Source organism: Schistocerca cancellata, chromosome 9 (genome assembly GCF_023864275.1).
Source record: "Schistocerca cancellata isolate TAMUIC-IGC-003103 chromosome 9, iqSchCanc2.1, whole genome shotgun sequence".
In the NCBI taxonomy this organism is placed as follows: domain Eukaryota; kingdom Metazoa; phylum Arthropoda; class Insecta; order Orthoptera; family Acrididae; genus Schistocerca; species Schistocerca cancellata.
Window position 1 is genome coordinate 210,676,510 of NC_064634.1, and position 72,089 is coordinate 210,748,598.

The following is a 72,089-nucleotide window of genomic DNA, read 5'->3' on the forward strand; positions in this document are numbered from 1 at the left end:
TTTACAATTTGTACAGAAAGCAGATGGCAGTTATAAGAGTCGAGGGGTATGAAAGGGAAGCAGTGGTTGGTAAGGGAGTGAGACAGGGTTGTAGCCTCTCCCCGATGATATTCAATCTGTATATTGAGCAAGCAATAAATGAAACAAAAGAAAAGTTCGGAGTAGGTATTAAAATCCATGCAGAAGAAATAAAAACTTTGAGGTTCGCCGACGACATTGTAATTCTGTCAGAGAATGGACAGTGTCTTGAAAGGAGGGTATAAGATGAACATCAACAAAAGCAAAACGAGGATAATGGAATGCAGTCGAATTAAGTCGGGTGATGCTGAGGGAATTAGATTAGGAAATGAGACACTTAAAGTAGTAAATGAGTTTTGCTATTTGGGGAGCATAATAACTGATGATGGTCGAAGTAGAGAGGATATAAAATGTAGACTGGCAATGGCAAGGAAAGCGTTTCTGAAGAAGAAATATTTGTTAACATCGAGTTTAGATTTAAATGTCAGGAAGCCGTTTCTGAAACTATTTGTATGGAGTGTAGCCATGTATTGAAGTGAAACGTGGGCAATAAATAGTTTGGACAAGAACAGAATAGAAGCTTTCGAAATGTGATGCTACAGAAGAATGCTGAAGATTAGATGGGTAGATCACATAACTAATGAGGAGGTTTTGATTAGAATTGGGGAGAAGAGGAGCTTGTGGCACAACTTGACTAGAAGAAGGGATCGGTTGGTAGGACATGGTCTGAGACATCGAGGGATCACCAATTTAGTATTGGAGGGCAGCGTGCAGGGTAAAAATCGTAGAGGGAGACCGAGAGATGAATACACTAAGCAGATTCAGAAGGATGCAGGCTGCAGTAGGTACTGGCAGATGAAGAAACTTGCACAGGATAGAGTAGCATGGAGAGCTGCATCAAACCAGTCTCAAGACTGAAGACCAGAACAACAACAACAACAACATACACATTTACAGTCTGCAAACAACTCTGTCATTATTTATGCTTGAAATGGTCTTAGCAAGATACAGCTTAATTTTTAACATGAGGACAGGTTATCACATGGAAGTAGCAATGAAGAAACACTTGCAGCACTCCATGAAACATTAAGTCACATTACCAGCACATGCAGATGGCGGTTCCGTTGTTATTCTGTTGGTTTTATGCTTTGCAAATTATTGTTGTACGGCTAGTATACCACATCTAGATATAATGGAACCGTCCTTTCTAAGCAGCCCACATCGAAATGGAGTTTTATAAATAGAGTTTTTGAGTGTCCTTTAATGTAGCACACACGCTCCAATACACCATTTTCGGCTAAGACTCCAGCATGTGGCCACTTACCAATGCTGTTTACAATAATTGCTTATAGCTTTTATTCCTCTCTGATATGGCTTAATACAATGTATTTAAAGCCACATCTAAACCTAACTGGACTTAAAGGTGTAATTCCTTAATACTTGTAGCATAATATTGGTGGTAGTAACCAGTCCTATTTCGGCAATATCTGCAGTTGATGTTGTTGAGGAGAACTATGTAATAGTGAGATAATATATTCCTCCTACTTTCATAGACCATATATGTAGATGGCGCTGCTATGCGCGATTGCTCTGAAATACTAGCAATTTGCCTGTCCAAGCGCGTAACACACTTCATGCTTGTTCGTCGTTTGCTGCATGCTGCCTTCATGGTTTTGCTGCTTTAATGACCAGTTGTTCACTAGAAGTACTGGAAAATGGGGTAGAGGGAACGAGGCCTCTAATACAACTTGCGTTTGTGTCGCCCACTTCAATAAACTAAAAACACGAAATGAATTGGAAGCATCAGAAGTTGTCTAACTTTCTCTCATCAGCCAGCATAGCGACGGCGTGGTTGGGCCATATCAGATGGGGACGCGTTTGTCGGTGTGCGATCCCGCACGGCTCACGTGCTGAGGCCGGCTGGACAGGATGTTTACACGGAGTGTGGGCCAACGCGCCGGCGGCACGCTTCGTTGCGGACAGTGAAGCTACGGCTACTGTGCGTGCCCAGCACGGCCGTCTAAATGACCCGATCTATCTGCACAGGTCAGGAACACCCGTACAGGAGTGCTGTACATTGGTTTCTATGCTTACAGGGTTACGACTCTTTCTAAAGAAATCTTATGAGGTCAGTGAAGCAGTAGGATGCAGGTAAACAGCTATGTCAAAGCATTAGCTGATGTGATACCGTTTAACGCAGTGTCTGTGCATTCACGAATATCGAAATTATGAAGCAAGAGCTATTGCTTCAAGTATCTCCTTCGTCATCCTCCATGGGTCTAGGGAATCCTGCACTACTCTGTCACGGTATAAGATCGTAATCCTCCTCTGCGTGCGGTATGACTGTTGTTATGGTCTTCGTCCGAAGACTAGTTTTCATGCAGCTCTTCACGCCACTCTTTTCTGTGAAATTCTCTCAGTTTCTGCCGGCCGGTGTGGCCGAACGGTTCTAGGTGCTTCAGTCTGGCACCGTGCGACCGCTACGGTCACAGGTTCGAACCCTGCCTCGAGCATGGATGTGTGTGATGTCCTTACGTTGGTTAGGTTTAAGTAGTTCTAAGTTCTAGGGGACCGATGACCTCAGATGTTAAGTCCCACAGTGCTCAGAGCCATTTGAACCATCTCTCCGTTTCTGGATAACTACTGGAATTGTCTTATGGACATGTGCTCTAATATATGTACCTAAAGGTCTACGAACACTTTTTTCAATAGGAGAGATCTGTTTCATAGTAGCGAAGATGAGAAAATTGTCTCAGGTCTTAAGGTATGAATTTGAGAGCCAAAATTTACTGGGCATAGTTTCTTGTTTAGGTCCTTACTTCCACCTTTAAAAATATGGAGAGCAAAGTGTTGTAGTAGAAGAAATTTGTTCCACAGTATCGATGAATTTCAGTGCCAGTGTTGTCTCGTTTTTTTATTTTTTTATTTTTTTATTTGAATGATCGTTCCTGTCATATCACGCAATATTGACGATTTCTCCTTGAACGCTCTTGATTTATTCAGTTGCTTGCAAATGCGCAGACAAGTCGAAGTTCGTTACTCCCTGGATACATCTTCACATGAAATCAGCTCAAATTAAAGCCTTCCTGATGAAAACCGACTTATGAACTCATTACATAACATTGATGGGTGATATGCCTGGTGATCCACAATTCACACCATCTCATGACAAAGTTTCGCGATTGTAGGGAAATTTCTGCCCCTGATTTTTCTGGAAGATACTGTCTGTTTCGAATATTCATGATAAAGTGTTAATATGCGGTTAGCTTCATATACACACAATGCAGCATTTTCTCATGTTACTCTGATTTCCGTATCTACAATGTCCAGTTCGGTCACTAAGTTACTTCTTTTGTGCTTCCATTAATGCTGATATCTTAACTGGATCTCCCGAATTAAAAATGTGGAAGTGGAACGGAAATCAATTTTCTTAACTGAGACTGAATGACAAGTGAAAGAATATTTAGGAGCTATAACTAGAAAATTAAATGTAGACTGAAATCTGAAGGAACCACTTTATGTAACTCGCCTCTTAGTTCCTGCATAGGAATGTGTCACAAAGGAGCGATGTAACAAACAAGAACTTTTGCAGCCAAGACAGCGTGTTGAAATACTTTTATTTCTACAGTGACCGAACGCGAGAGGTTTATGGTTTATGTGTCACTTTCGGATATTCCGAAATTGTTATTACCGTAAATGAATCGTACGACCGAGGCGCCACGTTGGTTTGTCACATAAAACAGAGTACTTAAAAAGTACGTAGCATTAACAGTGTGTCACGGAGTGGTGGGGCTCAGATGGCTCGGAGCACTATGGGACTTAACTTCTAAGGTCATCATTCCCCTAGAACTTAGAAGTACTTAAACCTAACTAACCTAAGGACATCACACACATACATGCCCGAGGCAGGATTCAATCCTGCGACCGTAGCGTTCGCACGGTTCCAGACTGTAACGCCTAGAACCGCTTGGCCACTCTGGCCGGCGATTGGAGGGGAGTTTGTCCGTTGTAGATAACGCCCATCAGCAAAGACAGCTGTCGCGCTGTCCGGTCAGTGAGTAAACAAAAACATTTCAACATGCGATCTTGGCTGCAAAAATCTGTATTTATCAGTAAAGATCAGATCGCGCCCAACAACATATGCAACTTCACAGAAGACAGATTGTTAGCGTGCGTGATGGTGCGTAGTGGTACGATTGAAAGGAAAATGATGAAAACATACAGTAAGAGCTAAAGAATAGTAAACAACTTCTATAATTGGAAACCGACCACACTCTTATACCAGATACTTCTGTTATCAATTACATGATGGTCGATGTCAGCTCTGAAATGTATTTCGTGACACAGTTCATATGGATAGGATTGGAGTCGTTAAGGGATTACCGCAAACCACTGGTTCGAGGCTGTTACATAACACTTTGCTACCTGGTGCACGCATAACAAGGAACCTCACTGCCCGTCTCGGTAACCTCTGACCCTTCCATCAGTAAACTCGGCATCTAATACTCCTCCGGAAAAAGAAAAATTCGGTACAGCTACAATACAAAAGAGGCGCAGTTCGGAAAGCTTTCCTCTGTTTTAATTCTTTGAAACGACGATGTAGGTCCGAAAGAAATATGAGGTTCCTTCCATTTCCAAAGTATCTTGTGTTAAGGAGCTGCAGATAACGAAAGTGGCCGAGGAAATTCAATTTAATTTTTACTCTTCTGTGTACTACCGAATTACATCATGAACAACATTCTTTGGGCGGCCGCAAGCTGATGCGACCTGGTTCTCCAGTGAAGAAGCAGAGTCAAGAAGCATAAATTATATGATCTCACATAAAAAACATCGGTTAAAGTGAACTGCGCTATATGCAAGTTAAGCAAGTATCTGAAGGTAACCTACCAACTGAAGGACACGAAACAACAAGCTTCTTCAAATGTGTTGTTTTCTATCCGAAGAAAATCAACAGAAACTATTATAAGGTGTGCACTGTGGTCGTGAATAATATTTTGTCACAATTTGCATTCATATCAGTTTTTTTTCAAAAAGTAAGAGCAGAATTATATTTGACAAGAGTTTTTCTTTGGTGACTCCCACTCTCCCTTGCCTCCCACCCCACTCCAAAAATTAATGTGTGGCTATATTTTTTTTTCTCTATACAGTCGTTATTGATCTCCTAAGTAGTCATTTCTAAGTATTACGCGTTTAGCAAATTTCACTAAGAATGTGGCAGCGTTTTCTCTCTCTCTCTGTCTAGTTTAAACGAATAAAAATAGATATAGAACACTTGAACGCTATGAATCTCCTTACATACCAGCTTTTCAATGTCTATGACAAAACTGCGTGGAACAGGAAATGAGAAGATTCGTAGCAGGTGCCCGAAAGTCTTAACGGTAATGACGTTTCTATTGAAATGTAGACCTAATGTTCTGAGAACCGCTCCGACACTTTTAATGTGTCACAGATTCTAGAAACAGTCGTTACCTCAGCAGTTCATCCAAACATTTAACACAAAGCCGTAACTAGTTATATACATCGAGTGTGTGTAACTGAAATACATGTATGAGAATTTCAAAAATGCCTTCAAATCTGTCAGAAGCTCAAGATTTGATCTACTTGTTGGCTCCTGGATAAAATAGGAAATACTCGAAAATGTGTTACTTCTTCCCTTAAGAACCGAATTATTCTTTTCTCATTTGAAAGCTGCTGTCCAAATTTAGTGTCATGCCACGATCTTCAAGTAAAAAACCCGTTAGTGTGAAATACGGGATAGTTCGATCGAAAAGAAAGAGCTGTTTCTCATAACCCCTTCTCCCTCCTCCTCAACACCCAGCCCCCTCCCTTCCCTTCTGTTCATCCCGTATCTATTCTCCACTGCTTATGACGTTTTCCGTTGACGGGACTTCACCGCTAATCTGGCTTTCTACAGTTTAGAAAGTTTTCTAAATTTCTATACGTTAATTGTACTTTTTACAAAGAGTGGGGCTGAAGAAACCATCCGAAAACCGGACGGAAGACGCAATTGGGCCGCAGATGACTTTGTACGCTCTCCCTGGCAAGTGATTTATGCGACTGTATCAGTCACGTGGTCAAAGGAAATCATAGTGCCATTTCTGACAGCTATGATGAACGAAGCGTTGCTCTGGAGATTAAAGTGAGGTAAGAAGAGCTGAAAACAAAAATAAAAACTGTACAAAGATTGAAGACGCTTACTTAAGACACTACTTCAGAATTAGTAATTCGATCTGATAGATACTTCTGAACGACTGAGCAAAGTGTTCAAATGTCTATAGCAATGTTATTCACAACGCTTACGTACTTCCGCAGACAGCGCTCTAACTTATCCTACAAGACGTTATGCAGACTCCGAAACTTTGTTCGTGAGAGAGATTGTACGACTGCACTTGCTACTCGACGCACCTGTAGATACTTGGCCGAGATTTATGACTGGCCTGGCTTTCCACACTTGTTGCCGAGTGCACCGAGATCTTTTTCACGCCTCGCCTGAATAGTTATTGCCGGCCGAAGTGGCCGTGCGGTTCTAGGCGCTGCAGTCTGGAACCGCGAGACCGCTACGGTCGCAGGTTCGAATCCTGCCTCGGGCATGGATGTGTGTGATGTCCTTAGGTTAGTTAGGTTTAACTAGTTCTACGTTCTAGGGGACTAATGACCTCAGAAGTTGAGTCCCATAGTGCTCAGAGCCATTTGAACCATTTTTGAATAGTTATTGCACGTTTCTTTTACGACTTTAACCGTGTGCTTCACGTAAGCAAAGAAGCAAGGAAGACAAGTTAAGTGTTCCGCTGACAATGGTGACATTAGATTTACAGACAGCACGGATTCAGCTTGATAGCTACGGGAAGGAAATCGGTAATGTTGAAGGAAGTATTTCAGAATTTACATGAACTATCTTACGAAAAGCACAGACAAATTAAAACTAATGAATATAATTTGAAACCCGTTCAACCTTAACAGCAGTGAAACTACCTAATCATTCCGTCACCGCACTTCTTCTCTCTAGTGTAGCTGTAATATGTTTATAATAAATTTGTAATAAATCTGCAATAACAATAAGATTCTTTCTCAGTCACACAATGTTGCAGCACTGTTGGGCGAAGGCCATTATACTGTATTTTTTATTTACTTTTACTGTTCCTATTGGTACTCAGTTACAGTGCTTGAGACTTTACCGTGAATCCGGTGGACATCCTTTCGCAGCAGGAAAACTACCCCAACGTTGGAAACATTTAACTGTTGTTCTTACCATCACATCTTCTAATGACATAGCCCAGAAAACTATTATAACCAAACTTATACTCCACATATAGCAACACTCGCTGAGAGTATAACTACATTGAACTACTCATAACTCCATTTAGTTCCGACGGAAAAACGTTGCCAGTTTATATTTCATGCAACCATTTGATTTATGTAGCGTTACGCTCAAATTTAGTTAGAAGTTTATTTCTTTCTTTTGTGTCATGGCTGTTAGAAATCGGTAGGTATGATAGTGCAAATTTCTTACCCATGTGCAGAGATAGAACTCGCGAATTACTTGACCAGAATACACGCCGCACAATGAATAAGTGGTTCATAACATAAGCTACAAACTGTGACTAAGTCTATTCACAGTATCGTATCACGTGGAACTGTAGGCACTGGATGTGTCATTCAGGTTCAGTAATCATTTTGGTGGTCTTTCTTACAACTGTAACAGTCTTAGATATGATGATTTCTCTACAGTAAGATGCCGATAACATCAATGTGTGAGTCCAATGACAATTCTGTAACCCAATCAGGTAACAATTATTTGGATACTCATCTGATATTTAATTGCAAACAGTACGATTAGTTTTATGGCAATTTTCATGTGTGTGTAGAGTTCACAAATTACTTTTATAAGTACTAAAAACGCCACTACGGTGTGCCCTGATTCTAGGAAATGTCAATCACTAAAATGCTCCTAGCAACCTGGATGAATGTTAATATAATTTATGATTCGAAAATCGTGTTCTGATGCGACATACGAGGCAATCCCTAAATTATTAACGCTTTCGTAAGAAAAGCTATTTGTATTTGGGCATTTATGAAAACAGCAGGACTTTCCACCATGAACTGAGCATCAGATCATCCCAGCCATCTCGGAGAAAAGGAATATTACGCAATGACGAAATCCTGAAACTGGTTGGTGCAGACACATAAATTTCGTTTTCGTCTCTCAACTTCCGGCACGCGATACGGTGACACATGCTTACTTCTGAAGGTGAGCTGAGATGAAGAATTAGACGATGTATGCATTACATAAAGCTGCTTCGTGTTACTTGATGTTCGCGCTCCGAACAGCTCTGTCGTTAGGACATCCAAATCTTACTGTTCTGATAATAATTACAAACCCTTTCAAGTCTGACTTACAGTGAAGAAAGAGATTGGGGATATCGCATCTAAACTGATAAACATGCTAAAAAGGCACTTCAGTCTTAAAAACATCTTTGTCTATTAACTGACAGTTATCAGGAACGGTACAATCTCTCTCTGCTATCAGCTTACAAGTACGAATCCCGAATTTGGTATCTAAAAGGCTTTCTGAGGAAAATTAGACGAATCAGTTTTGTTGTTATTTCGAATGTTTCTTTTGAAAACAAAAAAATGGTTCAAATGGCTCTGAGCACTATGGGACTTAACTACTGTGGTCATCAGTCCCCTAGAACTTAGAACTACTTAAGCCTAACTAACCTAAGGACATCACACACATCCAGGATTCGAACCTGCGACCGTAGCAGTCTCCTGTAAACAACTGATATTTCATTTTGAATACCTCTTTTACGAATATTTCATCCGTTACAAATGTACTTCTCCAAAATAGAATGAATGTTATTCAAGACGAAGGTAATGAGAAGTTGTAGAAATGAGAACAGCGAGAAACTTAACATCAAGATTGATGGTCACGAAGTCAGTGAAGTTAAGGAATTCTGCTACCTAGGCAGTAAAATAACCAATGACGGACGGAGCAAGGAGGACATCAAAAGCAAACTCGCTATGGCAAAAAAGGCATTTCTGGCCAAGAGAAGTCTACTAATACCAAATACCGGCCTTAATTTGAGGAAGAAATTTCTGAGGCTGTACGTCTGGAGTAGAGCATTGTATGGTAGTGAAACATGGACTGTGGGAAAACCGGAACAGAAGAGAATCGAAGCATTTGAGATGTGGTGCTATAGACGAATGTTGAAAGGTGGACTGATAAGGTAAGGAATGAGGAGGTTCTACGCAGAATCGGAGAGGAAAGGAATATGTGGAAAACACTGATAAGGAGAAGGGACAGGATGAAAAGACATCTGCTAAGACATGAGGGAATGACTTCCATGGTACTAGAGGGAGATGTAGAGGGCAAAACTGTAGAGGAAGACAGAGATTTGAATACGTCAAGCAAATAATTGAGGACGTAGGTTGCAAGTGCTACTCTGAGATGAAGAGGTTAGCACACGAAAGGAATTCGTGGCGGGCCGCATCAAACCATTCAGTAGACTGATGACAAAAAAAAAAAAAAAAAAAAAAAAATCTAGAATGAAAAAGTTATTCTGTGACGCCTCGAGCAACTAACATTATGGTAAGGAAAGAACAACAGTATTTTACGAACAGAGAGTATCCAGTAACACAAAAACCGAATAAAATTAAACCAGTTGTGTGTCTTTACACTAATCGATTATCGAAAGTTACAGACATACAAAACTGACTTTTGAGAACCCTGTTCACGAATAACTCTGTTTCTCATATCAACTGTCTAACAAGGAATTCTTCTGGTATTAAGTTTTAGCTTGCATACTGAAGTCTTCTTTGCATAAACAGTTCAACGCTGTAAGAAAAGAACTTCAGCTATTAAAGCGAAACGATGGACAGTTTACAGTTTTCAAACAATCGAGGTGTGGAGCTGGAACCAGAGGTTTTTGAGCTCAAGCGCAGAAACTGTCTACTAGCTTCAGCCAGCAGATGAGCATTAAGTTTCAGTAATGTGACATGGAGGAAAGTCTTATGCTATTTGCGGATAATTTACGGAATAAACTATGAAGATGTAGTTCTTTCCGATAATGTCGAAAGGTCTAATTTTGTGAAATAGTCGTTTTAATGTAAATATATTACAAAAAAATTTCACCTGACATTTAATATTTGTTTTTACAGTCGCTTTTGGTCTATGGAATGAGAGAAAAAGATGAGGTGGATCTTGTCGACAAGTCCATGGTAATTTCCTTGAAGGAAAGAATATATTTTCTCACTATGTCAGTCATTTTTGCTGTATATTTTATTGAAGGAAAAAAACATTCAATTTAAAATTAAGTCTTGGCCACGAAAGCCACTACTTCAGTGCAGAGTTCCATAAAAAAGGTCTTGATGAAAGATTGCCGGCCGCGGTGGTCGAGCGGTTCTAGGCGTTTCCGTCCGGAATCGCGCGACTGCTACGGCCGCAGGTTCGAATCCTGCCTCGGGCATGGATGTGTGTGATGTCCTTAGGTTAGTTGGGTTTAAGTAGTTCTAAATTCTAGGGGACTAATGGCCTCAGATGTTAAGTCCCATAGTGATCAGAGCCATTTGAACCACTTTTGATGAAAGATTGTTGTAAAAATTTGTACTTATTCTAACCACAGTCGAAAACTAATTTCGCACTTCTATGTTTAATATTTGAGACATAGAACTCACATTGAATAAGATGGTGTCCTGTAAATAAATAATGTCGTTCTGTGGTCCGGATCCATATCCCTTAAGCACTTCAGACGAATGTCGGGTGTTGGTATCATTAAGACTAAATACCGTGGTGTTCCTCTCCTCAGATATTTCTTCGATTCCTTGTATAGTGAAGATGGATGTTGGCTTTCATAATAATAAAAAGATACATTGGCGAATAAATACGTGCTGATTCAGCCCCAATGTGAGGAGAGGGGGCCAATGTATGCAGAGGAAGACGAAAAAGGGCGGCTGACATGTGATTAGTTTCTAAGTTCAGCTGGGAGTGGGCTGACTTGGCAAATCGCTATCAGACATGGACCGAACTGGTGCAGCGGTGGAATTCAGAAAACAGACCTAGGGGGAGGTCACCAGACCGATGAAAATAGATCACCCTTAAAGCCTTTCGAAACAATGGGAAGAAACAACGTAAGATCACTTTAATTGAGGACAACTTCTGGCAATGTACCTCGATATTTCACATGAAGATATCTCATTATTTTGTGCAGGGTATGACTGGAAATAATGACGATAGTTGTCCCAAATAATGATTCAAAACTTGCGCTTTAAAAACAAGGAAAACTTAGAACAAAATACTTGCTGCTCGACCAGTCCACGGGTGTACTGCCGGTCCATAGTGTCCGACGCACGCAATATTTCGGCGATCAGACATGTCGCCATCGTCAGGTGCGCTCACGAACTGCGCACCTGATCGCCGAAGTATTGTGCCCGTTGCAAACTATGGACCGGCAGTGCGCCCGTGGACTGGTCGAGCAAGAAATACACCGGGAGAAACTGAATAATCACAAAATACTTGTTTATACTTCTTGTGCTGAACGTGTGATTCATCTCAACTGACGCTAGCGTAATCGAAAAGAGTCTAAAGTTGCTGCTCCCTACGCCCTTTTAAAAGTCATAATTACGAATATTGATAATAATTAACTGCATTTCTTCACCTAGTCATATAGCTATGCAAATGCGTCATTATGTAGAAAGGGAAAAGGCAATGTTAAAAAGCAGTCCTGCAATGGATGATGTAATGAGCAAAGAGTTTGATACTCATCTTAATTAGTGAACATACTTATGGCTCTAAATTTCATCTTGCTGTGGAATGAAGTAAGAGTCCGGCTTTGTCGAAGATTAGTGAAGATACTTATTTATATTTTCGTCACATTTTGTTTTATTTACCATCCAGGCCGGACGTTGTAGCCGAGCGGTTTTAAGCGCTTCAGTCCGGAACCGCGCTGCTGCTACGGTCACACCTTCGAATCCTGCCTCGGGCATGGATATGTGTGATGTCCTTAGGTTAGTTAGGATTAAGTAGTACTAAGTGTAGGGGACTGATGACCTTAGATGTTAAGTCTCATAGTGCTTAGAGCTATTTGAATCATTTACCATCCAGGAAAGGCAAAACAATGAAATTTATGCATCAGTGTTCTGCAAATTGCTAAAGAGAGTCTTCTCTCAGGCATACACAGATTTATACTGCTCACTGGCCTCAGTCAACAAGTAACTAAAACACTGCGAAAGGATTTTCAATACAAATTACAGGATTACAGTTTCCAACACGAAGGATCACTCCTAACCTTGCATCAAGACAAAGACTGTACCACACGAGCCTTGACAAAGACCAAATACTTTTGATGCGTGTGAGTTTGTATTACAGCATGGAGTTATAGGCTGTTCTAGAACCGGCGGTTAGTCTTATTAAATTATGTACGTAGTTTTCTGCATACGTGAATGACCAATTACAAATAAATACCCCTCTTGAGATTATTAAAATTTACAAACATGAAAATAATTATATATTATCATACATAATCCTGAAACAGAGTTTTCTTGAAAACACAGAGTGTGTCTCATCGCCAAAATAATAAACATTTTATATTTTCTTTCAAATGACTGTTTTTTTATGAAAATTTAGTCTGCTTTCGAAAAATTATAGGAGTTCTTGGTTTAATAGATAGTAAAATTTTAAGAGAAATCTCGTAATCAAAATATTTTAAAGTGGAAAATATATACTATACATGGTCAAACAAAACAAATGGAATTTAAAGGCTAATCAACTTCCTTTAAAATCAAAAACAAAAATAATTTTCCTAACCATTAAAGAAAAACTAGGGAAAGTATGAAATTTAAATATACACTAATTGACAGACCTGAAATTTCCATGTATTCGTTTTGCCGGTTTTCTACTAGAGACAAAAAAAAGCGAACTGTGTTTGTAGCGTCGAAAAAATTTCATTTCCATTTATTCATTAAGACACCTCTGAAATTATGAAACAGTCATACAAGCTTACAAACACGTAAGCACACTACCCAAAATAAGTAACATGATCCCGGACAGTTTCTGTACTCTGGGAGAAACTGCTTCAAGTGTCTGATTTTGTAAACGTCTCTACGGAATCCCTTCTCCATAGCTGTCATAGATGGCAATGGTTTTCACCATCAGAAGTTTGCGCTTCGCAGTTGAAAGTCGTCAAAAGTGCTACCAGATGTCAGGGACTTCTTTAAACTATCTGGCTGCAGGAGTGTATTAATGGTAAAGAATAGATGTATTAAAACTTCAGGCATGATATGGAATTTTCTCACGTATCTCAGTGTTTACGACGTCACATCTCTTGAACTATTTGTCACACAATGCTATATGTGGATAGATACATTTAGAGGAATATGTGGATTCTTTTTGCGATATATGTTGCGAATGTGGTGGCAAAGAAGTAATAAATTCAAACGTAACGCATGCTGCGGCAGTATTGCATGCATCTCAGTGTTTATGACGTCATATCTTCAGAAGTATGAGTGGAACCCTGATGTACATTTGTAGGTGTACTTAGCGGCATATTTGGATACTACCCGTGAAATTGATTGTGAATACAGTTAGAAGCACAAAGTAATACATAAGCGTCATGCCTGATGCGGGAGGTGCTCAAGTTTCTCATTGATTAAGACGTCATATGTCCTGATCTATGGTAGGTAAGTTGTCCTTACTTCGACAGCGATTGTTAGCTGTCAGTGAGGGACATGTGTACCAAGTTTGATTGAAATATCTCCATTGGTTTCGGAGGAGATGTGGAACACACACACACACACACACACACACACACACACACATACACATACCATACATACGTTCTTATAATATTTGTGGGCTTCCATACCCAACGCAGACCCATAGACTCGCTTATTTTACTTCAGATTTGAAATTTTAAGTAAAGCGGCTGAAAAAAAATGGAATCGCAAATATCGTCATTGTTGTTGTTTTGGTCTCCAGTCCTGAGACTGGTTTGATGCAGCTCTCCATGCTACTCTATCCTGTGCTAGCTTCTTCATCTCCTAGTACTTACTACAACCTACGTCCTTCTGAATCTGCTTAGTGTATTCATCTCTCGGTCTCCCTCTACGATTTTTTCCCTCCACGCTGCCCTCCAATGCTAAATTTGTGATCGCTTGATGCCTCAGAACATGTCTTACCGACCGGTCCCTTCTTCTTGTCAAGTTGTGCCACAAACTCCTCCCCAATTCAATTCAATACCACCTCGTTAGTTATGTGATCTACCCATCTAATCTTCAGCATTATTCTGTAGCACTACATTTCGAAAGCTTCTATTCTCTTCTTGTCTAAACTATTTATCGTCCATGTTTCACTTCCATACATGGCTACATTCCATACGAATACTTTCAGAAACGAATTCCTGACACTTAAATCTATAATCGATGTTAGCAAATTTCTACATTTTATATCCTCTCTACTTCGACCATCATCAGTTATTTTGCTCCCCAAATAGCAAAACTCATTTACTACTTTAAGTGTCTCATTTCCTAATCTAATTCCCTCAGCATCACCCGACTTAATTCGACTACATTCCATTATCCTCGTTTTGCTTTCGTTGATGTTCATCTTATATCCTCCTTTCAAGACACTGTCCATTCCGTTCAACTGCTCTTCCAAGTCCTTTGCTGTCTCTGACAGAACATCGTCATACAGGCTTAATATCGTAATCTGCTAATGATCAAAAATCCCCAAACTCTGGTTCGTTATAAGAAGATCCTAAACTTTCTGTGCCCGTCACTGTTTATTGCGGGAGCAGCACGTCTATGTGTGACAGAATGTCGTTCCTAAAATGCCGGTTCCTTCTCGACGGTTACCTCGTAACGCTCCGTACAATCGTGCAGAGAAGAGGGAAGATTTTCGTGGTATCCTTCTGAAGTACGCGCACAGAATTAAGTAACCTTGGGCGGAGGAAATTGTTAGCGCGATGCAGGGAACGACGCGAGGCAACGGTGTCGGTGGTGTAGGGGTCCCACCGGGTTGTGGGTGGAAGGCGGGTTGCGAAAAACGCCGGAGCGGCGTGGCTGGGGGCGGTGCGGTCTCGGACGCTCCGCAGTGAAGACGCGCCGGCGTTGCATCACGCCCCCCGCCCCCACACCTCTCCTGTGGACACCTGCCCCCGCGTCGCCGCTGCCGCCACTGCCGTCCCAGTCGCCCGCCGAGTATAAATACGCGCGCCACACGTTCGGCAGCACAGTCCACATCGACGCCTTCCTCCTACGACCGAGCTCCAAAGCCGCAGCCGCAGAGATGATGAAGCTGGTACGAACTCGACCACTGTTCTGATACGGTTATCTTGTGACCCACTCGTGGGACACTCCATTTTAAGATACATTTCTGCTTTAACGTATATGTGATTTTTGACTTGCAGATTCAGAATTATATAGCGATGCCGTTACGACTTCGATATTTATTATATAAGTCAGCGGACTTTCATGATCATTGATGGTAAACATCTTCTAACGTGTTAGGTCCTGACATCGACCTCTTCAAACTTCTTCAACAGCCAATGTTTCGACCACTCTGCTAAGGTTCAGGACTCGCTCAATATATCCCGTTGGCCTAACATCGGAAATAATAGAAGAGTCCTGAAGAAAAACCGAAGCAGAAGGTTCTAAATGTCGACTACTAAAGAACTTCCAAAAGGAACATGGCGCAGTGTAGTAACTCATAAGGTGTTACCTTCTGTAGTCATTGTTTCAAGTGAGGCCTGATTTTAATAATGCCACCTTGTGATCCAGTTTAGATGCGGAACTTCCTTACTTGGACGACGATATTTCTGGCCGCTTCTTCACAGGGATGATTTTAAAGTGTCTTCTAGTTACGGTAACATAAAACGAACAGGTAGAAAATGGATATGAGTCCTGATGGTACCGAAGATAGTCGCAACCACTGCGATATTTCGCTTAGTTTACCGATCCATCCTAAATAGGTCAGTGCAGACGATACGAAATAATTGTAAGAACGTTTCTGGAATGACACGACGCTGCATTCTAGTACAAAATATCCCTGAGGAGATATCCATTACAGCACCTGATTCAGTTCTAAGGTAGGCAGGTTTGAGATTATGGCCTCTTCCTGTTTCAGAAAGGAATGACTGAAAAGACTGAAATGAAATTTTGTCTAACTCATTTTTCAAGAATCGTTCTGTAACGGATCACGTGAGTCTTTGGAAAAAACTGAAAAAAATCTCTATATCCGAAATGGGATTCTCCCGACACCCAATCTGTGTTAGTGTGTTACCGCCTCGATTAAATTCAGTCTTACCATCTAATGTATTTTATTGGAAATTTTCTGCTGGCAGTGATGACGTTAGGCAGGAAACTCTTATTCATTATTGACAATGTACGAAGAACAGTTTTGAGCTGGCCGTACTGGAGTAAGGAACCTGAGTAAGTACGAAACAGAGACTTGGAGACTGAAGAACAGCGAGAAAGGTAGAAACGTTAGAAATTAGACGAAGACTTCAGATGGAATCAATGAGTTAGGATGAAATCAGGATTCGTAGGGAATTAGAACAAGTGGTGTAAGGTAAGACACGTGGCGACCAAGAGCTCTGAAAGAAAAAGAAAAATAACTCTCCGTCGTTACGAGATAATTGGAGTTGTAGACTACTGTATGTGAGAGGGACTCCATCGGCCGTGTCTGTTTGAAGAATCGAGCATTCGCCTCAAGTAATGAGCGAACAACACAGAAAACGTAATACATGTCCGATTGGACATATGAAGCCATCAAAACTCATCGTATCGTCACAATCAGCGCGACATTAATTCGATAGCTTTAATTCGATATCTCAGCCTAGCGATCACTTGTAACGCTGTAGAAATGCCAGGGGAAGGTTGAGAGCGACAGATACCACGACTGTAAATCAGCACATTTTGCATAGTTGTAAAGTGGGCAACAATTTCAAATCTGGTTACCTCCAAAAACACGACGAAGCTAAGATTTGACGCATACTTATTACAATGGACAATTTTTTTCCAGAATCTGAAAACATTCACTGCTCAGTCTGTATTACAGAAACTCTTTTAGGAACGTGACTGTTGACAGATGTATCAAAGACTGAGAAACGGTCGAAGAAAAGACTAAGGTTGTCGGTTCATTTACCTATTTATAAAATTTTTGACGAGGGTTTATAACTCGCTAGTCGCATGTTTTATTCACGCTGCTAACTGAAGTCCACCGGCCGCTGTGGCCGAGCGGTTCTAGGCTCTTCAGTCCGGAGCCGGTCGCAGGTTCGAATCCTGCCTCGGGCATGGTTGAGTGTGATGTCCTTGGGTTATTTAGGTTTAAGTAGTTCTAAGTCTAGGGGACTGACTCCCTCAGATGTCCCATAGTGCCTAGAGCCATTTGAACCATTTTGAACTGAGTCCCAGCATTCTAGTTGCCTTTCGAGAGTTTCTGTTTTCCCAAAATTCTTGTCTACTCTCATAAGGTAATGTATTCAGTCTAATCCATCTTTATAATTTACGGGCATCTACCTTCTGACTTCCTCTGCTGTGTACTTACTTGTTTCTTTCAGTGGAATATGGAGGTTTCGGGGGGCTATAGAATTCGCAAGATTATGTTTCCATTTATGGTAATTGCCACTGTTCTAAGAATCGTTACTCTACAGGCATCGATGTCAAGCTTTAACTCTTAATGGGGAAGAGACTTCCAGTGAAGCCAAGGTGGTCGCTGACCAGTTCTGCTCCAAATTATCCAAACAGTTGCCTCAAATATTAGTTCAGCCTTGAGCATCGCGTCCGACTAGGCCCTTGCAAAGTGGGAGACCACGCGTAGGTCACTACTGTCTCACGCACTACGAGTCGGGCTTTCGCCACGTGGCTGAGAGCGGCGTGACTGGGGTCAAGACGACGTCTTTCGAGATCTCGAGGGCTCCCGCAGACGCGTATCATACAGTCCGCAGCGCTGTTTTCTGATCGTCTCTCAGTCCACAGCAGTTACCAAAATTTCCAAATGTGTCACCCACAGCTCAGTTTTGTGTTGCTCGATTGTGTAATTAGACTGACTGCAAGTATTCAGATTACCGATTGACTGACTACTGCCTAAAGCTCTGTTCTAGATCGTACTATTGCTGTTTGTATTCTTCTAGACTTGTGCTGATAAAACTTCGCGGTCAGATCAGGGACCACACCAGCAAATTTTAATCAGAGCGCTTCTCTAATGTATTTTACCATGCACACACAGGAATGACAAAAATTGACTACTAACACCGAGAAATATTTCTTAATGCAAGTACCAATCTAAGGAAATGGTATAAAAGTGCTTGTAGACAGGCACGCCCCCATATATCGTATTTACTATCCACTTTTATAAATAGATAAGCAACCTCTGTATTGTTCACTGCCAAAAAGCCATTCACGTCGTTAATATATGTCCATCAGCCATTCTCCCAAGAATATTGCGTACAAGGGATGAGTTTACTCTGATTAAGCACTTAATCCATATTTTGAAAGACTGCCGTTGAGCGTCCTGAAACAAATTTTATCAAATGCTTCTGGCAGAAAATTCGATATTTTGGCAGCAGATTAAGGCATAGCAACGGAACTTCTTTCATTGTTTCCAGCTAGGCTGTAATTACCAACCCACTGGACAGCAAAGGATTCCGCGGTTGACTTCTTCTTAAGAAAGATTTTATGGTGTACGTACCTACCTCGTCAGACCCTTGTGTAGAACAATGTTTCGGCCACTGTTGCAAATCACCTTCAGCGGGGTTATTTATTTATATATACCACACTGATGAAGGCCTTTAAAACGTAAGAGTAAACGTAAGTAATTCAAGAAGTTACACGATCTTTAACTCTTGGTCGTCTCTGATGGTGCAGGAAAATGAGAATGTCCTAAATCATTGTTGGCGGAATTATCATCAACAATGCTACTTATCGTCACGCCATGAAATACAAAGAGAGAGTTGGAACTTTTAAACCAGGGACACCGGCGGAAAAAACGCATACCAGGAAATTTATACCACCACCTCTCCTCCATTTGTCGGACATAGGTTGGTAGTGAAAAGTTGTTCCACCACCAGGATTCGAACACGTTACGTCTGATTCCATGCCATCACATCAGAGCACGTTACCGATCTCGTTTACAGGTTATGAGACTAGCGCTTTAAAGCCTTTAAATTACCAGACGTTCCAGGTAATATTGGCATTTTATTGCACTTCAAGTGCTTCACGGCTGGGAGTTGAGGGCAGAAAAATAGATTGGAGCTTACAGCCGCATTGCTATTGAGGTCAATAGCTCCGTATCTGGACGGTGCAGGAAAAGAGAAGGATGTGTTACTAAAGGGACCAACCCGCAAAACATTCAGGTGATTTGGGGTAACCGTTACTTCGCCTGTCTGACTAAACCCATATAAGACTTCGGAAACAACATATTTTATATGATTGTGAGAAAAAAAATAGATAACTCTTCAAATGTATTCGTGGGTATTTCCTGTGCTGGCTTTGAGAGCCAGAAAGGAAGGCGAAACTACTTTCACACCCGCGTATGGGCAAGCAATATCCGTGTGCTGACATATTAACTTGCGACAGTACTATGAGTAAATGGTTAACGCAGCAGTACAAGGAAGATCAGGTGCCACCTCATTGGATTTGTGCTTATATTAGAGAAAATATTACTCGCTGATTCTGGTGGATGAATTTGTTTGTTGCATGTAAGGAAATCCGGACAGCCCATTTGTCTTACAGGACATGTCGCTGCGCGCAAACACTAAAAATTCAAATTAGCTCTCTCGGAACACCTGGACACCTCGTCCATCCTTCCATAATGCATCTGGAGGAGGACCAGGAAACCGGTTTCGGGAGCGATTAATTAAACAAATTGTGCCAGCAAGATACTCATTTACATATAGGAGGACCTTCTTAGTTTCGTTTATTTAATTCTTCCCAACTTCCATAGTGACCGCGGCGCTAAGCCAGACGCGTAGGTAGTGGCAAACGCGTTACGTGTCGCTGTTTATCACCCGACACGCATAAATCCGTCCCTTAGTACGCCGTTAGGCGTCTGCGGTCGGCTGAACGCACGTGTGTCGGAAGGCCAGATTATTAACGCACAACGACCCACTGACGGAACATACCGCACCAAGGGGGACAAGGTCCTAGACTCGGACGTAAAACTAATTTACGCCGCGAAATGAGTACTGTCTTCCCAGGTCGAGGTTGAAGCTTCCTCGCGGCTGGGGGTAAGCAGCTACTGCGCCTGCTCTCGACAAAGTTCCTCGAGTTACTTTACTAATGAATGTGTCCAACATTCGCGAAATTTGGCAGATGGACTCAAAAAGGACCTGGGATTATAGTTTGACTCAGTAGCTCGAACATCATTCGTTTTTCGAAAGAAACACAAATCGAGATTTAATCAGATAAATTACATGTTCCAGAGAGATATTAAGTTTCAACTTATCTTTGATAATGAAAACAGGTCGAAGCGATGAATTAAAATTTGTTCCAGGGCCAGGATTTGAACCCAGGTCGCTTGCTCACTAGGCTGATGCACTAAACACTGCGCCACCTGGGCACTACGTAGTGAAAATTCGAGAAGTAGATCCAAATTAAATTTTTAAATTATTATTCTAAAATAGTGTAAAACGAAAACAAGGTTAATGGAGTATACTAGTAATAAATCAGGTGACAGTGATGAAATTGGAGTAGATTAAAAGTGTTAGTTCTGCTATTTGGGCAGCAAAATGTCTGACAATAACCACAATAGAGAAGATATGAAATGAAGGCTGGCAACACCAAGAAAAGTCTTTTTGAAAGCGACAGATAATTTAATATCTAATTTAAATTTAAGTGTTGGGAATTTTTCTCTGTAAATATTTGCCTAGAGGGTATGGAAATGAAACCTGGACGGTAAACAAATCAGACAAGAAGAAAAAAGAACCCCTTGAAACGTGGTACTACAGAAGAATGCTTGGGTTACATAGGTAAATCGAGAAGCTAGTGAGGAGCTATAAAATCGAATAGGGGGAAAAAGAAGTTAACGACGCAATTTGATTAGAGAGGATCGGTTGACAGGATGCTTTCTGAGGTATGAATGAATCGTTAATAGTAGACTAGGGGGAAGTATGCAGGCCAAATATTATTAAGAAAGACCAAGGTTTGAATAGAGAAAGCAGGTTCAAAGCTATGCAGGCATCAGTAGTTTTGCAGGGATGAAGGAGCTTACACGGGATAGACTAGCGTAGAGAAATACATAAGTTTTAGGACTGAAAACTAAAACAGCAACAAATGTAGAAATATTTTCACATAGACTTTTATTCCCTTAATTTTATGGGCAATTTTCGACATCACTGTGCATTTAGAAATATTTGTCTGTTATAGCCACTAAACTTTCATCAGGTGATCTGGTCGGATGTATTGCTGCCTATTTGTGAAAAGCGTATCTTTCATTCCTCTAGCTTGTCCGTGCTGTACTCTACTCACCCGTTTGCTTTAACGTCCAAGTGTAACACGATACGTTGAAAGCGGTACCTTCATTCATTATCAGTGTATAAGATATGTGAAATCTACTATGCGGTCTCAATGCTTGGTTCTCAAAAGGAGAAGTAGCCTTGAGAATTAGTGGGAGTAATAAACAACGAAACAAAAATTGTGCAGTTTGATCATATATTTCACTTTTTGTTTCAGTCTCCTCTTTCACTGATTCACACTCTTCCGAAGTCAAACTTTACGTAAATCTTTGCTGTAATGTAGAAAATAGGAGTTAACTTCCCCATTTTATTTTCTTGTAAATTCAGAGCGTGTCAGATTACGTTATTGCTGAGGGTACAGGGCACTTTGCATGCAGTTTGGTCTTTCAGCTTCCCATCATTTGTGTGTGATCATTGTTCTTTTGTCGTCAGTTATGTTGCAGAGGCACTTTTCACTCGAACATGATCATTCCCGCTTATGGGCGTCTACAAGTTTCAGTTTCGTCAGTCATGCATGCCAACAGAGTTTCAACTTCGCCAGTTGTTCACGTTAATGCCGCCATTGACTTCGATCCGTTTCAAGCAGCTCACCTGCGACATACACAGTGTGCGCTGCAGGATCAAGTATGTTAGTTTTATAATGATTATTTAAACTGCAATTGCTACAGATGAAATTCGTTGACAGCCGCAAGTGGAAATGTTCATGCCGAAAAGTTGTACACAGGTGGCTGACTCAGTCGTCTTGAAACATTTCATTTGTTGAACAAACTGTCATGAGTGGCTGAGTTCATAGAAAGCAGGCTTTGTAAGCGACGTCAACTGATTGACGGGAACGTGGTGCCGCTCAACCAGATAATGCTTGTCCGTAGAGGTCTGAGGAATCTTACAGACCAATTTATGGCGAGCAAGGGAGCAGCGGTGGTGACTTTCTTAGTACATATTCGTCTATGAATCTCAGGGTTTTAAATTCCTGTGACGTTGGTTGTTTACAAAGTCAAATTTTGGAGGTGTACACTTCATACTAATCCATAGACTGTTCACCAAAGTCTAAACCCTGACACTGTTGTTAGAGATCTGTTAGTCTCATGGGGACCTTAAGCTGTCCTGGGTCTGTTCTAGACATTTATGTGCCCAAATAACGTAACACGAATTCCTGTCTCTCATCAGCAACACAGTCAGGGCCCATCACCGTCATCTACATTATAAACTCCTAAACTACAGAACACGACTAGATATTTTCTGCAGTTCCGTGTCCTCGCCGACAACTCTAGACGCCTCTCTATGTTTACAGGTCTCCCTGATCGTCGCTGCCCTGCTGGCATTTGCCACCGCCCAGAGGTACAACCTGAGCCCTGCCGACCTGAGGGCGGTGCCCATCATCGCCTACAACAACGTCCCGCACGCAGCCGCCGACGGATCCTACGAATACGGGTAAGACCCCTACACGAATGCTCCGTCTAGCGAGTGAGAATCCGCCAACTCCACAAACATCGAGGTCCGCCACATTTTCCTTTCCTGTGTCAACCGCTTCATCTTAGACTAGGTCTTAAAAATAAGTCTTCGCTTATTTGTTGGTTATATTCTAATCTCTACTCCTTGTGTTTTCCATTTATACCTTTCCTTCCCAATTCTGTCGAGAACATGCTCATTTTTATGATTAGATATCTCAATGGTAACAACAGAACCCTAATAAGATCACTTCTTTGTCTGTCTGTCTGTGAAAATCGCTGTGTGTCAGGAACGAGTAGAGGTGTCAAGTTGAAATTTATGCCTCATACTAAAGTCTTTGGTCCCTTGATGATGTAGGTCAGCGCGATCAAAATATACATCCATTTTGCGTAACTCGTAAACTCACTCATTAAAGCCATCCCGTTGAAATATAGGTAAAAGGAAGGTTTCAGAGCACAAGTAAAGGAAGAAACCTGAAAATGGTTAATTTATTACTTTACTCATATTGAACTGGAGGGGCCGATCTGTGGTGATTAACTAGGAGAAGAAGATCTTCTTAGCCAAGATCGCTATAAGAAACTTAATTGTAGACAGTCGATTTCGGTAAAACTAATTTAACATCTTCAGACCTTCAGAGAGATTATAACAAAAATCTTAAAGCAGATACATACAAAATCTTTCCATTCAATTTCCAGGTACATAAAACATGAAATGAGTGACGCATTGGCGCGTCAAAATTAAAATTTCTGCTTACGTCACAATTCTTCTGCCGCCCTGATAGGCAAGACGAGTTATGTTATGGAAACGATGTTTTGGCGGATTTTGTGTGTGTCTGATACAAGATGTTTGTAATAACCTTTCTGAATATCTGAAGACGGTAACTTAGTTTTACCGAAACCGGCTACACACAGAAAAGTTTTTTATTTTATTTTATTTTATTTTATTTTTATTGATTAAGGAGAATTCTTCTTCTTATAAGTGAATTGTTAATTTGTAATTATATCACGTAAAAATATTTTTGCCATTACAAACTTACATTTTTGCAATTACAAACTTACTTCGCACCGAGCGAGGTGGTGCAGTGGTTAGACACCGGACTCGCATTCGGGAGGACGACGGTTCAATCCCGCGTCCGGCCATCCTGATTTAGGTTTTCCGTGATTTCCCTAAATCACTCCAGGCAAATGCCGGGATGGTTCCTCTGAAAGGGCACGGCCGACTACCTTCCCCATCCTTCCCTAATTCGATGAAACCGATGACCACGCTGTCTGGTCTCCTTCCCCAAAACAACCAACCAACCAACAAACTTACTTCGGAAAAAATCTCAGAAACTGCTATTGAGATTTTGATCTGGTTTTGAGCTACAGGAAGAATAATTCGCAAGAGGGGTTTCTGTGCATAATTTACAAACATCACGTACTAACTGGGTGAGCTGCGATGAAGAGATCCCATGCTGAATAAACGTTATCTGTGGTGTCGAATAAACGTTATCGGTGGTGTCTGCTTTATTTCGTTGCAAGTCTTCATACACTCTGTCTAATATCGATCATCTATGCCTTACAAATCGGCATCCAGTTCTTGTTCTATTATATCAGTACATAGTTTTTATTTCCTAGAGGTCGAGAAATCGGTGTCTGCGATAGCTTTTCTTTGTGATAGGGACTAACCAGAGTCGCTGGCGAACCACAGCAGAAAATCTTGGGCCTCCAGAGTTCGTTCTAGAGCTGATTTATTGTTACAAATCTTGTTGTCAAGCTCAAAATATCTAATATTTCCTAAGCACTATGTACTTAAATAAATGGAGTAACGACAATTTTAGATTTCGTCCAAGACGTACACAACTCACAATGTAGTGGAAAACAGAGTGTTGCTGTATCTTAGGCCAGTGGTTTGTTGTGTTTTGTTGTAAGACAATCAGATCGCTGTTACCAATATTTGTATCTTTTTTTAAACGGTTATGGTGGAAGAAACTGCGATGGCAAGCAATCACTGTAGTAATAATTTTCTGGAAATTGATACCCGCTGTTGAACAAAATTTCAACGGTAACGTGCGAGATCGTTGCGTTGATATTTTGGTGAAATCTTCTATCGCACACTTAACCTGCAGCAGCTGTGAAATTTCGGCAAAGTTGCATGGAAATATGTGACACTCCAGATGGAAACTTACAACGACGGAACTTCAGCGCAGTAGCCATGAAATTTATGTGCAGCGTTTCAGTGTAGCGCAACTTTCTCCAAGGAATACTTACATACCAGATGACACTTGTAGAGGTCAGCCGGAGTTAAGCGGGCGACTTCTACGAGTGTCAGCGGCGAGAAAGGAGGCACTGTGTCTTTCCGGAAAAGGATATCCACGTTCCCAATCCTTAAAATCTATTTTCAAGTCACAGAAATCTTCTGTAAGACTTTCTCTTGGCCCACCACGCTATAGGCTACTGCAGATTACGTTCTGGGCAGATCGTCTTACAAACCGCAGCGGGCTTCGACGCGTACCTGTCGTAACGAACTACACCGGCCGTTATTTGCTTCTTTATGGATGCGCTCTGACGTAAGACAATTCACAAGACCGCTTTTCCAGCTGAGAGGTGAACACTGTTGACCCACCCACGATTTCGCGTGGTAAAGCGAAAGCGTTTCACACCCACTATGTTCTCTTAGCACCCGAGGTCGATTCGTACGTATTCTTTGTGTAGCTTCAGAAACTGCAGAATGCAACATAAGATAGTTTTCGTCTACCGTCCAGAGTTTTCCAAAGTGTGCTGCTGACATTATGCTTGTGACCTGTAAAGTGAAAGCTGGAACAATTCGTCAGGTGTAGCAGCAGACCAATATATCGCACTACACAGCAAGTGACACTAACGTGCTTATTTACCACAACACTTGTCGATAACCTTACATCGATACACAGTACAACAACATGCCGGTAGTGTTTGCTTACGCCGAAAAAATCGTCCGACAGGTGTGGAAGAAAATGTATGGCTGAGAGTCCTGCTTTCACAAGCGGTTTTTTTCGAAAGTCACGAGAGCGCCGTCGGTGGATTCCGTAGCCAATGGGTAATTCAATAAAACGCTTCTTCTGCTACCACAAACACTGTCTCGGGCGACCTTTAAAAAACCTACCAAGTCTGCAATTGAGACATACTTAGGTCAGCTACAAGAACGAGAAGCTGGCTTCGTAATATGCCAACAGCTCGGTAATACATATCTGGCAGTGTGAAGAAATATTTGAAGCCATAAGCCCGTAAACGATTGAGAAAACAAATCATCTTCCTTGTAAAAGAGGCAAGTCCGCGGTAATTGATTAAACAGGAGGGCGGGAGCAACAGTGCGAATGTTTCCTTATTTTCCGATCCACGCAGTCATATACGTGGTTAATGCACTTCAGCTTCATTTTAATATTTTAGATTATCGAATGACCAACGAAAAGTGAGAACCATGACTAATAAATTACTACCCTAGAAGGAAGTGCTATGTGATTTGCAGTTACACAGCTTCAGTCTCTAAGTTTCACTTACGACGTAGGTGTGGCAGTTGTATTTAAGTTGGTCGAAGGAAGAAAACATTGCGTATCTCGTACAATCATGTCTTCGGACGACAGGGTGCTTTTGTTGTGGTGTGCCTGAAAACGATTTAACAGCATTCTTCAATGAAAGAAGTGCTTAGCCTGTGACCTGAGTCATGAATGTAAGTACGAGACATACGCTTATGTTTAACCGCTCAACTTCCAATTGCGTTAGCAATACTCGATACAGTTTACTTCGGAGCCCTCTTTTGCGTTTCCGTTTAAATTTTCTGTTCGTTTTTTAACATTTTCTGTGTACAACTACTTAATGTTATCTTAATGACTCACTACTAATTTTGGCGGCACTCCTTTAAAGTAAACTGTCCGATGTGGGATTTGAATATATACTAGCGAGAGGAAGATTATGAAGTAAAGCAGAAACTAAAGCAATTACTTGTGAAAAGTATTATTTCAGTCAATCTTTTCACATTTGTCACTATTTAGAAGAAGTTACATTAATGACTTCCATCTGTGTATCACTTCTCACACTACATGCACTCAAACCGTTTTAGTATCAGATCATGGTCTCCCACGCTAACATTATTACCATCTGCCCCTCCAACACTTCCCTTCATCACCAAGTTCACTACTACTCTTTGCCCGAGGCTGTATTCTTTCAAATGATCCTGTTTTTCAGTGAAGCAGTGTCATAAATATCTTTTCTCCACATTTCTATTCAGTACTTTTTCATTAGTTGTCAGATGCACTCGTCTAATCCTGTATTCTTCTGTAGCACGACATTCCTAAAGCTTCTATTGTTATCCGTATCATTCACTTTACTATCTCATTCTCTAATCTTATTCCGTCAGCGTTGCCTGACGTAATTCGACAACACATAAGTATCTGTGTTTTACTTTTGTTTATATTCATGCCGTTTGATGTTATGTTGGTAGATAACAACATTTCCTCTACTCTTTTGTTTTACTGTCAATCTGTATTATGTGCCCATTTCGCTTTTCATCCCATTCAACAGGTCTTGTAATTCATCTTCACTTTCACCAGTGAATCAACTGATATTCTCCCACTCTAAATTTTAATCCCACTCCTGTCCGTCATTAGATCCTTGTAGTGAAGGTTGAAAATTGCCCCTTACGATACATTATTTTTCATCGAGTACTTTGTTCGTCCTCTTCCATTCTTTTTTGGGCCTCTTTATTTTTAGATACCGAACCAGGCGGTTATAATTAAAGTACAGCTGTCACGGAGATCCAGTTTTGGCTATAAGTATTGTATAGCAGTGAAAGTAGATTGATATGCTAATGCGTTAATGCGGAACCAAACTATGCCGGAAAAAAATAGTTCCAATTTTTGCCACCAGGTGCAAATCTGGCGCAGTAAAGCACCGTGTCGACGTCTCGGTGCTGATACTGAGCAAACTGAGTAATCATCGGTTAATAATAAAATCAACAATATGACTTTTTCCAGTTGTTTGGGCTTATCTGCACACGTCCCCTATGCATTACATACGGAAACATTTCTATATATATCTTTCTCGCGTTCACAGCACCAGATTTGCACCTCGTGGCGACAATAGGAACTATTTTTTTCCGGCGTAAATCGGCTCCGCATTAAAGTGGTAGAATATCAGCGAAGTTTCGCTGTCATACGATAATTGTAGTGGACCTCTGTGAGTAGCTCCACTTTAATTGTATTACATGTCTTTCCCCAAATGCTGTATTCTGACACCTACGACAAGGGGAATGTCGCACGAGCAGTTGTTCACTGTGACCTTTCCTGTGGCAGATACGAGACGGGCAACGGCATCTTGGCCCAGGAGAAGGGCTTCGTCAAGAACCTGGGCTTCGTCGACCAGGAGACACAAGTGGCCCAGGGGTCGTACTCGTACACCGGACCTGACGGCGTCGTCTACACCGTCACCTACACGGCCGACGAGAACGGCTTCCAGCCCCAAGGAGCCCACCTGCCCACTCCACCACCGATCCCAGCGGCGATCCAGCGCGCCCTCGACTTCATCGCTAGCCAACCGCCGCAGCCCGAGAACGCCGGAAGGAAGTAGGCGGGGTCGTGTCTACGGCAGCGACCACGACCTCGACGACGGTGACGACGACGACGTAGACAACGGACTCGGACGACGCAGCTTTGGAAGCATCCACAGTAAACCACCAGCCCCCAGAACTTCTCATCTATATGGACCGAGGCACATGCAGACCACTTCAGGCGACCATCACCTGTTAACCTGTTCATTCAAACGGATCGAAAGTTCAAGTTACTTTCTTGGATTCGAACTGCTCCAGAAGCATAATGATTCATTCAGTTGTAAGTAAGGGCAGAGTATTTAGAATGTTTCCTCTATAATGTCTGGGAGGACGTTGTGTTTCTCTTCCTTCCTCTTTCACTGTATCTTCCCATTTGTCTTCCTCTCTTCCTTTTTGTGAATAGATCATGTGTCTTCTAGTAACTAGTTCGATGATTTCTACTTTGTTTATTTTATAGACTTCCCTATTACAAGTTGTGTCTCCAATCGCATTGCATATGTAGCAAAATTCAATACAATTTCTGGAAACTGTGTTGCTACAGGAATAATACAATTCCTTGTGCGTTGTTTCTTCGTTTCTTCCGTGGTATCTGGTTGTGCACTGTATTAATCCTACGGTCTCCCTCCCACTTTCTCTTTCTATCTCTTATCTTGTTTCTTTCCTTTCCTTTTTCCGTTACTAGTAGGTTTTCGATCTTACAGTAAAAATGCTTATTGTTTTTGCTCCTCTTCTCTGTAGATGGTAGTGATAGCCACTCTGCATACTAGCTCTGTACGGTGAAGTAGTCTCTTACTTTCCGCTTCCGCTTCTGCACATTTCACTTACTACTACAGAAACAAGCTTCTGCATGCCCAGATGGTAGTTTCAACCTACCGGTGCAAGGAAAGTAAACGTGCCAAGGACTCTATTAAACATCACAAACCTTCTTCTATTTTTCATGGTCAAGCAGACGTCGTATCTCTCTGCTTCACCTCGCACGTCCTTAATTCGCAGCGAGCTCGTGGCAGCAATCTTCCAGCTCCGTTGAGCAATAAGACGTAGCCGGTCCCTTCAGACAATACGTAATTAAAATTTCTAATTCCTGCCTCGCTTTTCATACAAACGGACGGCGGCAGCGTGGCTCGCCGCTCCTCTCGTTATAGCCGATGACTCAGGCGGATACTGCTGCAGTGGTAAACCCACTACTGCCGCCATGTAACAGATTAAACACAAGCTGCCCCGCTGGGGAACTGTTCTGCTGCGAGTCCTCTGACCTCAGAATGTGCTGCAAACGGTGGCGAAGAATTGTAGGATATGCGGTGGTTCTCTGTGGCAGTCTTCCAGCGCCAAACACATTTAATTTATTATATTGTACTGAAGCTTAAGATCTGTTGCTTGTTGACGCCAGAAATTTTATACTACTGACTGGGGTGTTTCGTGGAGCTTTGTTTATTGTAAACCCAAGCACTTCCAACTTGGATAAAATTTCTGGCGTCATTCCGGTTAACGTACTTACCTATACTGTGCACGTACGAATGGACGTAACATCTCTCAAGAGTTTACCGCGTGTGGATAGCTCTGGACATTTTTCCATGGTTTATTAATGTTTTTATCGAGATGAAGGCGTCCATTTCTTAGTCCATTTTTTGTACAACATGTATGTTTGAAACTACATATATTTATATTTTTTGATGAAATAAATTCAGGAATTATTGTAAAAACTTTGTCTACCGATTTATTTTCATGCACTTAAATTGCTCTACGTCACCATTGCCTTTCTGTAATTTTTCAGTACAGAATTACGAAAAACAACATTTATTCTACAACGAAAATCTCTATTAACTTGTCACAAAGAGGTACTTAGTAAGTGAACCACTTTCGTCGACGTACCAGACAGTTCAATCTCAGTGAAGTAGATTGTACTCAATAAATGCTGCGGTATTAATAATTTCCACTTTGTGCACTCATTTCTTAGTAGAATGGGAATGCATTCAGTGATCAACCCATATAACACACATTCAATGTCTACAATGTGGTAACTTATTAAATAACGAGCCCATGTTGGATAATAAAATTTAGTGAATGGGAAATTTTACCAGTGATAGAAAAAAAATTGATTATTTTTGATTACTAGGCGCTGGACTTGATTGACATCAATCAAACGAAACGTATGCGTTTCATACGATGTGTGCAGGAAGAAGAAACATCATTAAATATGGATATCAGGGTGTTTAGGCAGACAGGAAACAAACAGGTTATCTCGGAAGCTGGCTTCGTTTTATTTATTCATTTCATTTTACATGGTATCTACCAATTCACCAACTTTATTTCGTTTATAGAATTACATGAGATGCACTCTTAAAATGTATAAGATACATAAATGCATATCTACAGCTACATGATTACTCTGAAATTCACATTTAAGTGCTTGGCAGAGGGTTCATCGAACCACAATCATACTATCTCCCTACCATTCCACTCCCGAACAGCGCGCGGGAAAAACGAACACCTAAACCTTTCTGTTCGAGCTCTGATTTCTCTTCTTTTATTTTGATGATCATTCCTACCTATGTAGGTTGGGCTCAAAAAAATATTTTCGCATTCGGAAGAGAAAGTTGGTGACTGAAATTTCGTAAATAGATCTCTTCGCGACGAAAAACGTCTTTGCTTTAATGACTTCCATCCCAACTCCCGTATCATATCTGCCACACTCTCTCCCCTATTACGTGATAATACAAAACGAGCTGCCCTTTTTTGCACCCTTTCGATGTCTTCCGTCAATCCCACCTGGTAAGGATCCCACACCGCACAGCAATATTCTAACAGAGGACGAACGAGTGTAGTGTAAGGTGTCTCTTTAGTGGACTTGTTGCATCTTCTAAGTGTCCTGCAATGAAACGCAACCTTTGGCTCGCCTTCCCCACAGTATTATCTATGTGGTCTTTCCAACTGAAGTTGTTCGTAATTTTAACACCCAGGTACTTAGTTGAATTGACAGCCTTGAGAATTGTACTATTTATCGAGTAATCGAATTCCAATGGATTTCTTTTGGAACTCATGTGGATCACGTCACACTTTTCGTTATTTAGCGTCAACTGCCACCTGCCACACCATACAGCAATCTTTTCTAAATCGCTTTGCAACTGATGCTGGTCTTCGGATGACCTTACTAGACGGTTAATTACAGCATCATCTGCGAACAACCTAAGAGAACTGCTGAGATTGTCACCCAGGTCATTTATATAGATCAGGAACAGCAGAGGTCCCAGGACGCTTCCCTGGGGAACACCTGATATCACTTCAGTTTTACTCGATGATTTGCCGTCTATTAGTACGAACTGCGACCTTCCTGACAGGAAATCACAAATCCAGTCGCACAACTGAGACGATACCCCATAGGCCCGCAGCTTGATTACAAGTCGCTTGTGAGGAACGCTGTCAAAAGCTTTCCGGAAATCTAGAAATACGGAATCAACTTGAGATCCCCTGGCGATAGCGGCCATTACTTCGTGCGAATAAAGAGCTAGCTGCGTTGCACAAGAACGATGTTTTCTGAAACCATGCTGATTACGTATCAATAGATCGTTCCCTTCGAGGTGATTCATAATGTTTGAATACAGTATATGCTCCAAAACCCTACTGCAAACCGACGTCAATGATATAGGTCTGTAGTTCGATGGATTACTCCTACTACCTTTCTTAAACACTGGTGCGACCTGCGCAATTTTCCAATCTGCAGGTATCGGTGAGCGAGTGGTTGTATATGATTGCTAAGTAGGGAGCTATTGTATCAGCGTAATCTGAAATGAACCTAATCGGTATACAATCTGGACCTGAATACTTGCCCGTATCAAGCGATTTGAGTTGCTTCGCAACCCCTAACTTCTAAGAAACTCATGCTAGCAGCTGTTCATGTTTCAAAGTCTGGAATATTCCATTCGTCTTCCCTGGTGAAGGAATTTCGCAAAACTGCGATCAATAACTCCGCTTTAGCGGCACAGTCGTCGGTAACAGTACCATCGGCACTGTGCAGCGAAGGTATTGACTGCGTCTTGCCGCTTGTGTACTTTACATACGACATATACATGTTTACATATTCAGACATAAACATTCAAAACAAAAATGAAGTTAAATATTGATGTCCGAGACTCTTAGGTACATGAGTGCGGTGTGATAAACATATACACATGACTGCAGATATAAACATTAAAAAAAATTAAGTACTGTAATGCGAATCTTTTCAGTACGTTCCTATGATATAACATTAGGTCATTCGCACTTATGAGGACTGTTACAGATGCTGGCAATGGAATCTTCAGCTGGTTCAACTTGTGGTATAATTTTGTTTACTGTGTTTCAGTATTTAGTGCTTGGTGAGATTTAAAACGTTTCCTTCTACATCCCTCCTTCGGCACCCTGAGGAATGTGTAACTTCAGTTTTGTATAGAGAGGACTAGGATAGCATCCATGCTGTTACCTCATTTTCATTTTGGAGCTCTGGTGTCATTTACTCACTCCATGTTTTCTTTGGCAGCTGCGGTTGAGTACGGGAAAAAATCTACGATTGTTTCTTTGGGTTATTGTTTTCTCACAGTCCCATTATTCGTGTGCTTGCTGGTGTATTTTTCGTACAAGGTCACTACACGGAAGTCTGATGCCTTGGAATGTGCCTTCAGTAATACTTTCTTTGTCATATGCGTTGGCTTGTTCTTTTTCTAGTGCCTGAATGCCCTTTTATCCACATGAAGGTTACGTCCATCCCAAATTTTTCTTGATGTATGAATGAAACTCCTTACTGGGTGGGCCTATACGCCGGCACGATACCACTTTACAAGTCGACGTCGGAGAGAAAGTCTTGCTGCATCAATAACCTCCACACCATCCCCGTACTGCTTCTTGCGGGGTGTATTCTTCATTGGGCCAAACACATTTATGTCGAAAGGTACGTGATCCAGGCTGTAGAGTGAATGAGGCAGAACTGTTCAATGAAGTTTTGTGAGCATCTATAGAGTACACAGACCTGTGTGAGGCCCTGCGTTGCCACGGAGAAGGAGAAGTTCATTTGCATATTGGCGAACACGCTGAAGTCATTACTTCAGTTACCTAAGGATGGCACAATACAATTCAGTTTCAACTTTGGCACCATGAGGGAGAAGATCAAAGAGCATAACCTCTTCAGAGTCCCAGAAGACGGTGGCCAAAACTTCTTGCGAGTGAAGGTAGTACAGCGCCACTCCGTGGATTAACGTTTTATTCATATCATTTGCAATAATGTAGCGAGACGACGTCATCGACAACCATCGATATTTCCACAGGAGCTTACCCTGTCATTTTCGAGACGAAACGGCCGCAAGTAAGCGCTGTGCAAGCGAATTTAAAACCTTGGTTTTCACAGAAACTCAATAAAGATTTCACACACACACACACACATTCACTGTAATCACTAGCGCCATCACAAACCAAAGATAATCGGCGTCAGAAATTATCGATACTGAAATCAATAACCAACAGGTGAGGTAGGAGCATAAACTGTGTCCCTAGGTTTTTGACAACTGAGAGAGCAGGATTCCACGCGGAATTTAAACAAGAGCCACCTACTCCATTCACAAGGTTACTCGCTGATTTAGTTTCAACAGCTTCCTCCCCGTGTTGTTATATTCCATAGTATGACCGCTGCCTAGATAGAGTTCTGCAATGGCGGATTTGCTCAGCTGTAGAGTGAATGAGGCAGAACTGTTCAATGAAGTTTTGTGAGCATCTGTAGAGTAGAGTACTGTTACTCAGTACATCAGTCCTTCACAGCCGTGGCCGGTGTACTGAGCATATGTGGCACACGCGGTTACAACAGGTGAGCAAATTTCTTCAACAGGCATTGGCCTTGAAAAACATGTGTTGCATTATTTATTGAACGCTCCTCTCATCTTGTATGTTATCGGGGGTGTTGCGCATTCTGACATGATGGTTTGTTAAAGATAGTTTGAAATGGGTTAATTATGCCATAGGTAACCACTTAGACAACTGTTAATAATTCAGCGATGTAAATATAAGGAGCAGTCAATAAAATCTGCACAAATGGAGGAAAGCAAGAAACTGTTTATTATTTGAAAGGTAATCGCCACAACTATTTGTAATTTCGTATGGAACTATGATGGCACCCAGGCATGCACCGCCGGCCATTGTGGCCGAGCGGTTATAGACGCTTCAGTCTGGAACCGAGTGACCGCTACGGTTGCAGGTTCGAATCCTGCCTCGGGCATGGATGCGTGTGAAGTCCTTAGGTTAGTTAGGTCTAAGTAGTTCAAAGTTCTAGGGGATTGATGACCTCAGATGTTAAGTCTCATAGTGCACCGAGCCATTTGAACCATCTGAAGGCATGTACCTTTCCGTCCGAAGCAAATCGACGGCTAGAAATGTCCTTGCTCGCGTCTACAAAAATGTGGAAATAGCTTGGAGGGAGATCGGTACTGTATGGGGGACGTGTAAGCCTTGGCGAGATGTGAACCCGCCATTCCCTTCTTGAGATAACTATTCTCTGCGGACAAAACAGTGATACTTACGAAATTTCTTTGTCGATTATTCTAACAGCTGCAGCCCGAAAGACATTAACGAATTATCGATTTTTATTTCATCACAAGTCACATGAGATCATAGTAGTGTAGATACTCCTCTTCTGGCATCTGCTCGATTATGATGTTGAGGTGCATATGGGTTATGTAAGGTGCAAGGATAGACATGGTGAAAAACTGATGGGACATCTCGTGATATAGTGTCGGATCTCCTCTTACACGATGTAGCGCAGCAATTCGACGTGGCATGGATTCATAATGTCGTCGGAAGTCCCGTGCAGAAAAATTGTGCCATGCTCCCTTTATAGTCATTCATAATTGCGAAGTCTTGCCGGTGCAGGATTTTGTGCACGAACTGACCTCTCGATCATATCCCATAAATTTTCGATGGGCTTCATGTTGGACGAAGTGGGTGGTCAAATCATACGCTTGAATTGTCCAGAGTGTTCCTCAAATCAATCTCGAACAAGTGTGGCTCGGTGACATGTCTCCAAGTAGCTGAACGTAGCCGTTCCTAGTCAGTGATCGGTTCAGTTGGACAAGAGGACCCAGACATTCCACGTACACACAGCCCACACCGTTATGGAGCCACCACCAACTTGCACAGTGCCTTGTCGACAACTTGAGTCTATGGCTTTGTGGGGTCGTGCCACACTCGAACCCAACCATCAGCTATTACCAACTGGAATGTGGACTCGTCTGACCAGACCACGGTTTCCCAGTCGTCTAGGGTCCAACCGACATAGCCGTGAGCCCAGGAGACGCGCTGCAAGCGATGTCATGTTGGTAGAGAAGGGATTCGCGTCGGTCGTCTGCTGCCACAGCCCATTGAAGCCAAATTTTGCCGCACTGCCCTAACGGATACATTCGAAGTACGTCCCACATTGATATCTGCGATTATTTCACGCAGTGTTGCTTGTCTGTTAGCATTGACAAATTTACGCAAACGCCACTGCCTTCGGCTACTGTGTTCTCTGTCGTGAAAGGTAAGGTATTTTATTTCCTAGGTACCCGCCATATCTGGTGAACATTGCCCTATTCACCACCTGTGGAGGCGCCCGATGGGAGACCAGCAAACTCTAAGGCTTTAGATAAAGCAATAACGAATAGTGCAATAGGCAGTACAGTTGAAGAGGAATGGACATCTCTAAACAGGACCATCACGGAAGTTGGAAAGAAAAACTTAGGTACAAAGACGGTAACTGTGAAGAAACCATGGGTAAGAGAAAAAATATCTCACGTGATAGATGAAAGGAGGAAGTACGAAAATGTTCCGAGAAACTCAGGAATACAGAAATACAAGTCCTTAAGGAGTGAAATAAATAGGAAGTGCAAGGACACTAAAACGAAATGGCTGCATGAAAAATGTGAAGAAATCGAAAAACAAATGATGGTCGGAAGGACAGGCTCAGCATACAGGATTGTCAAAACAACCTTCGATGACATTAAGAGCAAGGGTGGTAACATTAAGAGTGCAAAGGGGATTTCGCTGCTAAATGCAGAGCAGAGCGCGGATAGGTGGAAAGAATCCATTGAAAGCCTCTACAAAGGGGAAGATTTGTATGATGTGATAGAAGAAGAAACAGGAGTCGATTTAGAAGAGATATGGGATCCAGTATTAGAATCAGATTTTGAAAGAGCTTTGGGGGACTTAAGATCAAATAAGGCAGAAGGCATAGATAATATCCCCACAGAATATTTAAAATCATGGCAACAAAACTGGTGTGTAGAACGAATGCGTCTGGTGACATACCATCTGACTGTTGGAAACATATCATCCACAGAGTTCCAAAGAGTGCAAGAGCTGACAATTGTGGGAATTATCATACAATCAGCATAACAGCTGATGCATCCAAGTTGCTTAGAAGAATAAGATATAGAAGAATGGAAAAGAAAACTGGGGATATACTAGATGACGATCAGTTTGGCTTTAGAAAAGGTAAAGGCACCAGAGAAGCAATTCTGACGTTGCTGTTGATAAAGGAAGCAAGACTAAAGAAAAATCAAGGCACGTTGATGGGATGTGTCGACCTGGAAAAAGCCTTCAACAATGCAAAATGTGCAAGATGTTCGAAATTCTGAGAAAAATAGGGCTAAGCTATAGGGGGAGACGGATAATATACAATATGGACAACAGCCAAGAGTTGACGACCAAGAGCAAAGTGCTCGGATTAAAAACAGGGATGTAGTCTTTCCCCCTACAGTTCATTCTGTACATCGAAGAGGCAATGATGGAAATAAAAGAAAGGTTCAGTAGTGGAATTAAAATTCAAGGTGAAAGGATATCAGTGGTACGATTCACTGATGACATTGCTATCCTGAGTGAAAGTGAAGAAGAACTGCATGATCTGCTGAACGGAACGAACAATCTAACGAGTATAGAATATGGATTGAGAGTAAATCGAAGAAAGACAAAAGTAACGTGAAGTAGCAGAAATGAATACAGCGAGGAACTTAACATCAGGATTGATAGTCACGAAGTAGATGATGTTAAGGGATTCAGATACCAAGCAGTAAAACAGCCTCCACAAAGAGGACATCAAAAGCAGAGTAGCACTGACAAAAAGGTCATTCCTGGCCGAGAGAAGTCTTCTAGTATCAATCTGAGGAAGAAATTTCTGAGAACGTACGTCTGGAGTGCAGCATTGTATGGTAGTGAAACATGGACTGTGAGAAAACCGGAACGGAAGAGCATCGAAGCATTTGAGATGTGGTGCTACAGACAAATGTTGAAAATTATGTAGACTCATAAGGTAAGGAATCAGGGGGTTCTGCGCAGAACGTTCAGATGTTTTCAAATGTGTCTGAATTCCTTAGGGACCAAACTGTTGAGGTCATCGGTCCCTAGACTTACACACTAATTAAACTAAGTTACGATAAGAACAACAAACACACGCATTCCCGAAGGAGGACACGAACCTCCGGCGGGAGAGGCCACGCAGTCCGTGGCATGGCCAGCGCCTACCACAGTAATTCAAGTTTGTGTGCTACCTAGCTGCGCAGATCAGGACGTTGAGGGTTTGTATGACGGGATAAAAAATAATTAATTGGATAGTCAAGGGAGACGAAAATGTGTGATGCGACTGGAATTCAACAGTAAGAAAAGCAAGAGGAGGAAAACCAGAAAGTGAATATTTACTGGGAAAAAGAATGAAAGAGGAAATCTCCTGGTGGAATTTTGTATAGAGCATTATTTAATCATCTCTAACACTTGGTTTAAGAATCCTGAAAAGAGTCTGTATACGTGGAAGAGAACTGAAGACACTGTGGGGTTTCAGACTGATTATATAATCGTAAGGCAGAGATTTTGAAACCAAATTTAAATGATAAGACATTTCCAGTAGCAGATGTGGACTCTGACCACAATTTATTGGTTATGAACTATGGCTTAAAACTGAAAAATTGAGAACTAGTGGTAAATTAAGGAGATAGGACATGTATAAGTCGAAAGAACAAGAGGGTATTGCGAATTTCAGAGGAAGCATTAGGCAACGATTGACAACAACAGTCAAGACGAGTCGTTATCTAACAGAGATGAAATAGTGAAGGCAGCAGGGAATCAGATAAAACGACAAGTCGTAGTCTCGCCTCTTACTGGACGTATTGGATTTAATTGATGAAAGGAGAAAACATAAAAATGCAGCAAAGAAAGAAGGTGTAATGAAATAAAAATGCCTAACAATATAGGTTAACGGGAAATGCAATGGCCGGCAGCTGTGGCCGAGCGGTTCTAGGTGCTTCAGTCCGGAACCACGCTGCTGCTACGGTCACAGGTTCGAATCCTACCCTGGGCATGGATGTGTGTGATGTCCTTAGGTTAGTTAGGTTTAAGTAGTTCTAAGTCTAGGGAACTGATGACCTCAGATGTTAAGTTCCATACTGCTTAGAGCCATTTAAACGATTTGAACAAATGTAATGCAATAATATGAAAACATGTATCACTATGGGACAAATAGATACGACTCGTAGATAAATTAAAGAGACCATTGGAGAAAAGAGAAGCAGCTGTATACATTTCACGATCTCAGATGTAAAACCAATTCTTAGACAATAAGAAGGGAAAGCTGAAAAAAGGAGGAAGTATATACAGGGGCTAATAGAGGGAAGATGAACTTTGCCGCAATATCATAGAAAGGGACCTAGATCAAGGTGAGATAGTATAAACGCTACTGTGCGCATTTGACGAGCACTAAATATTTAAATCGAAAGAAGGCCCTGGAGTAGATGACATTCCTTCACCGCTACTGGTATCTTTGGGAGATCCAATCTAGACAAAACCTGGTGTGCAAGATGGATGAGCTAGAAGAAATACCCAAGGACTTCAAAATGAATGTAATAATTCGAATTCCAAGCACAGAAGGTGCTGACAGGTGTGAATATTACCGAACTATGAGTTTGATAAGTCACCGCTGCAAAATACTACCGCAGGTGAGTATAAAAACTAGTGGAAGTCGACATTGGGTACGGTAAGTTTAGTTCAGGAGGAATGTAGTAACTCGTGAGGCAATATTGACCCTGCGAAATATCATAGAAGGTAGACTGAAGAAAGACAAACCTGCGATTATAGCATTTTTAGTTTTAGAGGAGGCTTATGACGATGTTGACAGGAACACTCACAATGAAATCTTGAAGGAAGTAAAGATAAACTACAGGGAGTGAAAAACTATTTACAACTTGTACAGAAATCAGACGGCTAAGAGTCGAGGGGTACGAAAGGGAAGCAGCGGTTGAGTAGGAAGGGAGACAGGGTTGCAGCCAATCACCGATGTTTTTCAGTCTGCACATTGGGCAATAAGGAAGAGGAAACCAAAGAATCATTTGGAGAAGGAGTTGAAGTCCATGTAGGAGAAATAAAAAGACTGAGACTCGCCGATGACATTGTAATTCTGTCAGAAAGCTAAGGACTTGCAAGAGCAGGTGAATGGGATGGACATTGTCTTGAAAGATGGATATAGGATGAACATCAACAAAACCAAAACAACAATAATAGAATGTAGTCGAATTAAATCACGTGATATTGAGGGCATTAGATTAGGAAACGAGACAATAATGTTTTTTTGTTGGGTACGCCTTACAGTGCAGTTCCTGATTTCGGAACTTCTGCCTCAATAATCCATCTGAAAACTTCCCGTGTCTCCTGGCCTTTTCCAAGTATAATTCCTTTTCATGTGATTTGTAACACACATTTGTGAGCTGAAATTGATTGTAGAACTCGATTAGTCTATCTCGTCTCTCATTTGTCTCTCCTATTTTTCTGTAATACTTTCTTCTACTCCTTCGCCTACAACTGCTTTCCAGTATCCCATGACTGTTATATTTTCACCTCTCTTTACGTACTGAATAACCTGTTCAATATCCTCATGTACTTTCTCTGTCTCTTCATCTTCCACTTGCGATGTCGGCATGTATAGCTGAACTATTGTTATCGGTGTTGGTTTGCTGCCTATTCTGATGAAAATAGCCGTATCACTGGACTGTTCGCAGTAACTCACTCTCTGCCTTACTTTCCTATTCATAACTAAAAAATACTCCCGTTGTACCACTTTCCGCTGCTCTTGATATTACCCTATACTCATCTGACCCGGTGTCTTTGTCGTCTTTACATTTCATTTCACTAACACCACTATTTTCCTTTTCACATTTTCAAGCTTTCACACCTGTTCAAACAGCTGACATTTCACGTACAGAATCGTAGAACGGTATCCTTTAGTTTTTTATTCAATGATTTTCTCATGGCCAGCTCACCCTTTACATCCCCGTCCTGGAGATCCGAATGGAGGCTATTTAGGAACCTTGTGCCTATGGAGACACCATCATGACCCTTTATCGGTTACAGTCCACATGTTCTGTGGATGCACATTATGTGTCTTGTGCAGTGGTTTCCACTGCCTTCTGTATCATCACGCCGTTAATAATTGCTGATTCTTCCGTCTTTTAGACGCAGATTCCCACCCGAAGAGCAAGAGTGTGCTCTGAACCTCTGTAAGCTCCTCTGACCCCTTTGCCGTCAGTAATGACGGAATAAGAAGCCACCCTCCATTTGCCAACGGCCTTGATGAAACACTACGTTCCTGTAACTGAGAAGTGCCTTGTACTTCACCAACACTCTTTTCATTTGTATGTTTACATGGAATATTAATATTTAGCACTTCATCATTCTGATAGCAGGAAACACTGTTGAACCTGTTACTCTTAACAAATCGTTTACCCTATTCTCTACAAGAAGTAACATTTCCAGTAAAAACCCCCTACACAAATATAATTTCATCGTACTCAGAGTCTGTGAATGTAGTATGCGTAAGCGGTTAGGTAAAATCGACCAACATATCACAATGATAATTACCGTTGAAAATTTCAGTTGTACAGGCTGTTAAAAAATTATTCCATATTTTCATGGGTAATAGTATGTACCGAAAGAAGGATAAGATGTCAACTAAACCCGGGCACTAATGTATACCTTAAGTGCTGTGACCACTTGTTCACCTTCGGCACTGTGAAATACGCTTTCTATTACAAACTACTATTACGAACGACCTAAGAAATGCGGTAAACAAATGACAACATGTTACTTTGTTACTGTGAAACATCTGAGCTTCTAATGCACTGGTATTTAAGGTTGCTTCCATTCGTCAGACCGAAACAGAAGTCTATGTCTGCCATTTCCCATATGGAACAGCAGGATTTCCCTATACTGGTAAGGGCAAAGATTAAACTGAAATTCAAAAGCATTTCGTCAATTTATCGAAACATGAAGAAGATCCGTCAGAATTAATGTGCGCGTTGCATTTACGTAGTAAGGTGAATACCATTTACAGCAATAACACTAACAGATCTTAACTAAACGCAGTATCCATGGGCAGTAACTGTGTGATATGTTCTCGTTTGTTTACTCCATTCGTAATGGCAAAGAGCTTGCAGAAGAAAATATGTATTTCACAGCAGCAAAAATGAGTAACTGCTCATCGCTCTTAAGATACGCGTTTTAGACCCCGTGTTAAATGGACGTTTTTGTCTTATTTTCGTCCATTCTAACTCTTTTAGAAAACATTGAATAATTAAACATGCCGTATAAATTCAAGCACAAACTCCACAACTTGACCTAGAAAACAAAAATGACAATCGATAAGTAAATCCAAGGGCCGCAGGAGTCCCACGACGCGAAATGAAAATTTATCTCTGTTGCCAATTGTATCTCTGTAGTCAAAAAGTGGACAACTGTTGTGTGGAATGTTTTATTCTAATTATTCCCAAATATGTACTATTACTCTGAAAGATCCTGCATCTACATAATTTAGATTATAAATGTCATTGTTAATTAAATATTTTATAATTTCATACTGCAAACGAAAAGTAATACCAAATAGATTGATTTTCAAATGACAAAGGGCAACTATCAGTCGTCCTTTTCTTGCAGGTTTCATTAGGAAAATCTAGATATCAGATAGTGCCTAGCCATTACCAATGCCAGAAATACGCCGGCCGGTGTGGCCGAGCGGTTCTAGGCGCTTCAGTCTGGAACCGCGCGACCGCTTCGGTCGCAGGTTCGAATTCTGCCTCGGGCATGGTTGTGTGTGATGTCCTTAGCTTAGGTAGGTTTAAGTAGTTCTAAGTACTGATGACGCCAGATGTTAACTTCCATAGTGTTTAGAGCCATTTTTTTGCTAGAAATACAAAAGGTAAATAGTCAGGCAGTTGCATCAAGTTACAATTCGTGGTATTACCTATATGGCTTATTCATTAGATTACATACCACCATTTCATTTATCAACGCATGTTCTAATACGTCAGGTTCCTGTTGTTCGCGATTCTGTCACAGTTCTTTCAAGACCTGTATAATGAAGGTAGGCTTTTCGCAGAACACATAGATTGGCTGTATGGCACCCTCTATACGGATAACGTAATATAGAAGCACGAACAACAGGAGGCTGACGTATTAGAACAATGGTGGTATGTAACCTAATGTATAAGCCATATAGGTTATGCCACGAGTTGTGACTTTTTATACTATCGCTTGACTATGTACCTCTTGTATTTTTAGCATTGGTAATGGCTAGGCCCTAGCCGAAATCGAGATCTGCCGAATGAGGCCTGGAAGAAAAGGATGACTGATTGCTGCGCTCTGTCACTTGTAAGTCTTATCACAATTGTTAGGTGCAACCGCGTTCCTACTGGCAGGTAACCTGAAATAGATTGACTTGTAATATATTAATGAGATACAGATAACCGATGTTCAAGAGAAAGGCGTGCTCTGATATCACAGCAGCCAAAAAAACACAGGACATGTTCCAACTACTGGATTAGTTCCCAATAACTCAAGGCATTAAGAAGTTGGTTGGCTCAAATGGCTCTGAACACTATGCGACTTAACTTCTGAGGTCATCAGTAGCCTAGAACTTAGAACTAATTAAACCTTGCTAAGCTAAGGACATCACACACATCCATGCCCGAGGCAGGATTCGAACCTGCGACCGTAGCGGTCGCTCGGCTCCAGACTGTACATTAAGAAGTTGCTCCAGGAATAATTGACAGATAAGTATAAAATGATGCCGGCCGGAGTGGCCGAGCGGTTCTAAGCGCTACAGTCTAGAGCCGCGCGACCGCTACGGTCGCAGGTTCGAACCGTGCCTCGGGCAGGGATGTGTGTGATGTGCTTAGGTTAGTTAGGTTTAAGTAGTTCTAGGGGACTGATGACCTCAGAAGTGCTCTGAGCCATTTGAACCATTTTTATAAAATGATAAGGATAAATTTTTCCAGACTGAAGTAGGAGGAAAATACAGGATACACTGAGACGAAAACGTATTTTAGTATAGAAATGGTTAAGAGAGAAGGTAACGAGGAAGGCAGCAGTCGCGGCAGGCTAATATGTAATGGCGACGGTAGTAGATGCGTGTATGGGTGAAATTTTCAAATTCAGAGGAATATCAGCTAGATGTCAGCTACACTTCTGCAAGTGCGTGAGACTTCTGCATCAGCGTGGCTGGAGGACAGAAGGAGGAAAATGAGAGAAAGTATTTGCTTATACCATAAAATCTATGTTTTCCAGAGACTTGAAAGATTTGTGCCGAAACAACAGAGGGAGCACCGACAAAATAAGTACTGAAACCTACGTAAGCTTAAGTACGAGACGTTATTCAGTCTGGAGCCTTCCTTATGGTCTCCTACGTTTATGGTCAAAATTGTGAAGTTGGAATACCCTAAATCGGGCAGTTTGAAATTAGGAAATAACGGTAGAAAATAAGTACTCTACTGTTTGATGGCGGTGGCAAGTTGCATACACGAAAATAGCTGCTAAGAAGTTTCTAAACATCATCATCGAGAATGCCAGAAAGTATTTGACGAACAGCCGTCTGGTAGGCCAGCTACAGTAACACGTTGCTGCGGTACGGATTATGGAGCGTAGCATTTCATTTGTAGCGATGGTATGCTGTCTTACCTTATGCCGTTAATTCTGCTTCACAGCATCACTACGCTGTCAAAATATTGACGAATTTTGGGTCGAAATGTGGGTTTTGTGGCATTACTTCAATGGTGCAGGGCGCAGTTTTCCAGGCAGAAAACAGGCTACCACGCCTTAATGATGTTCAGGCACTTCTTTGTGAAACGCAAACCAAATACCTAAGTTCACAGAACTCACTTCATGATGACAACTGCAGAAATATTTTGTCGATACCCTACAGCATGTTGTGTGTAAAGAACCTTCTGCACATTGATTCACCTCCGACGTAGTTTGATAGTTGGCCAAGTTTCTTTCAGTTCCGTCTTGATACCGGCAAAGTGCTTCTCGCATCTGCTTCGAAATATACGGGCCTCACTATACCAATGGCCAAGTGAGTAACTTACAACTAATTATAGTTGTTTCTCTTACACTAAATATTAGGTATATCATCCTATTTGAGTGTGTTGGGTGGTTTGTTACTCCCGTTCCTATGTGTAACCTTAAATACACTACCCGTGACCTTTGAATGGAGCTAAATGACCAAAAGTGAACTGGCAGCCGGGTCTATCTTCACAGTAAGATCTCCTGGCTACAATACACATGGAATCAAATCTACGTCTGAATTGCTCTTCTCACAACCACAAGACAAAAAATTCTGGAGCTAGTCATCCAATATACAAGCTCAGTATTCGAGGATCCAGCCGATCTCCAAGAGCTTGAGAGAAAAGAATGTGGACATAGCTGTTATTCAAGAAACTCTTCGATCAAGATGCAGAGTACATGGTTACGAAATACTTGGTGCAACATACTATCATATATATGGATCGTAGTAGAATAGAAACACTGAAAATAACCTTCAGATTATCATCATAAAAGTTGAAGAGATCACAGTAGCAAATAAATACAAGCCAAGAAGAGTCCACTGGCCATCTTAAATTCTAACATCACTTCCTCACACGACTATAGCTATAGGCGATTTCGGCAGCAACATTAAAATGTAAAAATATAGCACCAATGATCAGAATAGTTCAAAACTTGGAGAATGGGCTGAAGAAAGTAGTTTAAGCCTCATATGCAAAAGATAAGGGTACATTCAGGTCTGCAGTATGGAGCAGAGATTACAGCCCATATGTTTGCTTCTTTTTACGAAATTCTCGAAACCAACCACTAAATATTCAGAATAGTTCTACGTGATTTTCCAAACAGCAGACACCGACATTTAAAAAGTGGGGTGTCAATTCCGGTTATTCGATCCATTCCCAGAACAAGATGGAACGTTCAAAGGACAAACAGCGAATATCCTCCAAAGAACTTTATAAAGTTATCGGATGAATACTAGCTTCAGCTGAAAATTATGACAGAGTTGTTGGTGCTGTAATCTCGACTGCAAAGAAATGTATACCAAAGGATTATCATAAGGAATATATTCTAGGGTGGAGCCATGATTACGAAGAATTTCATGATACACATATGGTGCTTATTGATCCTGACGTAGCTCATGAACTGATGCAAAAAGTAAATGGTTCAAGAATAGAAAATGGATAAAAACAATAACGGAGTTGGATTTTAAGAAATCAAGTCACCATTCCTGGAACTTGCTGAAAAAGCTGGATTGGAGTAGCCCACCAATTCGTGTAGCTTACTCAGGGACCCCAGACGAAATAGTAAACAGAATTATTTAACAATCGAAAAAAGCATGTATTAAAATAAAAAGGAGCTTAATAACATTCAGCAAATAACAACCGCTAAGAATCCTGAGAAATATACCTGTGGAACAAGCACGTTTCAGACTGAACAGGAGCTTCACAGACCAGGTTCTAAGGCTTACTACACACATCGAAGCCGGACTTCAGAAACAGCTGAAAACTTCTATAGTGTTCGTAGACTTGACTGCAGCTTATGATACAGTGTGGAGAGAAGAGTTCTTATATAAGCTGATCAGAGTTATCGCTTGCCAAATCATATTGAGACTAGTTAGTAACATACCCTCAGACGGACACTTACGAGCAATGCATGGTAATCTGATAAGCAAAGAAAGGAAATTAAATAGTGGACTATCTCTGGGGTCAGTATTATCACTTATGCTTTTCAGTCTTTATCTTTCTCACGTAACTGAAAGCAGCGCCAAGAATTTTGGATGTAGTGACAATCTAACACTTGCGATTCAGCACAAAGAGTTCATTAGAGATGAAAGCACTCTAAATGAAGAGCCCAACAAAATTCATAAATATTTTACCATATGGGGACTCATACCCAATCTCTCAAAAACCGGTCAACAGTTTCCATTTAAATAACAAAGAGGTATATTATAAAATGGAGGCCTGTATGAGCGACACAGTGCTTCCCTACCAGTCACCCAAATCATCCTCGAGTGATCTTTGATAGGACTCTGTCTTTCAGGAAGTATATAGAAAAAACTTCGTGGAAATTGAACAGACGGACATCAAATGACCTGATCGACCTGAAGCTCGATATCTTATGGTTCTTCTACAGAGACTGAAGGACTTTGAACTCCAATGGTATGAGCGGAAGAATATATGAGTAACTCCCGTTCGAACAAAATACGGAGTGTTTGCATACAACCCAAGGAGCACCGAACCGGACCATCCGGCACATTGCGGAGGAGTGTAAACTGAGAGCTTACCTTGGTGGCGCAAACGACTTTTTCAAGTATACAGCATCAGGCCTTGACTCCACGACAAGACTGGACATTAGCATATAACACCAGCTTCCGATTATTACCTGTATTTAAGTCTGTTATGAGTTCTTTACGTATTTTTGGGTGCATTTCATGTACAGTGCTATACGCTATAAAAATAATAGTACTGGGTGTGTCCAGAAGGATTCGAAGAAAATATTTTAACATTTATTGCATCGGAGAATTTCGTTCGATTTTAAGAAAATCTCTTGCAGTAGCCCAGTACTGAGATGGGCAATACTTCTGCAACCGATTTTTTTTTTTGTACTTTATAACCACTGGAATCCCAGTTCGCCCTTCGATTCGCTGATTATGGAGATTCTTTAATGTAGTTTTGATGCTAACAAGTCCGCGGATGTGGCATTCAGTACAGTACTTCAGTGACTTTTGCACTTGGTGTCCTTTTAGTTTTCGTCACAATTCTGTTCAACGACCGTATGTCACCTTCACTCAACATACACTTTTGTTTGCGTTGTGACTTAGTGGATGGCGTTTTTCCATTTTCAGTGTATATGATGTAAATCTTCTATATACAGTGCCTCTTGAAACTCCAAACTCTTCAGGTACCATGGTTACGGGCACTTATCATAAAGGCCCCAAAGATCTGCCCACATTTAAATGCACCTAGTTCCGACTTACTGTACTCTCAGCTACTCAGAACACTCAACTGGCAGTGACTGACACATCCAGCGTATTGCAGACCCTTCACAGGTACCGCTCGTGGTCAAATACAACAGTGTAACCCATCGGTTTGGCCAACGTCTGCATTTATGTCCAAGAACGCATATCTCTCGGTGTTGCTTTTGTCGAACCCCTGTACTTCATCGGATTATCACGTGAGGATTATCATTGGCTAGAAATTTTCATTTATTATTTATTAACTGTTTTCTTATTCCTTTCCACTGGTTACTAATTCCAGTCAAACATTTTGAGAGGAACTCCAGTTACTCATTTCTGATACATCAAGGTATGAATAGCTTGAACGCCAAGATATACAATCTTGTCAATTATTATAACTATCGGTAGCGTCCTATTTATTCTTACTGGAGATCTGGAGCTGTTGAGTAACTACTAGAGACGTTCAGTAACTAATGTAAGAATTTTTTTTCCCGGTCAGTTTCGGTTGAAAGAAATGCAGAATTAATTGTGGAAGATCATGGAATATTTCTGCTTCAGGACCTATAGTTTCATGAAGTTCCGGCAGGCGGCGGCACTATGCTTAGCATTCAAAATGGCGTCTGCAACGGAAGTGCAATCCAAGTAAAGAACTTTAGATTAGATTAGATTTACTTTCATTCCAATTGATCCGTAGTGAGGAGGTCCTCCAGGATCTACAACATGTCAGAGAAATAGTAATACATGACAAATATTTACGTGTGAAACAAATAAGCTAATGTACCTTTCACAGGTCCCAAGAGGAATGATCGTCATTTTTTAATGAACACTGTATGAAGGAATCGTTTTACAAACACTAATACACTGAATTTAAAATAAAAAACGTTTTTTATATTTATAAGGTAATAAAAATGTAATAGAACTACTACAATATTTATTTACAATGAACACATTACTGCACTGAAATGGTGCAGAAGTTACATACATATCTGAAATGGAGCAGAAGTTTTATATTTATATGAGAAATTCATCAATGGAGTAGAAGGAGATGGCCACCAATAAATCCTTTAGCCTTTTCTTAAACTGAATTTCATTAGTTGTTAAGCTTTTTATGGCTGCTGGCAAGTTATTGAAAATGTGACTTTAAATCCTTGTAAAGATTATTCTTATTTGTAGTACTGATTCCATGAATTGAGCTGTTGGTTTGAGAAAGTGACATATTTTTAATGACAAATTTCATTAAGGAATAAATGTATTGGGAAGCAGTAGTTAGAATCCCTAATTCCCTAAAGAGGCTTTTGCTGGATGTTCTTGAGTTCACACCACATATAATTCTTACTCCACGTTTTTTTGCCCGGAAAACTTGAGCTTGGCTTGATTAATTACCCCAAAAAATAATCCCATGTGACTTTATGAAATGAAAGTAAGCATAGTATGCCAGCTTTTTCATTTTTATATCCCTTATGTGTGACACAATTCGCATTGCAAATAGAGATTTGTTAAGACGCTTCAGCAGATCTGTGGTGTGAAACTATCATTGAGTTTCTTTTGGTGAGAAACCAGAGCATCGCAGATAATCTTAGGTTCTTGCAGAATTACTTCGGAAACATGGTAGTAAATAAAAGCAAGGTGAGTCGTTGGGCGAGGCGTCAGTCACAACCCAAGAAGGTCGCGGAAACCTGTTAGATGTACCGCGTGACGGCCGGCAGCACACAGCTGATAGTGCTGTTGGAACACGTTGACACACTCATTCGAAGTGATCCACGGATCACCAACATAGCACAACTGAACGTCTCTGTTGTTAGTGGTGACGCACCTGGCCACGGCTGGGTTCCTCGCCGATCAACAGAAGACAATAAAGGGCAACGGAGGACAAGCTGTAAGGAGGTGATTGCGCGTTACGATGCTAAAAGTGTCAATTTTCTGTGGAACATTGTCATATGGGATGAAACATGGGTTCATCACTTCGTACTGGAAACAAAACGGTAATCTATGGAATGACGCCACACTTCCACTCATTAAAAAAAAAAAAAAGTTCGAAGAGGAATCCTCAGCAGGTAAAGTTGTGGCGACTGTTTCCTGGGATTCTCAAAGGGTTACTTTGTTTGATGTCCTCCGTCATGGTGGATTGATGTGTACTGTACTATGCTCCTGCCTCGAGATGACTGGGTGTTTGTGTTGTTCTCATCATTTCATCATCATCCAGGAAAGTGGCGAAATTGGACTGAGCAAAGATTGGGTAATTGTACGGGCGCTGATAACCACGCAGTTGAGCGCCCCACAAACCAAACATCATCATCATCATCATCATGTACTATGCTCGGGAAATTGATGAAACGACTTCAGCCTGTTCGTTGCCATCAAAATGCAAACACACTTCTCCTTTTCCACGAAAATGCAAGGCCTAATAGAAGTCTGCGCACCGAAAGGAGCTCACAAGACTTCAATGGACTGTTCTTCCACATTCACCCTTCAGCCCAGACCTCGCACCTTCTGACTTCCACCTGTCTGGCCCAGTGAAGGATGCACTCTACGGGAAGCAGTACATGGACCAGTAGAGTGGTACCAAGGCGACATACAAGCAAGGTTGCGTGAGGCAGTAGCATAGAACGAAGATTATGTTGAGGAAAAGTGTTATTTTTTAGCCAAAAGAGTGGGGAATAATATGATGGAATCCTGAATCCAACCAACCTCCTTTCAGAAAGAAACGTGTTGCGTTACTTATTGAACGCCCGTTATACTACCGATGTTGTTGACATTGTGGTCTTCATACTGGATACCGATCTGACGCAGCTCTCCATGCTAGTGTATCCTGTGCAAGCCTCTTCATAAGTGCTGCTACCCACATCCCGTTTGAACATTTTTAACGCAGACAAGCCTTGGTCTCCCTCCACAGTTGTTACTTTTCGCGCTTATATCTGTGACTAAATCGGTCCTTCGTTTTAGTAAAGTTATGACTTAATTTTACTATATTCCACTACCGTTGTTTTGCTGTTGTAAATTTTTTTATCATAACATCTTTCCAAGAAAATATTCAAACCGTTCAACTGATCCACGACATAGTTCGCCCTCTCCATAAAAAAAAATAAATAAATAAAAATAAAAAAAGCAGTTTCATTAGTACTCATTTGTTCTCCGTGAACTTTAATATCCTTATGAAAGTTCTGCTTTTATCATTTACAGCTATCTGAACATACAGACTGAACATCAGAGATGGTCTACAGTCGAGTTCAACTCCTACCTCCCCCCCCCCCCCCTCTCTTCTCTCACCATCATGTCCTTCTATTCTTTTAATTGCAGATTTAATTTTCTACAGCTTTTAGAAAACATTTTCACTTCCTGTGTTTTATCGCTTCTACCTTCAGAATTTAAAAAAGGATATTCCAGTTCAAATCGTAGAAACATTTCGGTAAATCTGAAAATGTTATGCATTTAAGTTCGTGTTAACAGAATCTTCCGTCGGTTCTTGGTAGAACAACATTCTAATAAATGAAAAGCACCACTTAGCTTTTGTTCTACAGTATTACTTTTATTGTGTTAACCGGTTTTTGGCTTACAAGGCCATAATCAGATATTTACCGAGTGTTGTCACCATAGAAGTTACAGTGTTTGCAAACGACATTGGAAGAGAAGTTACAAGTCTAGACTGGAACAGAAACATACACTAAGAAACATCTTTGACAGTGTGGTGGTAATGCAATGAAAAAGTAAAAAATTGAACAGAGAATAAATAAAAATGGAGTAGACGGGGAAAAAATTATCACAAAATAGGAACAGCATTCCCAGTTTCTATTAATAAAAAAAACTAATAAAATAAAATAAAATTAGTACTAGGAGGTGTAAAACATAGATAGTAATACACAAACCAATTTTAATTGGCCTGTGTATCACTCTCCATGTTTTAAACCTCCTGATGCAACCTTGTCAAATACTAATTTTCTGTAAATAATTGGAGTAAAAAGCTTGCTGTGATCATTTTTTCTGAAGTTGACAACTCTAAATATTTATTCCCATAAATAATATATTTTCCTATCTATGGCTAAAAGTAATTTGAACATTACACAGTGTAAACGCCTTCATAAAAAAATAATACATTGTCACTGAACAGAAAGCTTGGAGAAAATAATCTATAAAAGACTCTCTATATGTCAATGGTACTGAGCTGCAACTACCCAGCGGCTCGACGGTGCGAAACACGGACACCCATGTTTCACCATGAACATGCAATGTCGATCCCAACTGCAATCAAGCTGACTGAACTGTCATTAAAGATTTCTGTTTCACTGAGCTGATGTCTACGTTAAATTACGTAATGCATATTTTATAACTGGTGTTATTACAGTTTATAATCTGTTTCATGTACGTGTAGCTTGTACTAACGACAGATAGGAGGGAAAAAGTAGTGGTACACATAGATAGGTATGACAGTAGATGTAATCTTCGTTAATAGTAGAAATAGTTATCGTGATGCGACGGTGCCAAAGGGTTATTGCTGACAAGTTGCTCTTCAAACTACCACCTAATACAAGGAAACCTGCTGCATGTCTCCTGCGGTTATTCGTACTTAAGGTACGTTTGTAAGTAGGCTTTTAGGTTTTCTTATTGGTAACGCCACGTAGCGCTCTGTATGAAAAATCACTGGCTGTGCTCAGTCTGTGGGTAGTTTGCATTGTTGTCTGCCATTGTAGTGTTGGGCAGCTGGATGTGAACAGCGCGTAGCGTTGCGCAGTTGGAGGTGAGCCGCCAGCAGTGGTGGATGTGGGGAGAGAGATGGCGGAGTTTTGAAATTTGTAAGACTGGATGTCATGAACTGCTATATACATTATGACTTTTGAACGCTATTGAGGTAAATACATTGTTTGTTCTCTATCAAAATCTTTCATTTGCTAACTATGCGTATCAGTAGTTAGTGCCTTCAGTACTTTGAATCTTTTATTCAGCTGGCAGTAGCGGCGCTCGCTGTATTGCAGTAGTTCAAGTAACGAAGATTTTTGTGAGGTAAGTGATTTGTGAAACGTATAGGTTAATGTTAGTGAGGGACATTCTTTTGTAGGGATTTCTGAAAGTCAGATTGCCTTGCGCTAAAATTATTGTGTGTCAGTTTAAGCACAGTCATGTATAAATTGTTCCAAGGGGACGTTACACTTTGGCTATTCACGACTCTGTTTAAAGAGAATAGCTCGATGTAGTCATAGGGTGGAGCGACTCACATCTGTTCATGACCCGCAGCTAATAACCGGTAGTTGTGATCCTGCAGTCAAATAGACCTGCAATATGCATTGGCTAGAATTGCGCGTTAATGAAATACATAGAAATACAAAATAGAAATCAAATACATAACTGAGTAACAGATGTTCTATTCTAACTTATGTAATCTATGTAGACCACAGAGGATTATGTTGAATAACATTTATTCAAGAAAGGACATCTCAAATAAAGGGAAAGTGGTCCTACAACATTAATTTAAAACATAGAAAATATCCTTGTCAAATGCAGTATAGTTACGTTGAGAGTGTTACAAGAATGGTAGCAAAATCATCAAAGTAAACCGTAGTCAAAGGCACGCGAAAAAGTCCATTCTGTAATCACTTAACCGAAATATTTACAGGCTCAAAACAGGTCAGAGTTCAACAAGATGATTTAAATATTATAACACGTGATATGAACATTAATAACTCATACTTTGTTTATCCTCCCTTCCCTAACACAAGTGGAAAAAGGTGATTCCTGTTCTGGAGCACCTACAAACCTCTCGAAACATAAAGCCCCTTCTGAAGTTAAAGTACGGTAACAGCCGTTCACAGTCCACAAGCAAACACCTCCACGATCGAATACAACTCATCTGCACAAACAGGTCTCTCTTTCTTCAAGCACAAATTGCTTGTGTAGTCTTTCGAACCTCCTCAAATTGTGCTTTGCCCTGTGCCGGATTTGTCCCCTTCAGCCACTTGCTCCTTTCTTCCTTCCTCCTTTCCAGTGCATCTGCACATTCCTTTCCAAACCAGATCTTCTTGCCTACTGTGTTTCCCACAAGTGTTTCTTTTGCTATATTCCTAACTGGATAGGATACGGAACGAAAAAGGTCTAATGAACGTATGTCTGGAAATGCATGGTTCCAATGCTAGAGACTATTTATTCAATCATACTTTGTTACAGAGACTGCGGTCTAATATGCGCCGTACCATGCACGCACAGTTTCAGTCTGCATGGCTTCCTCCTAGAGGTTGGTACTGTTCCCCATACGTCATGCCCTAGTACCCTCTCTGGCCATAGTAACTGGTAATGCTGTGTCCGATTCAGTTCTGTTGCTGACTCACCTTCCAGTGGACGTGATACAGCGTTGTACACAACGGTTCCGTATTAAAATCGAGAGGTTACCGACGTGGTGTTTACTTACGGAAAGGCAAATGGCAACGGGTGGCGAGGAGCAACGTTGTATCATGAGGCCTATCCCCGCCGACAACAACCACAGCATTCAGTGTGTGCAACAGTGTTTCATCGTTTGAGACATGGTCGTTTCAGAAAGCGGGAAAAATGAAGAACTTTCCCAAAATGTCGGGACACCAGACTTTGAGGAAAATGTGCTTAACGCTGTGGAAGGCGGCCGCGTTGTCGGAGTGACAGTCGGTTGGGCTGGCAGTACAGGGGAAGCCAGACGGTAGAACATTCTGCATGACAGTTATTACCACCCTTACCACTTACAGCGTGTGCAGGGCTTACTAGCGACAGACTATCCACATCGGTAACAGTTTTGCCACTGGTTTCTTCACCGGGCAACCACAATTCCGGGATTTATATCATCCATCCTACTCACAGATGAGGCCACGCAGAGTGATATAGTCAGCTTTCGTAACAGTCGTCTGTGGGATAGTATGCAGAACCAGTATGTGCACAGTATGCACGTACTAGCATGGTGACAGCGAATCATCAGCATCGGTGCAGCTGGAGTGTGTGAGCCGGGATAACTGGCAACGGTATTTTGGGACCAGTCTTTCTTCCACGTTGCCTAACAGGCCGGAACTATCGGCGTTTCTTGCGGGTGACTTTACCTCCCCTGATGGAAGAAGTGCCATTGATCATTAGAAGGGTTATGTAGCTGCTACATTGTGGTTCTCCACCATTAACATCCGGACGCATCTCATTCGTGTCTTCCCTGGTCAATCGATCGTACGAGGGAGTCGAGTTGCATGGCCTTCTCGTTCACTACATCTCAACCCGTGCGACTTCTTGTTATGGGGCCATCTCAATGGTATCGTGTATGCAGAGCCCATACCAGATGTGGAGACACTGGATTAATGTATTCATGCTGCCTCTGAAGCTGTTCGGATGCAGCCTGGCAGATGTGAACGTGTGAGACAGGACGTGCTACGGTACTTACATGCATACGTTGAGGAACATGGAAACCATTTTCAACACAGACAGTAACTGTAGCTGCATGGTACAGCGCGTATTTGGCCGCATTGTGTGTAACAAAGCTGTCCTTGAATAAATGGTCTCTAGCGTCGAAACCATACATTTCCGGACATAAGTTCATTAGATCCCTTTTGTTCCGTATCCTCTTACTGATCACACTGTGGAAAAAATCAACCTGTATAAATAAAGGTTCGTTCATACATAAGTAGCCGGCTACTGTGGCCAAGCGGTTCTAGGCGCTTCAGTCCGGAACCACGCTGCCGCTATGGTCGCAGGTTCGAGTCCTGCCGCGGGCATTGCTGTGTGTGATGTCCTTAGGTTAGTTAGGTTTAAGTAGTTCTAAGTCTAGGGGACTGATGACATCAGATGTTAAGTCTCATAGTGCTTAGAGCCATTTGAACCATCATAAATAAGTAAGCCAGTATTCTTGTGCGAGTGCGCTCGTAATAAATCACAACAGATTGTCGTTAAACATTGTATGAAAAATAATTTAGACCTGCTGTCAGAAGCATGTTTTGGCACTCTTTTACAAAAGTGATGTGAGCAAACACGTGTGACTGACTACTTTTTAAATTAACATGCTTTTGTATTATCAAGTGTAATAAATATTTAAACAACGTTATTAGAAAAAGAGTGAACCGTACATTAAATAAATAGAAAAGTATGAGAAAATTAGAAGTACTCATGTTGTATTCATTTGCTGTGCAAAAGTGAAAGATGTGATGTTCTGACAGACATTTGCACGACATAAAAGAGATACAGATACGTAGCTGTCACAGATGATAGCTATAATGCAATGCTATAATCTGGTACTGGTTACTGTTGTCTCACTGAATACGCCTCATTTTTATGAGATCACAGATGGATTCAAATTTGCATTAATGCTTGACTGTGAATTATTATAGACTTTCATATGGGCGTAACAAGTTTGTTTCAGAACCCACCATTGCTGAGAGCATAACCGGCCCTCTTAAGCGACCGATGCGTCGTCCAAATTCCGTATACCAGGATTTTCCCCACGTCCGGCCTTTTGCTGACGCCTTTGCACCTGTCCCCTGTAGCGGTTGCTGCGGCTTGTCCAGCAGCGGCGCTTTGGCCGTGGCGAGCAAGCCACGCCCTGCGCCCCAGGCCGCCGACGGACAAATTCGCCTTACCTCCTACCACTTGCAGGCGGCCAAATCGCTCGGTTACATATGCGTAACGTAACACTGGTGTAAAGTACCATGGTATTGGATGTAATAGAACATAGCTGGCGAAGTATACGACAAACAAATGGTTCAAATGGCTCTGAGAACTATGGGACGTAACAGCTGAGGTCATCAGTCCGCTAGAACTTAGAACTACTTAAACCGAACTAAACTAAGGACATCACACACATCCATGCCCAAGGCAGGATTCGAACCTGCGACCGTAGCAGTCGCGCGGTTCCGGATTGAAGCGCCTAGAACCGCTCGGCCACCGCGGACGGCTATACGACAAACAATTGCTGCTGACAGTAATAATTTGCGCGATAATGAATAGAGACGTTGTTTAAATTTTAAGTAACAGGTTGCAATGTTATAAATAAAAATTAAATTATATATATCATCTTGCACTACGTAGTGATAGAATATAATTTCATTTGATTTATGGAATTACAAAAGATTATTAAAAATTAAGAAGTGCGCCTAAGAAGCAGCTTGCCCTCTTAGCTCCGCTGGTTGCCTAATTAAGGCGTTAAATTCATACTGCTTCAAACATCGCGGGAGCTTGTTGAAACGTTATGCATTAGATTTCTTGTGTGAAAACTCTTAAAGCTCTTCAAATAAAACAAGCTTTATTAACATTCTATGACTTTCTTTTCCATTTCTACATATTTGTTTCTCAACATAGTATTCCTGGCGACGAAAAAATTTCTCCCAAGAGAGACCAGTTTGTTGATACCGCCGGCCTGAGTGGCTTAGCGATTCTAGGCGCTTCAGTCTGGAACCGCGCGACCGCTACGGTCGCAGGTTCGAATCCTGCCACGGGCATGGATGTGTGTGATGTCCTTAGGTTAGTTAGGTTTAACTAGTTCTAAGTTCTAGGGGACTGATGACCTCAGATGTTAAGTCCCATAGTGCTCAGAGCCATTTGAACTATGTTTTCTGTTGATACCGTCAGTGCAGAATGTGTTGACGTTGTTGACGGAGGCACTACTTCATCACTGCCAAAGTGAGTTCCTCGAAGATGTTCTTTAAGTTTAGGAAACAGATGAAAATTGGCTGGGGTCACGTTTCGAACGTATTGACGATGATGGACGATAGTGGATTGTTGCAGATGTTGCAGCACTAGCGTGTGGCCTGGCACTGCTATACAGAGCAGAGGGTTGTCTATGTGTGGACGCTTTCTGTGGTTAGAAACTCGCTTACAGCACGCCGTTTCGCAGGCATCAACATAGTTACGCTACACTCCGCCACGTTACACGCTACAATTCGGAGGACCCTAGCGGCAGAAGGCATCTTGGGACAGCAAAGCTGGAAAGTGGACCAACTAATATGCATGACTTGTAATACCTCAACCAATATCGAAAACAGAATAAAAAGTTTTGAGACATTACTTTTCAGCACACTCTCACACGAGAAAAGTTACATTCTTTACGATCAATCTCGATCATACAGGTGGTGAAGTCGTCAATCTGCATAGAGGCTATTAGTAAAATTATATACGTCAGATTTCCATGTGTTCATGGCTTGTCACTTATCTAAGACAGAACAATATGTTTTAAATAATTTCGTTTCACATTGGCGGTATGAATAATTTTGTATCAACAGTATTATTGTAATTTACAATATACAGTGCTATTCAAAAAGAAGGAACAGATTTCATACATTTATTGCTTACAAAGTACAAGAGATTGAAACTCATCTCCAACGTTCCTGGAAAGAGAGAAGTTCAAATTATTATGCGTTCAATGTGAGCACTATATGTTACATGGCAAATATGAAGACAGTGGCTCATTTTCTTCCACACCTGAAGTAACTGTTTTCTCGTTATAGAATTCACAGCTTCAGCAACGCGGTGTCGCAGACTTACGGCATAGAGAGGATAAAAACGCGGTATTTTACGTAACCCCACAGATAACACTCACAAGTTGTGAGGCCTGGAGTCCTGGGAGGCCACAGGCGATGAAGTTCATCTTTTGTTCCTTCTCTTCCAATCCATCGTCCTGCAAAGGTGTCACTCGGCTAACGTCGGACGTGCTCAGAGAAATGAGGCGGGGCACCATCTTGCATGAAGATCAAGTCTGAACCATCTTCAGGTTGAGGAAATTACCAGGTTGTGTACATAGGTTAGGCCCCTCAAGTTTTCTCCATGAAGAAGAAAGTAACAGCTCCCATGCGGATATGATTGGAACGTCTACCCGGGCTGTTCAAATTTTAAATTGTTGTCAGTCCAGGAACGTTGGAATTATGGTGCCACCTATTGTAATTTGGAAGAAATAAATGTTTGAACACTGTTCCTCCTTTTTGAATAGGCATGTAGTTCCAAGTGTACTGATCTGCTTACTTCGGGAAATTGTGTGGGATATAAAATTATAGTTTGTTAGATGAAACAGATAGTGTGAGTATGTTGCTGTGATCGAACAAGTTAAATATTTGTAGCGTATATAACTGAAGTGCATGGTAATAAGACTGATCTGTCTTAGAAAGTTTCCTGACTGCTGCGAGGATGTAAAGAACGTTATTGCTTCAAAAATTCAGCTGATCACGCAACTTTCTGTACATCTCATGGAAATCTCAGTAAAATACTTTATTTCGTGACAAAAATCTTGTTATGTAATCTAGTGAAAACTATCCACTGTCGTTAAAATTTGTGGTTTGCAAATTTTCTTCTGTCCTACTATGGATTTACTGTACTAAATTGATCGTGTCTAAATAAGAGAGCACTTTATCGTTCTGTAACTGATATTAGGATCTGATAATAAACACTCACTAACTAAGTAATCAGGTGAATAGCGATTTCTGCGGCACTACCAACAGAAGAATACTTCCTAGTGAATCGTGTATAGCGCACAGAAACATATTGATGGAGGTTCTGCTAGAAGTTCGCCAGGTGGTCGCCAGATGGTGCAGCTAGCATCTCCCGCCGCGTTCTGTGGTAATGTACTGTGTATCGAAGATAGACGTCCTGCTAGTGAATATGAACATCGTTACCTCTCTCGCTCTTCCCGCGAACATTTCTGAGAAATTTCCATGCGGCTAACGATAGGGTTAATATTCATTCGTGAGTGAGTTTTGGGAAATAGTTATAAATCGTAGTGATAACTTATTAGTAGAGCGGTCTTGGCTGGCAAATGTATTATTTTAGTTCCATAGATTCAATGTATTAACTTCCAACAATGGAATAAAAACAGTTGTCACAAAATTGTCTACAGGAGTCATAAATGCTTGGATTAATTTTCGTCAATCAACTGTTGTCTGTTGAGTTTTAATATTGCATTGACGGATTTCAAAATATAATTGTTCGTCTTTTAGCTTGCATATAACTGGCAGATGGTGAGGACGTTAAGAAGGAAAATTAACGCTTTTTCTCTTCTTATTTACGCAGGAACATTGAGTGTCTTCCAATGTACATGCTGTCTGCTTCGAACCCACGAGGAAATCGACAGTATTTAACCTACAGATTAATAGACTCTGATGAGTGGACAAAAAATGTTGTTTGTATCATCTACCGTTAAAACATAAAATATAATCCTCATTTTACTAAAACAAAACGATTACAAAATCTAAAATAAATCGGTTACCCCCGTGTTTTAAAATTCACTGCTTGATTAACAAATGTACTGCAACCGCTATACGTTATACATTCTTTGGTGGGTAGCTTTATAACAGTCATCGTATAAATGAAACCTTGTCTTCTTGCATTCATATTCGTAAATGGATTAGTTCTAGAGAAAGGAATGTGAGCAATCAAATTGTGAAAAACGGTAGACGTCACTATAAATCACAAAACTATCACCAAGCAGTAAGTAACAGACAAAATACCTTCTTTGTTGTAGGGGACCTTCATAAACCCTACGACAGTCCTAGAAGGAAAGCAGGACTATAAAGGTTTCGCGAACCTCGTGAGTAAGTTACAGAAATGTTGTACAAGGTAGGTACTAAAATCTGGGCAGATGGACGAGGCTGATCCTCATTATTCCCCTCTAGAATAGTGAATATATTCCTAAACGGCATACGTCGAAGGTAAATTCTTTCCTTTGGCCTGTGATCATGACGCGGCCCATCTTGCCATGCCTTCGCTACGGCCCTGGGCATAGGGTACGTTGTACCGTTACTGATCGTTTAGTTTCGTGTCCCTATCACAATCCACTGCATTAGAGAGACATTAAACGTATGCACACGACAAGTAGCTTCTAACCGAAAAATTGTCATGGTGATCTCTCCATTAACAAAAGATTTCCCATGACTCTTCCAATTCGGATCTCCTGGTGGAGCTGCGAGGGTGGAGGTGATCATCAGAATTGGATGGAATTAAAAAACAAACTGAGATATTCTACGAGACGATGAGCAGAATGTGAGAATTTTGAGCGTTGTAGGAAAGCTAGAATATCAGAAAAGGAAAATGCAAAGGCTCTGTCTAGATATAGTGGGGGACAGTGATGTGAAATGGCAACAAGACCATGATTTCTGGTCGGACGAATACTGGGTAATTCAAGCAGAAAATGCTATACCGGAAGCAGGATTCACTATTATAAATCGACGTAGGGCATAGAGTTATTGTGAACAATTCAATTATAGGTTATTGCCATCGCATTCAGCAGAAAACCAGTGCCACGATAGTTGAGGCCAGGCTCATCCAAGAATTGTGCCCGGGCGCGGGCGCAAGGCAGTGTAGTTCAGCGCCCCGTCCGCGACCGTGTGTCGCTAGTGTCGGCTTAGGTGAGAGGGAGAGCGCAAAGTACTGCTCTACGCTGGACTGTCCCGCGGTCAGAGCCAACGAAAACAAAATAACAGAGGAAGCTCACCTCTAAAAAAGAGGTCGATGAGCGGTGAAACAAGCAAACCATTTACTGTCTACGTAACAACTAGTGTTCTTGTGACAAAATTACTACGCAAAGCTTTAGGAAAAAATATCCAAAACAAGAATCGAAGAACAACTTAGTAGTTTTCTGACCCACAGTTTGATTGTATTAGTACCGCACATGCACACTCGTCATATGTACAATAGGAGTCTTCTGAAAAATATATCAGTTTCTTAAATGAACTAGAGTCATAAATATTCTACTTTAGAAATAATTTTATGTAAGGGATATAGAGTCTCATTCTTACTGTTAGTAGTTACAAGTAAATATTTTTGTTATACTTTTTGCTACAGCTTTTTGTGTCCCTTTTCAGAGTTTAGAAATCGGATCCTTAGTTTGCTGTTTTGTACGTATTAATTTTAACTGACCAAGTTTGAAAAGCTACTAAATTAGAGAAGGTTATAAAGCCCTTTAATTATTACAGTCAACATTGTTAAAGAAGACAATTAACAATTTACACTGTTTTCTTTTTCGAGGAAACGATTTTGTCTAGGTTTGGTACGAATTTTCGAACTGATCTTTGTGACAGGTATTAAAACGCCGTTCAGTCGAGTACTTTTTTAAATACATGAGGTTCCGGTGACATACTAAACATTTGGCATGATTTTCGACAGCAATACAAAGGAAATTAATTTCCCACTCGGGTTTAAATTGTGCGAACGCGCCGCTCCTCTTTCTTTTTGTCTGTTGCTGTTGACCATTCATCTCGAGCCACTGTAGCCTTACGTCTGTTTTAGTAAAGGCTTCGTGTCGTTTTTGACTGCTGCTGGCGCGGCGGTCTGACGTCCGTACGAAGCGCGCGTACAGCGGCGTGGCGAGGCGCGGCGGGCGGTCGGGCTGTCCGCGACGCGGCTCGGCCACTGCGACAACACACGAATTCGCCCGGGGCGCTGGCCGCGGGCGATCCCGGGCGCTAGCGCCCCAGGGGCACAGTTTGGACGAGCCTGGTTTAGGCATACATGCCGAAGCCGCAAGTGCTGATGAAGACATGTAGAAAGTATTTGCGGATACTGAGCGGTTAATCAGTATGTAAACAGAGGTAATCTAATAATCGTGGTGGGCTGCAACACAGTTGTAGGAGAAGAATTAGAAGTAAGCGATTACGGGAGAATATGCGCTTGGCAGTACTAATGAGAGAGAAGAAAGACTAATTGAGTTATGCGATAAATTTCATTTTTTCTTTCTTTTTAAGTCATCAGTCCTCTTCGGACTGGTTTGAGACTGTCCACCACGAACTTGTCTCCTGTGCCAATCTAGCACTTGCAACTATCGTCGTTAGTTAGTCGCTGGATGTATTCCCTTCTCTGCAATTCTCTATTGTTTTTAACCCTTTACAGCTTCCTCTAGTACTATGGGAGTTCTTCCCAGATGTCTTAACACATTTGCTATCACCCTGCTCCTTTTTATTGTCAATGTTATCCATATATTCCTTTCCTCACCGATTCAGTGGAGAACTTCCTCATTCCTTACCTCATCCATACATCTAAATTTCAACACTAGTATGTAGCACCACATGTCAAATGCTTCGATACTTTTCTGTTCCAGGTTTTCTAACAGTTCGTATTTGACTACCATACAATACTGGGATCCAAATGGAATTCTCAGAAATTTCTTCTTCAGATTAAGGCCTTCGTTTAATACTAGCAGATTTCTCTAGGATATGAACGCGCTTTTTGCTAGTTCTAGTCTGCCTTTTATGTCTTCCATGTTCCGTCCGTCCTAAGATATTTGCTTCTTAGTTAGCAAAAGTGATTAACATTCCAATTTGCAATCCTCAAGTACCATGTTACTTTTCTCGCTGTTCCCACTTCTGTTACCTCTTATTAGTTTCGTTTTCCTTTGAATTACTCTCAAGCCATATTCTTTACTCATTCGACTGTTGATTCCATTCTTGATCCTGTAATTCTTCTTCACTTTTCACAGAGGGTATTAATGTCGTCAGCGAATCTTTGATATCCTTTCATCTTGAATTTTAATCCTACTCTTGAACCTTTCTTTTATTTCCCTCATTGCTTCTTTGATGTGTACGTTGGACCGTATGAGCGAAGACTACATCCCTGTCTTACACCGTTTTTATCCCGAGCACTTTGTTCTTGGCCTTTCAGGCTTATTGTTTCCTCTTGGTTCTGGTACATACGAGTATTGTGTGCGCTGTCCGTCTTTGCCTTTGCCTTACCCACATTGTCCTTAGAATTTTCAATATCCAGCACCATTTGACATTGACGAACGCTTTCTGCAAGTTGTGACTTGTGTGGATACTGTTTCTCCGAAAGTTTGATGGTATATCGCCAGTCTCGCGCATTCTACACACCAACGTGAATAGCCATTTTGTTGGCATATTTTATAAATGACAATGGGATGTTATCTATTCCTTCTGCCTAATTTGGTCTTAAGTCTTCATAAGTTATTTTAAATTCTGATTCTACTATTGGATCCTCCATGACTTTCGACACCTGTTTCTCCTCTTATAACGTCATCAGATAAGTGCTCCCAGTCGTAGAGGTGTTCAGTGTACTCTTTTCACCTATCCTTTTCTTCTTTGCATTTAACAGTGAAATTCCCATTGCACTCTTAATGTTACTGCCCCTGCTTTTAATTTCACCGGATGTTGTTTTGACGTTTCTCAATATCAGGTCATTCCTTCCGACAATAATTTCTTTCTCAATTTTTTCACATTTTTCATGCAGCCATTTCGCCTTAGTTTCATTGCGCTTCCTATTTATTTCATACCTAAATGACTTGCATTTCCGCATTCCTGCATATGCTTGACTATATTTGTCTCTCCTTCTTTCGTGGATCATTGAAGTATTGCTTCTGTTAACCACGGTTTATTCGCTGCTACCTGCCTTGTACCTACGTTATTCTTTCCAAATTCTTTGACTGACCTTGTTAGAGACGTCCATTCTTCTTGAACTTAACTGCCTACTGAACTATTCAATATCACCGTATCAATAGCCTCAGAGAATTTCAAGCGTATCTCTTCATTCCTTAACACTTCCGTATCCCATTTCTTTGAGCTGTGATTGTTCTTGACTATTCTCTTGTATAATAGCGTAGGCTGCTGCGGCCAGAATCAGTCGACATAAAAGTTTTCTGGGTATGATACCGCGTCATAATGTACAAAACTACTGCTGCTGGAGGAAAACCAACGTTTCGGCCACGGTTGCAGCGGCCTTCTTCTGGGTCTACTGGTGCGTTCTAGCTATGCAGTGTCCCTTATATTTTGTTGTTACTGTTCACTGCGCATTCCATTATGTCATAATTTCAAAATGATAGTTCGTTTCATTGGTCACTTAAGGAAGAAGGATAAGAAACTTTATTTTAATAGGTTATTGTGGAGGAGGGAGAACGTAACCTCTGTTGTCTATCGGCTCTTGTGTTATTTGCCATGATTGGTGGTCACCGTCGAATGAGAAGTTAGATGCTGTTCATCAACTGCCGGACATCGGCCTGGCAGCGGCAGTTACTCGCCGGTAGTGCTCGTGCCTCGTGATGTCAGTCCGGTTTGTTGGGCTCTGATTGCTGGCAGCTAAGGTGGGCAAAGCCTGACTCCATTCTCTCTATTCATTTACTGGGTTGTTTAAGTATATCGATGTCCCTCTGATTTTGTGTTTCGTCTTAATTGGCTGCTTGGCCCACACACAGGCTTCACTGAATTTAATTTCTTTTCCGCAGTCTTGCTGATGTTCTGCCACTGCAGATTTGTTGTGTTGCCCTAGATGAGTATAGCGCTGGTGTTCTCGAATGCGCGTTGCTATTGACCTGCCAGTGTCGCCGATGTATGCCTCTCCAGATCGGCATTCCATCTTGCACATGCCTGCAGTGTGTAATGCATCCACGTTGTCCTTCGTGGAGCCTAGCACGTCCTGGATCCTGCAAGCACTATAGGAGATAGGCTGCACCACAACCCGGCGAAGGTGTTTGCCTATTTTGTCAGTAACATTTTTCACATAAAGTAAGCGCACTGTTGCCTGCAGTTTGTCTATATCTTGCTTATTTTTCTTACTTGGTTTCGTCGACAAGGCTGTGTGGATCGACTTATGGCTGTAGCCATTGTCTAGAAACGTCCACGTTGCTGGCTCAGATACGTGGACGATACGTTCGCTATACGGCAAATACCTTCGTCGGGTGTCTTGAAGAGCTTCCGAGGCTTTGTACTAGATCGTTTATATACATTTTAAACAGTAACGATCCTGTCACACTTCCTTGGTGTACTACGGAAATTACTTTTACATCTTTCGATTCTGTTCCGTTAAAAGCGACGTGTTGAACTCTATTTGCGGGGAAGCCTTGAATCTATTCGCAAATCTATGCCATATTTGATAACCTTGTTTTGCCGGAGCCAAGGTAGCCCCTGAGAGTCGACAACCCATATTACACCACAGAGGATGGGGTTGTCTATGTCCAAGGCGTACCAAAAGCGCCATGGTAAACACTGGCTATTTACGTGCAAGATAATGGAAACAGACATTCCGAGTACTGCTTCCTGCAGGAGGAGCTCGAGCCACGGCCTGCAGGAAGTATCACTACGCCGATACCAGATTGGCTAGAACCAGCCCCAAAGTTCATTTCACTCCGGATGCCGACCTCGTGGACTTCGACCGCTGAAGATTACATCTTCGTCTCTGAATTGGACTTTTACTAGTGTGTGTGTGTGTGTGTGTGTGTGTGTGTGTGTTACCACGAACCTTTGTGGAAAATTAGAAGTGAACTTTTGTTTGCCTCAATTAGGAGTCTTTTACTGGCATCGTTATTGTTACCTTTCTTTTGTTTTTCAGTCATTAACCTTGTAAATGTACATAAATAAAAGTTGTGTTTGTGAAAAATTGCGAATTGTCAGTTACAACAAACCTCGTATTCTTTTTCAGTAAAACGCAGTCCGGGACGGCGCAAAATGCCTTCCTAAAGTCAAGGAAAGCGGCATCAACATGAGCGCCGTTGTCTACAGCGCTGTTGATCTCATGGAGGAACAGAGCGAGCTGCGTTTCACAGGATCGCTGTTTACGAACACCATGTTGAGTTTTAGATAAGAGAGTTTCGTTCTCAAAAAATGATATAATTCTTTGTCATAAGACATGTTCCATAATTTTACAACAGACGGACGTCAGCGATGTAGGCCTATAATTATGTGCATCTGTCCAAAGACTTTTCTTGAAAACGTGAATGACCTGTGCTTTTTTTTCTAGTCGCTAGGTACTCTTCGTTGCTCCAGCGAACTGCGATAAACTGCTATTAGAGCAGAGCAAGCTCTTTCGCTTAACCTTTGTAGAATCTTGTAAATATCTCATATGGTCCCGGTGCTTTTCCACTACTAGTTACTTTTCTATTCCGTGATCGGTTATCGCAGCATGTGCTATTTAGGCTTTCCTATGCTGATTCAACGGGGAAGCGTATTACGATCTTCTGTGGTGAAACAATTTCAGAAGACCGAATTCAGTGTTTCGGCCTTTTCGCTGTTATCTTCCTTTTCGGTGCCAGAAGATGTTTTAGAATTGCTTAGTGATTTTACATAATACCAAACCTTCTTAGAGATTTCAGTCAGATTGACAAAATTTTACTTTCAAAGCCAATGGAAGCTTGTCCCACTGCTTGTCCTTATGCTCACTACCACTTCGATCAGCTTTTGTTTGTCAACTTGCTTTTGACTTTTCTTGAAACTGTGATGAAGCGATCTTTGTTTACGTAGAAGTTTTCTGACGTGGCTGTTGAACTATGGTGGGCTTTGCCCATCCCTTAGAACATACTTGTCTAAGGCATATTGAACGATACGGGAGGGTCATTGTGGAAGGAAGTGGTTTATTAATGTAGAGATGAATTATTACGCGATTTTGAATTTCGCTAAAGATGTAATCTGTGATACCACAGTACAAAGTTCGGTTGAAGAGGAGTGGAAATTAATCCTTGGCTAGCAGATGAAGAATTTCAATCGCTCGACGAAAGAAGGAAGTACAGAAACGTTCAGGGGAAGGCAAAAATACAGCAATATAAATCAGTCAGAAATGAAATAAACAGGAAACTCAGGGAGGCCAAGACGAAGTGACTGCAGGAAAATGTCAAGAGATCGAAGCAGAAATGATCATCGGAAGGACTGATTCAGCATATAAAAAAGTCAAAACAAGCGTCGGTGAAATTAAAAGCGAAGATGGTAGCAACAATATGACGCAGAAATGAGAATAGCTATAAACTTAACGTCAAAATATGTGATCAGGAAGTAGGCGGACATCAAGAAATCTGTCTTGGAAGCAATATAACCCATGACAGACAAAACAAGAATGACATAATAAGGAGACTAGCACATGCAAATCGGGAATACCTGGCCAAAAGAAGTGTACTAATGTCAAACGTAGATCTTAATTTGAGGAAAAATTACTGAAAAATGTACGTTTGGAACACAGCGTTGTTTGGTAGTGCATAATGGATTGTAAGAAAACCGGAACAGAGGAGAATCGAAGCGTTTGAGATGTAATGCTATAGAAGATTATAGCAAATTAGATAGAGTAATAAGGTAAGTAATGTGCAGGTTCTCCAAAGTGTCGGTGAAGGAAGGCATATGTGGAGAATACTGACAATAAGCAAAGGTAGGGTGATAGGACATGGGTTAAGATATCTGAGAGTAATCTCCATGGTTCTAGAGGTAATTGTAGACGGTAAAACATATAGGGGAAGACAGAGACCGATGGCAAGCTTGGCACAGGAGAGCAATTCGAAGCAAGCCACATCAAACCAGCTAGAAGACTGACGACTCAGTATCGATTACAGTCACAGGAATTATTAGTCAACAGTAGCATGGTCTCTGATAGTCCAGCTGAGCTACAGCCGTGAGAAGATTCTAAGCTGTGGACAGGTAAATTACAGGCATCAGTCTATCCTGTACAGAGCCGCAATAGTAAGGGGAAAAAGTCCTCCGTCGGTGGGCATCTATAGAAGCGGCGAGACGTATATGTACTCTGGAGACTGATTGAGTTTCTATATTTTAGGGCTTTAAGCTGTGAGTAGTGAATGCTCCATTATTTCGTATGGTAGCCTGAGCAAACTGCAACTGGAAGGATTTGCCTCAGATGATTAGAACAGATGGTTAAAGCTGCACGCCTCTCCAGCTCTTTGAGATTTTGTATGGAATGTTAAGTATTCTAACTAACTACATAATTAAATTCCACTATACTGATCCCAAAATTCCTGGAAAATGCTCCTCGTTCTACCTGTTGACTCTTCTAATATGCCTACTGTGATAAAAAAAACCACACCCTTCGCCTGATATATGACAGCGTGGTACGAAACTCCAGCTGTACAAGTTGGAGACCAACGCAATTACTACTCTCTGTCTGATATGGTATCAGTAAAATCCCTCCGGGATATGAGAAATTACTGTTCTGCAATGAACCCAAATATCTTCCTACCTGAGCCGCTCGAGTACGTTTCCAACCAAATCAAAAGTTGAGCCTGCCGCCGGATTCTCTGAAATCCGAGAGGCGCCAAATTATTCCACGCTCTCGGTCGTTTGGTTGGGATCTAATCCGTGCCCAGTCAAAAGAGCGGGCGAACACTGGAATGAAATCCCCAAGTGGTTACGAAACGTCGTGTGACCGCTTCAACCCTCGACTGGACGTAAATCGTACGGGGATCGTCATTGGCGGCTTTCAGCCGGAACGAGGGCGGCCACGATGGGAGGACGCAGTGGGCAGTTTACGAGCCGGGCGAGTACAGTGGAGCTGATGCTAGTGAACGCGGGTCAGCATTCCGGGCAGACCGCTCCTGATTCTGGAACTCCCGGGGCGGCCTTGGGATCTCGCTGCCGCTGCTGATGTGTGGAAGAAGATGGCCCGACGCGCCGTAGGCGAGGTCAGGCCGAAAATGGGGCGCCGAAGGTCTGCCCACTCCGGCTAAAAAAGCTCAGCTGACCTTTTCGGCGATATCGGGAGCTGGCCGACAACTGACCTCCGAGACAGTTACTGACGACTTGTTTCTCGTTCCTTACTGTAGCCGTAGATGCGCTTGCAGGCAGCTAATGAACGTTCTAGTGGAGTAAACATCCAATAGTCACCACCCAAGAAAAATTACCTGACCATGACATTCCTTCCATTTCGTGATATAGAAACGAGGTTTTTGCACTTCGATAGCACACAGAAGAGCAAGTAGATGGAGAGACAAAAAAACGGACAAATGAGAACCAAAGCACACTATGATGCTTAATGCGATGTAGGATAACAGTATTCAAAATAGCTTTCAATCGTCTCAGAACGGATAAATGCACGGTCCTGTGTGATTTTCGTGGGAATGTTATACTATCGTTCCTGCAAAATAGTGGGAAGTTCTGTTAACGATGACGAAGCTGGAAAGCGATCACACAGCCGTAATATTGAGATCTGGTAACTGTAGTGGCCAGCGAAGATGCAACAATTCATTCTCGTGCTCACAAAACCAGCAAGCTGTCACCGTCTGGGAAGGAATACCATAGTGGGATTGACCTGATCAGGCAAAATACTGTCGTAATCCTTGACAGTGTTGCGACCTTTCAGAGTTGACGTGGAGTCCACGGGATACTCCAATATGGCTGCTTAAATCATAACCAAACGCCCGTCAGTTTCACTCCTGGGACATAAACACGGCCATAAGTTGGGAAATGTGTGTACCAAGACTTATCCGACCAAATGACATTCTTATATTGCTCCATAGTCAAGGTTTTATGGCTCCGGCACCACGTTTTCTTGTAACGCGCATTTTGATCAGCGATGTGTGTTTTCGGAATAGCAAACCTCCCTGCAATTCCTTGAAAATGAAGTTTCCTTCGCGGTCTTTTGGTGCTGACAGGGTTTGACAGAGCGACATTCAGTTCTGCAGTCACTGCCTTCGTCTCATTTATCGTCGCGAACAATTTCAATGACCGTCCATCACGATCACTCGACACGCATCTTCGTCCGCGTTCTGACTATGCTAATAATGTTCTTCCGCTTTCCCTGTGTGCCTCTTGAAACGTCAAACTCTTCGGCTCCCATGGAATCACACACGAAACGCACATCAACAATTTGTACACATGTGTACAATTTGTACACATTCGAATTAGCTCCGACATAATGCAGACAAAATTTTCTGACCGCATATCACAGTTGCAACTTATCGACGACATTGCACAGGTGCCGTTCGTTGTCGATTACGGAGCAAACCGCAGGCTTGACTAGTATCTGTATTTGTATTCAGCACGGACTCCCGCGGCGTTTCCATATTTTTGTGTAAGTCCCGTAATTTTATTGCGCGTTTAACTCACTTAATCACGTACGAATCGTGATACTGAAGCAAGCATTTTTAAAAAATAGAACTTGAAAGTCGTTTACTTGTCATGTGAAATTTCAACGATTCATGTAAAGTGATAACACATTTTATGCAACGAAATTTCGCCCTTAGAAGTGAAGCTTATCCATGGGTAACGCACTCTACCCTCCTCGTCAACGATAAGTGGAAGCAAGCTCAAACAAAGTGCAAGAAGAAGGCGAACTACATCTAGTAATTAAGACAATTGCACGTGGAAGATGTGCATGAAATTACTAGGTTGGTGCATAAGTTCGTATAGTTTCTACATAAGTTTAACACAGCAGATACGCATAGATACTTTAGTCAACAATAATATATTCGCCTTCTCTATCTACAACAATGTGCGAACACGGGTATCTTTCTGATTCCACGACGCAGAAATCACTTGGTTTTGAGGCGAAGAACTAGTCGAGCCATGTTCGGAGCGCTTTTCCTTCCGGAAAGGAAGTTCCTCGAAGGTTGTTCGATAGAGAGCGGAAAAGGTGAAAATCTGGGGCCGGAAGATCCGATGAGTAAGGTGGGAGCTGAATAATATCCACTCCAGCTCCCCTGTATGGTGTCTTTTGTCAGTCTAGCAGAATGTGAGAGGACGTTATCGTGGAACAGCATCACTTCATGCGGTCTTCGTGGTCATTGTTCTTGGACTGCGTCTGCAAGACGTCTGACGTATTGACAATAAATGTCAGCAGTGATGGTTACACCACGAGAAAGCAATTCGTTGTACACCACACCATCGCTGTTCCACCAGATGCATAACACTTTGTGAATGCGCGAAGTTCTTTGTACGGGGAGCTGCTACTTTTTTTGCGCTCAACCAACCCATTCTTTTCCTTACGTTAGCGTAAAGACACCATCTTTTCGTCACCAGTAATGACAGAAGATAGGAATGGTTGTTGTTGTTCACGAGGCAATTGATTAAGTGCAAGCAGAGATGAGCATGTGGCAAGCCTGACGTGGATCATTGTGGGTTAATACGTCTAAACGATCTTCATCAAACCCCAAAGGCCTTCCACAACGTAGAGAGTCACTAATGTCAACACGATCCTCCTTAAAACGAGGAAGCTGTTTTCAGGCCGTGCTCGGTCCAGTGGCATAACCCAATACACGACGCAAATGATGCCGGCTGTTTCCGCTGCTGTCACCCCTCTACTGAACTGAAATGTCGTAAATGTTCCGATTTCTCCACTTGCTAGCGTCTACAGCTCCACACTCATTCGCCAAATGACTAAACGACAATATATAAACTCAGCTAGCGAGAGGAACTACAAATAAATAATAACTATCGTTAACTGAATTCATAGTAAACGTTATCAACATGCAAAGCTAAGCCCTAAGAACTTAAGAACCATCATAGTATTAATTCAGCTATGAAAGTATATACAACCGCTGGAGCCGCACCTCATGGGCTAGAATCATGCGTAGGCAAATTCCTGTGTCAAACTGTTACCTAGTACGCCAGATAAACTATAATACTTAAGCTGTATGGTCAGTGCAATGGTCGGCAATCACATAGCCCCAGCACTTGATCATGTCAGAGTAACAATATCAGTGACGAGTA

General features: G+C 41.6%; 1 protein-coding gene across 1 annotated transcript; it reads left to right on the forward strand.

Moving 5' to 3' along the window:
- The first annotated feature begins 15,243 nt into the window (after nucleotides 1-15,243).
- LOC126100735 (endocuticle structural glycoprotein ABD-4-like) lies at nucleotides 15,244-30,166 on the forward strand. The gene is made up of 3 exons (XM_049911357.1): nucleotides 15,244-15,310; nucleotides 22,756-22,895; nucleotides 28,219-30,166. Exons 1-3 carry the CDS (start codon nucleotides 15,299-15,301, stop codon nucleotides 28,490-28,492), a joined length of 426 nt encoding a protein of 141 aa, XP_049767314.1. The 5' UTR covers nucleotides 15,244-15,298; the 3' UTR covers nucleotides 28,493-30,166.
- The last annotated feature ends 41,923 nt before the right edge of the window (nucleotides 30,167-72,089 follow it).

What these genes read in the sequence shown, in the direction of transcription:
- LOC126100735 (XM_049911357.1), top strand. An exon ending in GACGGATCCTACGAATACGG is followed by an intron (nt 22,896 to 28,218) that starts GTAAGACCCCTA and finishes TTCCTGTGGCAG; the next exon opens with ATACGAGACGGGCAACGGCA.